A 72,089-nucleotide genomic window follows, 5' to 3' on the forward strand; every position below is an offset into this window, starting at 1 on the left:
CCGCGATGCCTCGTGCTCGTTGCCATGGAGCGTCGGCTGGAAACTGTTGTCTTCTTTCTTGTCCGTAGTCGGCGGTCAGGATGTGGAGTACGGAACGACGTTATTTTGTCTGCGTGGTGCGTCTGCATTGTTGCGCACCGCTCGTTAAAGTTTTCAGCACGCGAGAGGATGTTGACTCGTGCAAATCATGAAACCAATGCACATATGTTATAGAACGGATTTTGTAAGATGTTATGGCTGTGGGTAAGAATTGATTAGTCAACATTATTGCATCATCGAGGCACAGGCTCAGTTACTTGGTATTTTCGTGTTCGTTTGCACGTACTGGTGCTGAATGATGCAGGAGATGTGATGCTGAAGTAAACACTGCACATCCCTGTTGTCATCACTTCGTATGGAATATTTATGTTTCACAATTTTTGTTTGACGGCGTTCCACCGTAGTTGCCATTGCAGTAACGTCCTACTACGTGGTCCGTGACGTCATATTAATTGTTGGCGCACAGGAGGTAGCGTCCAAATTAAAAATGTTGTCTGTACAGTTTCGAACACACACTGATCACAGTTTTGTGTTTTCGGTCACTGCACACAGATATGTTTAGTTAATGTTTGTACCTCCCGTTTTTTCATTTGTACAGCACATAAGTGTTCACTGTCAAAGTTGATCACTAATACAGTTCTCAAAGTTCACACTTCCTCCGCGAATACCAACACACTTTTATAGTTCCTGTTAGTATTGCTTACAGCATGACTTTGATACAATTGTATTACATGATTACTGTTTTTTTTTATATCACATAGTGACACAGATGTCTGTTCGTTTACACAATATGTTTACAATGAAATTTCACAGATCAAAAGCACTTTTGTTCTGTTATTGCATACAGTTAAGTATTACATCATACATGCAACGGATTCTGGCCTGACTTGCAATACTTTTATTTTTGAGCATTAATAAATTTGTCATAGGGTATATTCATTTGGGGATTAGGACCGCTGCGCTTGTGCTTACTCCATAAGCTGTCAGCGTAATCGTGTATCCTATAAAAGGTTTGCAACTGTCAAAAACAGGCTCTAAAGTATAGCTCTTATTTAATCTCAAATATTGTGGCTAGATGCTTATACTTTCTCTTTTAAGGTCAAAGCACAGCATCACAGATGTCACATGGTATGTGCACAGTCTTTTGCATACACCATTTCTATTCATTTTTCATGTGACAGATTAGAATATTTAGTGCATTCTTTAAATAAACATTTATCACACAGCATAATAAAATTTATATTTACTAACTCTAATAACCACTGAAAAACATCTTACACTTACTGATTATGTTTCTAAACAAATACTATCATTGGACTGATGGTCCTTTAGCTTCTTTTTACTCGTTTTTGAAGGCTGATGTGTAAATCATTCCTTGAAATAAAGACAAAACATCTTACATACTAAGCACAAACAAAACATCAAATTCTTACAACTACACAAAATTATATATTGAAGTCTGTGCAAAACCTACATATTACACAAAAATACGGTAAACCATTCATGTCCTATTGTCAGGTACCACAAATTTCTTTAAGTCCTTATAGGGATACAATCCTTTGATCTTCCCGCTCATCACATCAGCTATAAGGTAGCTACAACCGTGCGGTATTTGTATAATTTTAAAAGGTCCATTATACAGCATTTGCCATTTCTTGTTCTTCCTTGTTATGAGTGACGACTTAGGATGGTTTCTTATCAAAACTAAGTCGTTTATCTGATATGGGACTGTCCGTTTTATTGACTTGTCATATCGACTAATTCGTTGGGATTCAGTTAGATAACGTGATTCTTGTGCTTTGTTGTTAAGGGTTTCGGTCCAGCGAAGCGTTTCGTTGTGAGCTGCGTCCGAATAATATTCTCCCTGGCCCCTTAAATTGCTGCTTAATTGAAATATGGGCATCTCTTCGCTTTATACTCGTACGCTCGGGCAATCTTTACCGGATGTACTTACTGTTCGTGTTAAATCCAGTACAATCTGCTTATTTTCATTCAGTAGGGAGATCTTCCCGCTGCAGAAATCAATTTTTGCTTTCTTCTCGCTCAGGAAACCTCCCCCCAGGATGCAGGTTACTCTCAATCCTTTGACTACGAGAAAGATACATTTTACGTTATCTTCCCCTAGGTATAAATCTACCAGCACCTGATACTGAACGTTTTGTGCTTGTGCTCCCATGGCTCCAATGACACAGCAGTTTTGTACAGGAAGTGTCGGTAAGTTGCGGTTTTCGCTCAAGGTTTTGAATAGATCATAGCTCATAACATTAGTAGTGGCACCTGTATCTATATATATTTCTAGTGGCAATTCATTAATTCTAGCTTTTATGATGGTTTGAACTTCAGTAATTTCCTTTTTGTTACATTGGTTTGATTCCATAAGTAAATCATTTTATGTACTGTTTCCATCTTGGTACCTCAGTAATAATATATTATCTTGTGTATTGTTTATAGGTGTGGCCCCTGTTTTTTCGTCGACCATCAATTGGGAGCTTATTGTGGCCGTTGTTCGTTTGACGGTCTTGAACTATGGTGGTTTCCGTCAGTGGGCATTTCTACTATCCTTGAGCTGCTATTCGAGTCTGTCCATGTTTGTGGTATTGCGTTAGTATTCTGCATAGAATTCCGAATGTCACACTGGAACCGGTTACCGTTAGGAGGCGGTGGTGGTCGCATAGAAGTCTGCATCCACTGCACCGGGTAAGTGCGGTTGTTGGCACTACTGCTTTGTTGTGGCCATTGACCTTCATTTCGACGTTTGTTATTGTAACTATTATTACTGTTATTGTAGCCGGGATGTCCTCTATGTTCCCACCTACGTTTTTGATTGTAAGACGGTTGACCATTTCCGTTCTTCCTGTTTTGTTCTGCGGATTGATCTTCCTTTCCATTTCCGTGGCTTCCAAAATTGGAATTCTTGTTGCCATTTTTACACTTGCGTGGTGAACCATTACTGTTCTCCCGTTCTTTATTTATCCAAGTTTCTTCCTGGGAGAGATCGATTTCGTCCGGCACAGACAAGTACCGTTCCAGATCATTTTCGGGTGCATTTATTAATTTGTCTCGTATATAACTGGGCAATCGTAATTTTAAAATTCTGATCACATCACGGGCTGATATATGGTCATCCCAATATCTAGTTTTGTTGATATATTTTTCAAAATATTTACGGAGTGTACCCTGTTTGTGATTGTACATTTGCGGGCTGTATACTTCTGTCCTCAGGGGTTCTTGAATAGCTTTAGACCAGTATCTGTCTAGAAAAGATTTTTCAAACTGTGCCAGGCTATGGCAATTTTCTATGACTTCATTTGCCCATAAGGAAGCGTCGCCTTGTATATGTGCGATTATGAACTGAATTTTTTGGCGTTCATTCCAGGCACTCGGTAATACATTTCGGAATCCTTTTATGAAGATTACCGGATGCAATGTCTTCTTTTCCGCGTTAAATACTTGGAATTGTCTGTGTTTTATTACGCTTTCATCAATGTTATTCCTTGTGGAAGTAGAGGCTGATTTTTCAAATTGTGCTAGGCTATGGCAATTTTCTATGACTTCATTTGCCCATAAGGAAGCGTCGCCTTGTATATTTGCGATTATGAACTGAATTTTTTGGCGTTCATTCCAGGCACTCGGTAATACATTTCGGAATCCTTTTATGAAGATTACCGGATGCACTGTCTTCTTTTCCGCGTTAAATACTTGGAATTGTCTGTGTTTTATTACGCTTTCATCAATGTTATTCCTTGTGGAAGTAGAGGCTGCACCCACGGGGTTATGAATAGGAATGCTTCCTGTAAACTGTGTGTTTTCTTTTTCCGAATCGCTTTTTTGTTGGTATGAACTTATCACCGTACATGTTCCTATCAGCAAATGTGCACGCTCGAGTTCAGCAATGTGTTTTCTTTTTCCGAATCGCTTTTATTTTTGGTATCAACTTATCACCGTACATGTTCCTAACAGCAAATGTGCACGCTCGAGTTCAGCAATCCTGTGTGTCATTTCTTCATGCCACAGCGGTACTGGCAATTTGTATCTCACTTCGCTTTTTTCACCTGCGAGTGGTAGGGTGTCTACTGTGGGTTGTTTACATACAGCTGCTCCGTTAGTTACTTTTTGCAGAGCAGACTGTACTTTGCTTTCTACACGTACTGTGATCTGGCTTTCTTTTTCAGTGAGCCAGTCATGGAACACTTTTTCTACTATCTGGGCTTAATCATTTAAATGCTTTTCTATGGTTTCTTTTTGTGTCATTTCTAAATTGTCCATTCGGTTCGCAAGCTGTTCTACTTCGTCCCGGATGACTGTGTGTGCCGCCTGAAGCTTTTGCACATCTTGTCCTATGTTACAATGTTCGGCAGTTCGGCTTGGGGTTTCTTTATTTCTGTCATTTCTGAATGTATCTTTTCGAACATTGTACCTATACTTTCTATTAAGACCTTTTCTCTTTCTTCATTTTGTTCCCTTTTCTGATTGACTGGCTGGTGATTCCTCTCTTCCCTCAATCTCTCTCTTTCTGAGTTTTGTTTCCTTATCTGATTGACTAGCTGTTCGTTCTTTTTCTCAAATTTCCGTAAAAATTCAGCAAATGGATCCGGTATTGGTGAGTATACCGGTAGTTGTTCTAATCATTGGAAAATTATCACTAGCCCTACTAGTAGTACCTATCGGTTTTACTGTTTTCGTCTGCTGGCTACTTCCTGGCATATCACCGGAAACTACATTGTTTACATTTTATCCCTCCCCCCCTCCCGATCACTATTAATATTTAGTAAGTCAGTGTCACTATCCATATCGCTCAATAATTGCACATTATTTGTAACATTGGACACATTATCAGGTTGCAAATATAACATACGTCCAACTTTTCCCATAATGACTCTCACTAGGCTAACTACAAAAATTGTTCCAAACTACAAATGCGGACTAAGTTCACAAGTCAAACTGCTTATTGTTTCCAAAATCACACAATATTAATATCTACACCACTGTACACCATGTACCATCTATGATACTATACTTTGATGATACGGGCCTATGAAGCAAGCTTTTATGCATAGTGGTTCTTACCTTGATTTCTTTTTTCTTTTCTTTTCTTTCTGCTATCTCGTCCTCTCAGGGTCTATGCAGTTATTCTCCGCTTTCCTCGTTCAAGTTTATACATGAAATGGAATTTGATAGACATTAGAATACATACAATACATGTTAACAATTACATACATACAAACGCTAAAAAAAATATTTTATATCTTTGGGCCCCACGTAACAGGGCGCTATTTATTATATCTCCTAAAAAAAATAATGTAACTATTTTATTTTAAGGAAACACTATCCTAGTAAATATGTTTGCCCTTCGATTTATCGTGATCTGTTACTGATTTTTAGTGGAGTTAGTTTTTACTTTTAGCTTTCAAAAAAATACAAAAGAGATATAATAAGCAAAATAATGAATTTCATAGGTTCCCAATTACGTATTATATCTGGTTTTATCGAGCGCCAGACTCCCTACAAATTACTGTAAATGCAATAGTGTAGTATTACTCAGCTCCAGTTCACTATCACAGAAAATAGACAAGTTTTAATAAAATTATTTCACTGGATTACTTCAATTAATCTCACTGAATATTTTTACATAATTTCTTCCGCTCCGGCTATCAGACATTGTGCTGTGAAAAAATATTTTTAAATGTACCGCGTAATGGCGGCTAATTGTTAACAATCAGAGATCACTGTTACTCGCTCCGCAGCAGCTGGAAACATGCTAAATAATTTTCATTAAATATTCTTTTCATAAGATAAATGTGGCGTAGGTTCTTGAAATAACACACGGAGATCACTTTATACTAATATATTCTTACTAGGACACAGTTTACACAATTAAATATTTGCAATTACGTTACGACAGAAACAAATGCTAGCGCAGCACAATAACTTGCGTACCTTATACCACCTAACACCAGATCGAACAGAACAAACAGACTAGACAGAACAATGAACATTGCATTGTGTTTCATACTCTTACAGAGATGATAATACTTCTTTTAATTACTTACACATTATAATTTCATAAACTAAAAATAATGTCTTTTCTGCATTTATCGATATATATATATTGTATATTTTTACAGTTAAATCAATGTTTGCAATTCATTTTGAGTCACATACAGTCATTTTTATTTATGGTTCACCTCGATAATGGTGAATATTACAAAAGGGACACTACAAGGGCCATAGACACGGGTTCCCAGGTAGATGCCGTGTTTCTTGACTTCCGCAAGGCATTCGATACAGTTCCCCACAGTCGTTTAATGAACAAAGTAAGAGCATATGGACTATCTGACCAATTGTATGATTGACTTGAAGAGTTACTAGATAACAGAAGGCAGCATTTCATGCTCAATGGAGAGAAGTTTTCCGAAGTATGAGTGATTTCAGGTGTGCCGCAGGGGAGTGTCGTAGGACCGTTGATATTCACAATATACATAAATGACCTTTTGGATGACATCGGAAGTTCACTGAGGCTTTTTGCGGATGATGCTGTGGTATATCGAGAGGTTGTAAGAATGGAAAATTGTACTGAAATGCAGGAGGATCTGCAGCGAATTGACGCATGGTGCAGGGAATGGCAATTGAATCTCAATGTAGACAAATGTAATGTGCTGCGAATACATAGAAAGAAAGATCCCATATCATTTAGCTACAATATAGCATCTCAGCAACTGGAAGCAGTTAATTCCATAAATTATCTGGGAGTACGCATTAGGAGTGATTTAACATTGAATGATCTTATCAAGTTGATCGTCGCACGCAGATGCCAGACTGAGATTCATTGGAAGAATTCTAAGGAAATGCAATCCGAAAACAAAGGAAGTAGGTTACAGTACGCTTGTTCGCCCACTGCTTGAATACTGCTCAGCAGTGTGGGATCCGTATCAGATAGGGTTGATAGAAGATGTAGAGAAGATCCAACGGAGACCAGCGCGCATCGTTACAGGATCATATAGTAATCGCGAAAGCGTTTCGGAGATTATAGATAAACTCCAGTGGAAGACTGTGCAGGAGAGACGCTCAGTAGCTCGGTACGGGCTTTTGTTGAAGTTTCGAGAACATACCTTCACCGAGGAGTCAAGCAGTATATTGCTCCCTCCTACGTATATCTCGCGAAGAGACCATGAGGATAAAATCAGAGATTAGAGCCCACTCAGAGGCATACCAACAATCCTTCTTTCCACGAACAATACGAGACTGGAATAAAAGGGAAAACCGATTGAGGCACTCAGGGTACCCTCCGCCACACACCGTCAGGTGGCTTGCGGAGTATGGATGTAGATGTAGATGTAGAAATACGAAGATAAAGAACGCACTCTAATGATTTTTTTCTACAATCGGGCCTTAATTCCACACGTTTTCTTCTAAAGAGGCAGTACACAGTTCTAGGAATTCTGAAAAATGAAGTACGACTATCTAAAAATGAAGTCATATTCTCTACCATGAACGACATAAGCTTCAGAGCAAGGGACAACGCAGGGCAGCAGCTTCAGTACTGGATTCGTATCCGTCACAAGTAGATTTGATCACTTCTCATGAAAAAGTTAAGTACTCTTTCAACGATTTTCCTTATAAAAAAACCAAAGATGCTGCAATGCAGCTGTAGTGGCAGTAATGTAACCGTAAGTCCACCACTCTACAAAGCATTGATATGGTGCAAGTCCTTACTCAGTCTATTGTTATCGGCACGGTCAGTCACATCAGCAAGGGTGTGTGTGCAGAAACGGGCAGAGTGTGTTTGAATGTGGCTGTTCAACATGAGTAGGAGAAGTCCGTTAGTACCCAAACTTGTTACAGCAGAAGGGCAGTTCCTGATTCTTAGCCATCTCCTTTAGAAACAACAAAATTATAAGGACACACTGCCATATGATGTACAAAAAATGTCCAATATTTTGAGAGCTGCATCGAAACAAGAATAACAATCCCTTAAACATCAGTCCTGAAAAGCGTGTCTCTGAGACCTGAACACTTGTTAAAAGGTGGGCACGACTCACACAAGTGACTACTTAATGCTCGGACTACTATCTAGGGTATTGCGATACAGAGGCCAAGCGCTGTTGCCACGATTGTGCTCATATCCATAACGAAATCCCCTTCATTTCCCCTATGAACAAAGTATCTCAGAAACTACGAGTTTCTGGAAATATGTTTGTTTGATTCTCATTTCTTGCCTCGGTGAGTACTATCAGCTCTAGAAATTTTCGACACTTCTTTTAATACTCTGCACACAGTATTGCAGATTGACTGAGCGAAGGATTTGGAGACTACATGCGTAGGACTATTATCACTTCTGTGAAATGTCAACTTTCACGGTCAGAAATGCCACAACTAGTAATATTCCTGGCTGTTATGACGTGGTAGAATGGATTTCACCACAATGGGTTTTAATGTGAAATCAATTCGACAACGATGTAATAGCCCGGAATATTTCAGTGATTGTACTATAATCTCTCTCCAAATTTCTGAAATACTTCCGATGTTCTTCCATAACTGTGTAATGAAAGATCAGACCCTCATTCAGGCACTCAAAAGTCATGCTTTTGTAGGACAACGCTGTTACATTCAGCGAGGAATATCCATGCGTTCGTAGTTCAGTGAGAATCATTGCCTTCCTGGCTTGCATGTACAAGTAATACGTTTGCTCATGGAATGCAGCTGGAGTATTGTTGGTTGGGTAACAGCTCATGAAGGAATGTCCTCCAGCAATATCGAAATGTCATCTTTGATTCCAGCTCATATAGGATCTGATTACGGCTGTGTAAGAGATTGTGAGAATCCTGCTATCGAGGAATTTGTACGACTCGTTGCATGACGTTCGACAATCCCATTGACGAGTCTTCCATCGTTTGTAATATAATATTCGGAAGCCTTTACGGCTGGTGCAGCACCTAACTAACGTAGACGGACTCAATTTCTGGACCAAATCGAAAAATGTTTTCCATAGTCCAAATATGCTCGGTCGAAAGCTGCAACATCGGCCAACGTGCTCAAAACTCGTGCAGCGATTTTACAACGATGTTCAAACCCGCCTATGACAGATGAAGCAATAAAGTCAGCTGAAATTTAATCACGTTAAAACCTAGGGATGGAAATGTGACGATTTTCCTGCCGGCTACCTTCTTCGCCAGAAGTTTATGAAAATGACATCAAAACGTTGCGCTATTTCAACACTGCCACACGGCTGGAACGAGAGCTTTTCGTCGACATTGTGCGCTGAAAACGTGAACATTCACATGTCGAAAGCTTCTAGAATCACTTTAGCCGATTTGCCACTCATCCGGCACAGGAACTTTCTTCTCCCGCTGCCGCTAACACAGTTCCCAAACAATTTGGTTGCAGATCCTGTTAAATCCTCTCATCGCTACCGAGATATACCGTCCGTTACAATCGCTAACTAAACCCTCACCTAAGACCAGTCTTGTAGGCTGTAATATTACGAGTTTCACACCATGCCGGATCGTTGGTCCAGTAATGATCTCTATTCTTAATCATAGTGGAAAGTTGTGTGCAATCCGTGTAACGAAGTTTGTATCGGTCACATATATCCTTACTCGTGTAACAACTTTTATGAACTTTAATGTAGAAAATATTTTGATGGTGAAAGTTAAAATTTTTAAGGTAAGTGAGACACACAGTCAAGCTTATTGATAGTGGTTTGACTGATACTTCACAAGTTGCAGGTATTTTTATCAATGACTTTCCAAGTGGAGCAGCAAAAATGGGATTCAGTGGTTCAATTTAAGAAGCAAGAGACTATATTAAAAATATTATTCCATAAAACAGTAAGTGACTAGAATTAGCACCAACGTCATTCTCTGACAATAATAGAATTGTAAAAGTCCTCAAGAACAAAGGTTCATACAGAGTTGATGGAATGTGCTACCGAATACTGAAGAGTTGTGATAACTTAATAAGTAATGTCTTTGTTGCTATATGTAATGCGTCACTGGCACAAGGATTTTTTCCAGACAGATTAAAACATATTGTTCTTAAACAACTTTGCAGTGAACGTGACAAGAAAGACTTCAATGATGACCGTTCGCTTTCTTGATTGGTGACTTTTCGAAAAATATTCGAAGAAAGAAAGTAGTCTAGAGTAAGCTCGCATATAAGTAAAAACAATATACTTGCTCCATCACAGTTTGGATTCCAGAAGGTTTCCTCGACTGAGAATACCATCTATACATTGATTCACCTAAAATTATGTACCTCAGATAATTAAACATCACCTGTTGGTTGGGTCTATAATGTTAGGTAATTGAGAAACCTCGAGTTTTGTGGAATTCGTGGCTTTCCAAACTAATGATCTGAATGATTCGTAAAGAGGATACATAAAGCTGTACATAAGAAATCAACCATCGTTGAACAGGGATAACGTTTTTCTGCCTGAAGATAAATTTCGAGAGGAGTTTCACAACATTCAATTTTGGATCCGCTCCTATTCATTACAAATATGAATCTCCTTTAATTCAACGCTGATCAAGAAGAATTTGTACTCTTTTCAGAGTGTATTGTAATAAATCCTATTAGAGAGGAAACAACAGAAGAAAGTGTTAATCATACATCGCTAAGAATTCTTAAATGTCGCTCTAAAAATGGGCTCTCGTTTAGATGTGAACTAACACACGGTACTCACTTCAGTACGACAAATAATAGTACCATGGACAAAAGTCAGTAAACAGGGTGGGATGTTCCAAATCTTTGAGTGTACATGTTGATGAAAAGTTGAAGTGAAGGAGGTATATTACTGAGGTGCTCAAACTAGTAAGTTCACCTACTTATGCTCCTAGTGTAATAGCTGTTCTTGGTAGGAAACGAATCAGTTTCCTAGAGTGTTTTACGTATTTTCACTGAATATGGTATAATTTTCTGGGTAGCTCATCACTCAGAAACAAAATATTGATTAGACGAAAGTGAAAAATAAGAATAATATGTGGCGTTCACAATAGTCGCCTTGTAAATATCTCTTCAAGAGGCCAGGCATTATAACAACACTTTCACTATGCGCTAATTGAATTCATCATAAGAAATCCTTCACAATTCTAGAAGAATAGTGAGCCCACAACAACAACTGTAGAAGAAAAAGACTTTTGTTACAAATTATTCAAGCTCTTAGGGATTCAGAAAGGAGATCAATATTAATCATGAAAAATTGTAAAATGTTTGCACAATAGTATAAACTCTCTCACTGGTAGAAAAGCAAGTCTTATATCTAGCCTTAAATCATTTCTTCTGTACAAGTGGGCCTGTAAGAAAAATAAAAGAAAGTAACCTAGATGATCTTAAGTCTGGTTGCTTGAGTAGGACTGAAAAATTATACGTTCATTAGTTTTAAAACAAATCCTGTACACAAATCATATAAAGTGCCTCGTTTTACATCACTACAGTGAAAAAATTCATTCACATGCTGTACACAATATGTAGCTGACATAAAATACAAATGAGGGACTCTAGTGACAAGGCGTAGCGGTCGTAAGATGGTTATAAAATGTAGGAGTACACAAATTTTCAATGATGGTTAGTAGAATGCTATCATAAGGACTAGAGTGAGGTAATCAGTAGTCAAGAATTCTTCGAAACATTCACTAAGCGAAGTTAAGCAGTGAAGTTACAGTGTGCAGACGGGCAATCTCTGCCGAGGCGGCCGGCGTCCTGGTCGACCTGCGGGACGCTGACCGTCCCGCCAGGCCTGAGTGGCGGGCGGCTACGCGAGGAATCCCGTCCGGCGACACGACGCGCCGGGGTGCCAATCGATAGGTCGATATCCACCGCAGGACGCGTCGACGCCGAAGGCGCGTCAGGCGGTGCAGCGAGCGGGCGGCGGCCCGCGGGGATTACGTGCTGCGTGGCGGCGCGGCGCGCGGCTGATTATTGCGGCTCCCGTTTCGAGGAGGCGTCTTTCCGCCGACGGTTCTCACCCTCCGCCAACAACAAAATAACGCGTCTTTCCAGCAACAAGAGCACTCCCCCACAATTTTACAGGCAGCAGAATCAGATTGAAGCGAAAGGCAACGAAATGTAGAAAACAAATAATTGAAGTATGTGAAGGTCCAGGTTCCAAATACAACAAGAAAAAAATTGAGGTGTGCATCATATTGAGATTCAATCGCCCCTCACCCCCCCCCCTTTCCGAAAGTTTTGGGTTTCTACTAGATACAATGAAAATTTTTTGGACCTGTCTACTTTATTAATATTATTCATTCTTGATTACGACATAAAGCCAACTGAAAGGAGTCTCAGGTGTAAAAAGGGTGATGAAAAACAGCACAGGAAGATCCTTGAAACTACACACATCAAAAAAAGTATTCCATCACCAAGGTTCCCAGAAAGGCTGAAGATAGAAGTTGCCTGGGGATATTGTATCACAGACATTGTCCCTTTGACTTTTCAGAGATGTCACTAAACCTGCCAAAAGATGTAAACAACCATGCATGAGCAGTGCATATTAGACGGAGTGGGTCAGACAGTCGATCACTTCCAGTCATTCCACCAGGAAGGAGGCATATGGCTCGTGTTGTCTGTACCTCAGCCAAGCCTACACGGTCAATACCGCGGTTCGATTTCGTCCGCATTGTTACTTTGCGCCAGTCTCAAGAAGGGACGTCGCCAGGGCTCTCGAAGTGAACCAAAGCGATGTTGTTCGGACATGGAGGAGGTACAAAGAGACAGGAACTGACGATGACATGCCTCTCTCAGGCCGCCGAAGTTCTACGACTGCAGTGGGTGACCGCACCCGCGGATTATGACTCGGAGGAACACTGACAAAAACGCAACCATGTTGAATAATGCTTTTCGTGCAGCCACAGGACATCGTATTACGATTCAAACTTTGCGCAATAGGCTGCATGATGTGCAACATCACTCCCGACGTCCATGGCAAGTTTCATCTTTGGAACCACGACGCCACGCAGCGCGGTACAGATGGGACCAGCAACATGCCGAATGGACGCTCAGGATTGGCATCACGTTCTCTTCACCGATGAGTGTCACATATGCCTTCAACCAGACAATCGTCTGAGACGTGTTTGGAGGCAACCCGGTCAGTCTGAACGCCTTAGACACACTGTCCAGCGAGTGCAGCAAGTTGGAAGTTCACGGTGGCGTTATGTAGGGCCGACGTACCCTGCTGGTGGTTATGGAAGGCGTTGTAACGGCTGTACGATACGTGTATGCCATCATTCGACTGATAGTGTCACCATATCGGCAGCATACTGGCGAGGCATTCGCCTTCATGGACGACAATTCGCACCCCCATTGTGCACATCTTGTGAATGACTTCCTTCAGGATAACGACATTGCTCGACTAGAGAGGCCATCATGTTCTCCAGACATGAACCCTATCGAACATGCCTGGGATAGATTGAAATGTGCTGTATATGGACATTGTGACCCACCAACCACTCTGAGGTATCCACGCCGAATCGCCGTTGATGAGCATGTGGATAGTATGCCTCGACGAATACAGGCAGGGATCAATGCAAGAGGACGTGCTACTGGGTATTAGAGGTACCGGTGCGTACAGCAATGTGGACCGCCACCTGTGAAGGTCTCACTGTATGGCGGTACACCTTGCAATGTGTGGTTTTCATGAGCAATAAAAAGGGCGGAAATGATGCTTGTGCTGATCTCTGTTCCAATTTTCTGCACATGTTCCGGAACTCTCGGAGCCGGGTGTGTGTATAAGAGGCTTCAACTCTTGTAAAGAAGAGAAGATTTTGAACAATTTTATCAAATTAGCTTCATTTGTCTCCAGTCTCAGTGCCATACGTAGCTATACAAGAAAAAAAAAATCGTTCAACATGACGAAGTGTGGGCTGTTTCGAAACATAACAGAATAGGTTCATGGTCAGTATTTCTGTTGAAAAAAAAAAAAAAAGGCAGCGAATGATTTTTGTCGGAAGGGTCACGTGGAATGGAACAAATATGCTAGTCTGATCTTCCAGCCCATGCTAAGTCGTATCAAAGTAATCACAATGGAAAAATCCCTAGTTAAGTGACTCAAAGCTACTGTCTTCACTTTTTAATGTGGCTGGAGTGTCTTACTTTGATATCTTTAGATAGGGCATGAACATCACTTTCGCTTTGGTAAACCGATTTCACTCCAGCTGGTCCATAAAGTCACTCTAGGTTCAGTTAGATTTCTGATTTGCCCCCTCCCGTTTTCCCCTTGAAAAACTGTCTTATGTGTTGGTCTGGTTACATTAATAGAACAAGTGATACAACTAGAATTTTTCTGATTTTTTTGGAACAACAATCTACTTCTACAATCGTATTATTGTTTAAGGATTTTTGAATATCTGTTCTTCAATTGGTATGTTAGTGAGAAGTTGTGAGACGCAGTCCAGATCTAGGAACTACGGGCAATGGAATTTAAATATTTGCCCCAGCTTTGATCTCATCACACCATGGAGTTTAAGTAAGTATAACAATTATAACATATAATCATTCGGGTTCAAACACCGTAAACAGTTCCATACTACATCAACAATCATTGCCGTTTACTTTTTGTAAATTCATGCAACATTATTAGTATCGCCGAGATATGTTATACAAAAGTAGCTCTAAGCACTAATGAGATAGTTTCAATAATTTTTACACCTTAACGTATAATGCCTGTTGCTATTGTAATTTTGTGCGCACTGGAATTGTGATAGAAAATCGATCTCCAAAATGGCCTCCTTGCAAAGAAGAAGGAAACAGAAAAACATGAAAAAGGTCCTAATCATTACGCCATACAAAACGAAAATGGTTTGTTTGCGTGTATGAGTAAATGGCATGACAATACCATTGTTTCTGCAGCATTAAATACAACTGTTGTGGACCCAGTCACTAACGTTAAAAGATATCCTCTGCGGACAAGGAAACACATTTTAGCTCTTCGACATACCATCATGGCAGGCAACAAGTACGTGGGTGTAACTGATCGAGGGGATTAAAACGTGATTCAGTACAGGCTAAATATTTGTAACAAAAAATGGTACTGGGCCCTCCTCAGTTGGGACTGGGTGTCACTATACACAGTGGATACTGTACCACAAAAATGGAAGTATAAACCCTCATGTAAATACGCGATAAAAAATTATATAATGTTAGTTGGGTAGGTTTGAGAAGTCACGAAAATGGCACGTATTAACCCAACAGTCCAGTACTGTAGAGTAGATGAGCTCTGGTTTGTTAGAAAGATGCACCTGACTCTTCAAAATAAATGCACTCAAAAAATATTGTCTAGGAATAAACTGTAAGCCACCACCACGTACCGAATGCAAGAAATGTAGTGTGGGCTGCGAATTCAGATTTTTTTGCCGCTCGTCATACGGAATAATTAATTGTTTTTGATTTTATTGTGTACATCTGTTTCGTATATTTCTTTCAGTAGAGAAACTTGTAACCTTTTCGTGTATGTGTATATTTGGTTCTCAATTGTGCTTAGCATTACATATATGGTACAGTTTATTATATAAAAACTAGGAGGGGAAAATGAATATTTCACTTTAAAAGCTTCTTTCCCACGGAGCAAACATGGTAAGAGTACTAAATACGAAATAAAATTAACGAACAAAAAGAAATTCTGACACTAAAACGTTAAAATGGTGCAATGGCAAACGAAATTAAACTAGTCTACAACTATCCATGCTTAGAAAAAGTGGAGCACGCCAGGTTGGTCCATAAGGCCTGGCGTTTTTTCTTTAAATTTTTTAAAAATAGAAGTAGTTTATGTTTCCGCAAAAGTAAACAGGAAATGAAAAACAAAATCAGTATTAAATTCTCCGTTGTTGTTGCCAACTTGTTCCCAATGTTCACAATTTGTTCACTGCCTCGACGGTAGAAATTCCCTGGTTTCCTTTCAAAGAAATCGTCCACTCAAGCTTTCAATTCCACGTCGTTATCTACCGAATCGCCACGCAGTGCATTCGAAAGGTGTCGAAACAGATGCTAATCCGGAGGCGCCACGAGCGGAGAATACGGACGACATGACAGCACGTCCCAGCAAAGCGTTTCAATGACTTCCTTGGGGATGTGAAGGCGTTGTCGTGTCTCAGCAGAACGCCATGTCGCCTTTCAGGCCGTTTTTACTGGATAACGTTGATGAAGTGGTGTCTTCGTTGGTCATAGAATCCCGCATTCACTATTCCCGCTCGAGCTCGTAATGAATTACGCGTTTCTTTAAGGTAGAAATTGCCATATTTGAATCGTTTAAACAAATTTGGCATCGCTTCTTCGCCATATACTTCACAAATCTCTCGAGCAAATTCTGCTGCGGCCATGGCACGTCGATTAAACGAAAATAACAGAAAGTGTTGAAAATGTTCATTTGTTTCAAGACTCCGTTTTAACGACCCGAAAGAAACAGAAACTAGGCCTTTCTCTATCGAAAAACATAAAAATGTGTGGCCATATCACTTTATTTTTCACACGGAATTTTTAACTTCAATACCAAATCCAATAAATTTTTGGTACCTGAATGAAACCATCAACTATATTTGCTATTGATTTTGCTGCACAATGCACCGTCTTCGGGCTCCTCTATGATGGACCGGATAATCATACGGATAACTGGGTAACCTCCATAAAAAGCCTCGAATTGATGTCGTTGATGAAGAATTCCTTCTTTCCTTCTAGCGCTATTGACATCAGGAGCACATCACCTAGCTAGCTGCCGATATCGATAGCAAACATACCAAGACTGCTGAATGACCATGATGGGGAAAAGAGAAAAAAGAAACATGTTGAAAATTATATATGTTTGCGCTGATATGGAATAACCTGGCAATATAAACTGCTCTCGGCTCGAACCAGGGACTTTTACCTTTTGCGGGCAAGTTAACTACCAGTCAAACTACCCATCTACGGCTCTGGACCCGTCCTCACAGCTATAGTACCGCAGTATCTCTGGCCGCGAGTAGAGCCCGGGTAGCTCAGTTAGTCACAATATGGTGTCCCTGTCAACAAATCCGTGGTCCAGGCTGCAGCTGGCAGGAAGTGTTAACATCGACGCCAGTCGTCGCGTGACCTGCTAGAAGGTGAACTGGCTACGTGCAGCTGTGTGGCGAACATGTTGCATGCACCGAGAAGTCGGTGACTATTATGACATTGTACAACAGGTCACATAACCTGCAATTCACGTTTGGTGGGAATTTCCCGAGACCCACGGCTTTAGAGATTCATGTTTATTAGACATACACTGAAATTACCAGAAGAAGATATTGTAGTAGTGCAACTTGCTTTTCCGTTGTATTTCAGTTTTCTGAAACCATATACTACTGATTCAACCGAACGATTAGTTGCCGTGATTAAAATGCCTGATCAATTTAAATACGTCGACGGCTCTATCAGTGATGTCTTGTTGCAACACACATGCTATACACTACTGGCCATTAAAATTGTTACACCACGAAGATGACTTGATACAGACGCGAAATTTAACCTGCAGGAAGAAGATGCTGTGATATGCAAATTATTAGCTTTTCAGAGCATTCGCACATGGCTGGCGCCGGTGGCGACAGTTTCAGCGTGCTGACATGAGGAATGTTTCCTACCGATTTCTCATACACAAACAGCAGTTGACCGGCGTTGCCTGGTGAAACGTTGTTGTGATGACTCGTGTAAGGAGGAGAAATGCGTACCATCACGTTTCCGACTTTGATAAAGGTCGGATTGTAGCCTATCGCGATTGCGGTTTATCGTATCGCGACATTGCTGCTCGCGTTAGTCGAAATCCAATGACTGTTGGCAGAATATGGAATCTTTGGGTTCAGGAGGGCAATACGGAACGCCGCGCTGGATCCCAACGGCCTCGTATCACTAGCAGTCAAGATGACAGGCATCTTATCCGAAAGGCTGTAACGGATCGTGCAGCCACGTCTCGATCCCTTAGTCAACAGATGGGGACGTTTGCAAGACAACAACCATCTGCACGAACAGTTAGGCGACGTTTGCAGCAGCATGGACTATCAGCTCAGAGACCATGGCTGCAGTTACCCTTGACGCTACATCACAGACAGGAGGGCGGCATGCGATGGTGTACTCAACGACGAACCTGGATGCAAGAATTGCGAAATGTCATTTCTTCGGATAAATCCAGGTTATGTTCACAGCATGATGATGGTCGCATTCGTGTTTGGCGACATCGCGGTGAACGCACATTGGAAGCGTGTATTCGTCATTGCCATACTGGCGTATTACCCGGTGTGAATGGTATGGAGTGCTATTGGTTGAATGTCTCGGTCACTTCTTGTTCGCATTGACCGCACTTTGAACAGTGGACGTTACATTTGAGATGTGTTACGACCCGTGGCTCTACCCTTCATTCGATTCCTGCGAAACCCTACATTTCAGCAGGATAATGCACGACTGCATATGTCAGGTCCTGTACGGGCCTTTTTGGATACCGAAAATGTTCGATTGCTGCCCTGGCCAGCATATTCTCCAGATCTCTCACCAATTGAAAACGTCTGGTCAATGGTGGTCGAGCGACTGGCTCGTCACAATACACCAGTCACTACTCTTGATGAACTGCATGGACAGGTGTACCTGTACACCCCATCCAAGCTCTGACTCAATGCCCATGCGTATCAAGGCCGTTATAACGGCCAGAGGTAGTTGTTCTGGGTACTGATTTCTCAGGGTCTATGCACCCAAATTGCTTGAAAATATAATCACATGTCAGTTCTAGTATAATATATTTGTCCAATGAATACCCGTTTATCATCTGCTTTTCTTCTTGGTGCAGCAAATTTAATGGCCAGTAGTGTAGACTTCGGACTCTGACGGTCTTCATTGTTACGTTTGAGGTTCCGAACGATGACTTTTCTAAGACTTCGAAAATATAAGGAAAAGCTTTCTCTGTGACCAAGCAATATTTTTCAAACACGTATGTGTAGAGAGTAGACAGTGATGTTTTGTCAGTCCGAATGGAAACTCGAGAACCTATAGCGGATGTTACCGAGCTTTGTCTCGTGTAGTGGTCAACTACAAACCTGTGCAATACATCGTTCAACCGAGCATTTGTGTTAAAACTGCCTTAATAGCAGGCCTGTTCAGCTACCTGGGGAGCCAACGGGTAGCGACGACGGCAGGGTAGCAGCGTTATTGTGTGACGCAATGGCTGGAACGTCTTCCCGAACCCCAGTGAGTGTTGCGGAAGCTGTCGTCCACGCTGAACAGTTGTCGTCGTCGGGCCTTTTGCCGGTTCACGTACCCAGTGTCGTTTACGAACTTGCAGCACGCTACAGGTGAAAACTGGTTCTACAGCTTCTCTTGTAATTTAAACAACCGGTGCGGCTCCGTCATAAGTTGCATTTAGAAGTATTTTTTTTATTTATGCATAGTTCTTGACACCTGCGTCCATTTTCAGACCGTCCATGTCAAATGTGTGACAATTCAGGCGATAGCCTATGTACAAAAACTGCGATGATCGCAACTGCACTAAGGCCGACTCAACAGCAGTAAACAGGCCTCATAGGGTGGACATTGAAGACATGTAATGTGTGTCTTTCGTGAACTATATACTGTCATTGAGCCGGCCGTGGTGCTGCTTTCATCATCACTGAAAGAGCAATTTTTGTACGTAGGCTGTCGCCTGTCTTGTCACACTTACGATACTGATGTTCTGGAAATGGTCGCAGGTGTCCGAAACACACTGACGACGCTGGGCATCACTCATCTGAACCACGCCCCGTGACGAAAGATTCTCCGGAAAGTAAAAGCAAGGGGCAGAAAGGAGAGGTAAAGTCACTTGTCGAGGCACCCATCCAATACATACTATGGAAACCAAATCTCAGCAGAGGAAATTCTCGCGAAATGTCCGTAAAACGTCGCAAGGTTATGTTACACGTAGTAATTCAGGAAGTGATGTGTCTAGAGGATCAACATCTCATTATATAGTGTCGGAAAGAACCTTGGAGCAACATCGGTTGCTGACAAAGGATATCGCATTCTCTAAAATACTCTACTGACCTTTGAGCAGGCTTTAGAGAGCTTTGCTCTTCCCTAAGGCATTAAAAGAAGACGTGAAGAGTCTCAAGCAATGGAAGAGGAGTATAAACCGGACAACCCTGCGAAAAGGACACTTGAAAGAAAACGTTAGGATAATATGCAATCGCGCGCTAACACTGGCGTAGAAAAACGATAAGTGTGGATTGAGCAGAAGATTTTTTCTTTTGAAAGTTTCAAGAGCTGAAAACGTATGTGGTGTGTGGTGCTTGTAGGTATAATGTCAACGTTAACAAAATGGGTAGCGAGTACTTTATCAGAGCTTTATACTACCTCTTTCGGGGAAGTTAAAATTTAAATGTAATAATTCTGCAAGAAGTGTCGCGTGAAGTTTTACGTATTATTATTGATTCTAAATAAGAAGGAAGATTCGGAAATGGAAACGCGTACCACTACTTTAGCACACTGGATATTGATGCAAAAACATTGCCGCGTCTCGTAATCTACTTCCAAGAAGAATGAGGTTTTCACTCTGCAGCGGAGTGTGCGCTGATATGAAACTTCCTGGCAGATTAAAACTGTGTGCCCGACCGAGACTCGAACTCGGGACCTTTGCCTTTCGCGGGCAAGTGCTCTTGGTTGAGCACTTGCCCGCGAAAGGCAAAGGTCCCGAGTTCGAGTCTCGGGCGGGCACACAGTTTTAATCTGCCAGGAAGTTTCAACTTCCAGGAAGTCAGATTTACAGAGCACACCTTTGCCAACTATTGCATCAAAACAAAAATAAAATGAGTAGCAGCAAAACAGGGGCCCATGAATCTACAGAGCACTGAAATTTACATGCAGGACTATAGGTTAGCAACTATGAATATTAACAGAATAAAATCAGCTATATTGTCAAGTTTCCTGGAAATCGGATTATGGCACTTGACGTGTCCTCTTCGTGAGTATCCTCAGGGCAGCACGTGGCCGAGTGCTTGACGCCTGCGAGGTGCCTACGCGAGGACGCTGACAGGAGGCGAAATGAGGGTATGAGGGCATGAGGGCTGTACATCGTGCGAAGGAATCGACGGGTTACGGGGCGCAACCGAAGGAAGACTGGTGTGACAATTACCATATGGAACAGCCCCTGTTCAACCAAAGAGAACTGATCTCGGTGAGCTCGTTTCTGAGCATTTCCTACTGCTTTGCGATTGCACACCGACCTAACTTTACATGCAGTGGAGTTTGGTTTCATGCTATTTGCAGATATTCACTACTTATTGGTCTAGGATCAGTATCTTGCTTGGTATTTGTTACTGAAGCTCACAGAACTGAAAAAAGAGTTGATTAATTGTTATTTGCTCTTAAATGCCTCTGCTTGTTAAATAATTCCTCTTATCCCTGGTCAGTATTAAATATTATTTGACCTTGGTTTAAATTGGCCGTTTGTTCGTTTGAGGTTCGGGATGTATGGGGAGAGTTGATTTGAGAGGTACAGTTGGTCTTAACTTACTCAGTGAGTGCGCGCGGTTTTAAGGTTTTTATTATGTAGGTATTGTAGCTTTTAGTAGTCCATAGTATAGCTTTCACTTGATTCTGTTCGATTCATCTACAATCATCAATACCGTTTCTTGCAAGTTTCAGCCTAGCTGTAGTACATTTGCACCAGGTTTTCCAGGACGTGTTGCTCATAGTTTATTATAGAGATTAATGGCTATTGGCGTTGCATTTAAGCACTATTGTTTTAACTTACTCCTATTCTTGAGGTTTATGGTTATTAGTATTGTGAAAGGTTATGTGAAATACACTGACCGAAAAAAATTGCAACAGCAACAAATAATTAATCCAGAGTAACTTTATTTCTGTAATACACTTGCCTAGGTAGCATATGAAAATGATTGTTATTGCAAGATCACAGGTTAATGTAAGCGAGAAATAAATCATTGCAAATGTGAAATGATGGTACATTAATAACCGCTGTAGCTGCCAGAATGTTGAATGCAATCATGCAGACGTGAATGTATTACTTTGTACAGGTGCTGGGTGTCAGTTTGCGCGTTGGATTTCCATTCCTATTACACTTGGACGATCAATATAGGATTACAGGAACAGTTAACGCTATTTGTGAGTGACGTTGGAGTTGTCATCTGATGATGTCCCATACGTACTCGACTGGAGACAGATCTGGTGACCGAGCAGGCCAAGGCAGCATAACAACACTGTGCAGAGCATGTTGGGTTACAATAGCCTTCGTGGGAGAGCGTTATCCTGTTGGAAACAAGCTTGAAATGCTGTTCATGAATGGCAGCACAACATGTCAAATCACCAGATTGACGTACAAATTTGCAGTCAGATCGCCTGGGATAACTACGATAATGCCCTTGCTATCATACCAAATCGCACGCCAGACCGTAACTCCAGGTGTAGGTCCAGTGTGTCTCGCACGCAGACAGGCTGGTTGCAGGCCCTCAACTGACTCCTTCTAACCAACACACGGCCATCACTGGCACCGAGGCAGAACCAGAAAACACAAGAGGCCTCCACCCCGCCTCCAATGAGCCCCTACTTGACGCCACTGATGTCGAAAATAGCGGTTTGTTAGGGTCATTGGAAGGCAAGGTATAGGGCGTCTGGCTCGGAGCTATAATTGAAGTAACCTACTTGTAACAGTTCGTTGTGTCACTGTGGTGCCAACTGTTGCTGCAGAAAGCTAATAGGGCACCTACTGTCATTTATAATTGCACTGTAAACTTCTGTATCTCGTTACTTACGAGCGCAGTGTGATTTATTTTAATAAAATTGTTATTTTACGTTTGATGTTTGACGGCCTCACCGTACCACTCTCCAAAGATGTAGCTCTCTGGCGATTTCAGTGCCTTACCTTTCCATAGCACACAGTTAAAGTCACCGTCTATTATTTCATTAGTCCGACGTTCGGTGTAAGTTGCACAAATATATCTTTGAAAAAGTAATTTTACTCCGTTTCCTCTCTGCCAGTTCTCAAGAGATAGATATATTTTCCGGGAACGTCATTTTTATACAGGGTGTTACAAAAAGGTACGGCCAAACTTTCAGGAAACATTCCTCACACACAAAGAAAGAAAATATGTTATGTGGACTTGTGTCCGGAAACGCTTACTTTCCATGTTAGAGCTCATTTTATTACTTCTCGTCAAATCACATTAATCATGGAATGGAAACACACAGCAATATAACGTACCAGCGTGACTTCAAACACTTTGTTACAGGAAATGTTCAAAATGTCCTCCGTTAGCGAGGATACATGCATCCACCCTCCGTCACATGGAATCCCTGATGCGCTGATGCAACCCTGGAGAATGGCGTATTGTATCACAGCCGTCCACAGTACGAGCACGAAGAGTCTTTACGTTTGGTACCGGGGTTGTGTAGACAAGAGCTTTCAAATGCCCCCATAAATGAAAGTCAAGAGGGTTGAGGTCAGCAGAGCGTGGAGGCCATGGAATTGGTCCGCCTCTACCAATCCATCGGTCACCGACTCTGTTGTTGAGAAGCGTACGAACACTTCGACTGAAATTGGCAGGAGCTCCATCGTGCATGAACCACATGTTGTGTCGTACTTGTAAAGGCACATGTTCTAGCAGCAAAGGTAGAGTATCCCGTATGAAATCATGATAACGTGCTCCATTAAGCGTAGGTGGAAGAACATGGGGCCCAATCAAGACATCACCAACAATGCCTGCCCAAACGTTCACAAAAAATCTGTGTTGATGAGGTGATTGCACAATTGCGTGCGAATTCTCGTCAGCGCACACATGTTGACTGTGAAAATTTACAATTTGATCACGTTGGAATGAAGCCTCATCCGTAAAGAGAACATCTGCACTGAAATGAGGATTGACACATTGTTGGATGAACCATTCGCAGAAGTGTACCCGTGGAGGCCAATCAGCTGCTGATAGTGCCTGCACACGCTGTACATGGTACGGAAACAACTGGTTCTCCCGTAGCACTCTCCATACAGTGACGTGGTCAACGTTACCTTGTACAGCAGCAACTTCTCTGACGCTGACATTAGGGTTATCGTCAACTGCACGAAGAATATCCTCGTCCATTGCAGGTGTCCTCGTCATTCTAGGTCTTCCCCAGTCGCGAGTCATAGGCTGCAATGTTCCGTGATCCCTAAGACCCCGATTAATAGCTTCGAGCGTCTTCCTGTCGGGACACCTTCGTTCTGGAAATCTGTCTCGATACACACTTACCGCACCACGGCTATTGCCCCGTGATAATCCATACATCAAATGGGCATCGGCCAACTCCGCATTTGTAAACATTACATTGACTGCAAAACCACGTTCGTGATGAACACTAACCTGTTGATGCTACGTACTGATGTGCTTGATGCTAGTACTGTAGAGCAATGAGTCGCATGTCAACACAAGCACTGAAGTCAACATTACCTTCCTTCAATTGCGCCAACTGGCGGTGAATCGAGGAAGTACAGTACATACTGACGAAACTAAAATGAGCTCTAACATGGGAATTAAGCGTTTCCGGACCCATGTCCACATAGCATCTTTTCTTTATTTGTGTGTGAGGAATGTTTCCTGAAAGTTTGGCCGTACCTTTCTGTAACACCCTGTATAAGAGAGCTGTGCCGCCCTCAGTCGCAATATTAATAACTGTTTCATAATGTTGATCTTCGTGACTTTCGCCACGACTACTTCTTCTAGCATTGCGATGTCAACATGTGCCACATATAAAAAACCCCTTTAGGCTCTGTACCTTTACATCTGTCCGGTTTATTCTCCTCTTCCATCGCTTGAGGTTCTTCACTTCTCATTTTAGTGGCCAAGGGAAGAAGAAGATTCTCTACCGCCTGCTCAAAGATCAATGGAATATTTTAAGGAGAGGAAGATGCTTTGTCGACAGCCGATGTTTGTTCCAAGATTCTTTCCGACATAGTGTGTTGAGATATAGACCCCTGAGGCACGTCACTTTCCGAACTACTACGTGTAACACTATCATGCGACATTTTACCCGACATTTCACCTGAATTTCCTCTGTGTAATATCTGTTTCCGCGGTATGCATTGAGTGGATTACTCAACAGGTGACTTGGCCTTTTCTTTTTTCTCTTTGCTTTTACTTTCCCTAGACTCTTTCGTCACGGGGCGTGGCTCAGGTGAGAGATGCCCAGTGTCGCGAGTGTGTTTGGTAGCTTCGGCGTCAACAGCGACACTGGTTGAAATAAATGGTTGAAGCTCCGTCAAAAGTTGCATTGAGAAGTCTCTTTTTTTTCATTTCCTGATGGGTACTAGTTTCGGACATATGTATCCTTTTACAAATCATCCGTATCGTAAGTGTGACAAAACAGGAGATAGCCTACGTAGAGAAATTCCCCAGCAGCGATAAATAAAGCAGCACTATGGCCCCCTAAACATCAGTAAATTTACCACATAAGACGGACATTATATGTTTCTAAGGTCCGTCCTATGCGGTCTGTTTACTGTTGTTGAGTCGACCATAGCGTCGCATTGCTGTGAAAACTGGCGCTTGCAACTGATTATGAATCAATATACATTACAGGAATATCACTGAAAACAATTTCAAGTAATTTTCTCATTCTTTTTTTTTTATATTCATCCAACAGAAATACAATTATCAGACGAATAAGGACAACGTTATTTCAATATACATTGGAAAACAGTGATGTGGTAATATTCCGCTGACGTGGGTAGGTAAACGAAAACCAAAAACAAGTAATCATGAAATTTCGACGCAAAAGTGTGAACCCATGAAGGTAACCACTTCGCCACCAATTCAGCTGAACGATGTACCCGCTGAAAGGCAGATACAGTGCCTCGGAGAATTTGACCGTCAGAAATGGTCGAGTATCTACGGGTAGGCTAAGACATTTGTTGACTTATTTTGACTCCTCTTCTAATGAGAGAAGTTTCTGCGGAATCGCGTAGTACCACTCGCAATGTTCTCCTCGTTCTCCTTGTCTTCTCCGCTCGGAATTGACTCCACGCTCCTGTTGATGGCTGGAATCTTTCTCATGTCTGCTGGACTGAGACGTCCCTTCGCAAGCCCGCTACGCCCGTCAACCACTCACGAAGCCGTACCTAGGTAACAGCCAAAGAAATAATCCTACGCAATAACGATATGAGGCTGCGTGGCTCAGGCAGCAAACCTTAATCCATGTCTTGAGCTGGAAGTTTAAAAATAAAAAAAAAGACCTCAGTGTGGTACACGCTTGGGTTTAACTACGCAAGTACGTCATACGTCGAGTGTATGTTAATACACTTCCTGTGAGCAGACTAGATTGAATCTACCTCAATACAGTGTTTATGCCTCATGTAACATGTCGTGGGTACTGGCCTGAGAACTTCTTGGACCATGTTGCTTGCCATGTGAAGCAAACGATCTTTCTTGGACGAGGCACTTCGTAATTTAGCATCTCCCTAGTGTACTGTAATACTAAAGTGGACATCTGAAGTTTAATGATTAGTCCATCTGCAGTCGATGTAATCTAACTCTCCCTCATACAGTTTGTGAAAAATGTTACGGTAATCAGCAGGGCTGTTATTGACAACATTTCTATAGACACATCGAGATTACAAAACAAATCGTGCATACGCATGCAGTTACGTTGTAAGACTAACGAATGAAAGGGAATTGAGGACTAATAAAGGAGAAACGAATTGTATTGGCCCACCGGAAATACGTACAAGCCATTTGGCGTCAGTGAAAATGAAATATATTCTGTAAATCAACCTACAAAAAGACGTTTCAAAAACACTTTCATAAATTACAGTTCTGGATTGCTTTTATTTATTTATTTTATTTTTTGCATGGTTTCGGGTGATTACACTGCTATTAAAAATATCGCTTCATTATCCTTACTGACACTTATCAACACAGTGGCATTTGTAACATGGATGAAATTGATTATTGATTACTAAATCGCACGTGTGTGGTGGGATCGAGGCGAGTGACCGATTGCACTGTTATCACTTACGAGCGATCGCTGCTGTCCGTCTTAAAGAAAAGTTTTGTGCAAACCTTACATACCAATGTGAACGACGTATCTGCCACCTAGCATCTTTTTGGCCACGATCGAATATCTTTGGCAGATGTCCCGTTACGGTGCGTGTGTGAAACTAAAATACGATATTTCATCATATATGTTAATACCTCACGTAAAAGCTTTACTACAGTAATGAAAACTAGGTGATTCATATGTGTGAGATCCTTTCAGCGTGTGTGTAAAAGTCACATCTTTGTAAGATCACATGGTTGTTTTGAATATAATAATGCAGTATTTCCGCACATATGTCGAGGTCCAGCCCATTTTCTGTGATTAATGTTAAGATGTAGGGTTGCGAATTTAGATAAATATTTTTAGAAAAATTAAGTGTTTCCCACTTTTTTATGTGATTTTCCTCTATTACAGCCAAATTCATGAAGAATTTATCATTTCAATAGATGTAAAACACTGGTTCAAGAGTGTAATTAAAGGAAGGAAGAAAAATTTTGAATATTCTACAAATACCTGCTTATATGTTACGACTGTTAGTAAGTAATGGTGGTTACTCTGTTAGTACTGAAAAGTAATAATAGTTAATGCGAAACTTTATTATTGTAAGACCTTCCATGAAGCATGTTGCTACACTCCTGTCACGGTGCGTATTATACTTCCCGTTACCTAATATTATCCTATAGTCTGCACTGTCATTCTCCAACTCATGTTGTCTGTACATTTTCTTAACATTTCTCCCAATATATTAGGAAGAAAACCAATGTGCACTCCGTGTGCATACCGGGCGGAGTCATTCAAGATGTGGAAAGGGTCCTTCCGGATGCCATGAAGGGTACAGGGTGCACCCATCTGCAGGGGGTCGCTCATGTCGGCACCAATGATGTGTGTCGCTATGGATCGGAGGAAATCCTCTCTGGCTTGCGGCGGCTATCTGATTTGGTGAAGACTGCCAGTCTCGCTAGCGGGATGAAAGCAGTACTCACCATCTGCAGCATCATCGACAGGACTGACTGCGGACCTTTGGTACAGAGCCGAGTGGAGGGTCTGAATCAGAGGCTGAGACGGTTCTGCGACCATGTGGGCTGCAGATTCCTCGAGTTGCGCCATAGGGTGTTGGGGTTTCGGGTTCCGCTGGATAGGTCAGGAGTCCACTACACGCAACAATCGGCTACACGGGTAGCAGGGGTTGTGTGGCGTGGGCTGGGCGGTTTTTTAGGTTAGGTGGCCTTGGGCAAGTACAGAAAGGGCAACAGCCTCATCGGGTGCGGGGCAAGGTCAGGACATGCGGGGACCAAGCAGCAATCGGTATTGTAATTGTCAACTGTCGAAGCTGCGTTGGTAAAGTACCGGAACTTCAAGCGCTGATAGAAAGCACCGAAGCTGAAATCGTTATAGGTACAGAAAGCTGGCTGAAGCCAGAGATAAATTCTGCCGAAATTTTTACAAAGGTACAGACGGTGTTTAGAAAGGATAGATTGCATGCAACCGGTGGTGGAGTGTTCGTCGCTGTTAGTAGTAGTTTATCCTGTAGTGAAGTAGGAGTGGATAGTTCCTGTGAATTATTATGGGTGGAGGTTACACTCAACAACCGAGCTAGGTTAATAATTGGCTCCTTTTACCGACCTCCCGACTCAGCAGCATTAGTGGCAGAACAACTGAGAGAAAATTTGGAATATATTTCACATAAAGTTTCTCAGCAAGTTATAGTCTTAGGTGGAGATTTCAATTTACCAGATATAGACTGGGACACTCACATGTTTAGGACAGGTGGTAGGGACAGAGCATCGAGTGACATTATACTGAGTGCACTATCCGAAAATTACCTCGAGCAATCAAACAGAGAACCGACTCTTGGAGATAACATCTTGGACCTACTGATAACAAACAGACCCGAACTTTTCGACTCTGTATGTGCAGAACAGGGAATCAGTGATCATAAGGCCGTTGCAGCATCTCTGACTATGGAAGTTAATAGGAATATAAAAAGAGGGAGGAAGGTTTATCTGTTTAGCAAGAGTAATAGAAGGCAGATTTCATCCTACCTAACAGATCAAAAAGAAAATTTCTGTTCCAACACTGACAATGTTGAGTGTTTATGGAAAAAGTTCAAAATGGTTCAAATGGCTCTGAGCACTATGGGACTTAACATCTGAGGTCATCAGTCCCCTAGAACTTAGAACTACGTAAACCTAACTAACCTAAGGACATCACACACATCCATGCCCGAGGCAGGATTCGAACCTGCGACCGTAGCGATCGCGCGGTTCCAGACTGAAGCGCCAGAACCGCTCGGCCACTTCGGCCGGCGGAAAAAGTTCAAAGCAATCGTAAAATGCGTTTTAAACAGGTACGTGCCGAGTAAAACTGTGAGGGACGGGAAAAACCCACCGTGGTACAACAACAAAGTTAGGAAACTACTGCGAAAGCAAAGAGAGCTTCACTCCAAGTTTAAGCGCAGCCAAAACCTCTCAGACAAACAGAAGCTAAACGATGTCAAAGTTAGCGTGAGGAGGGCTATGCGTGAAGCGTTCAGTGAATTCGATAGTAAAATTCTATGTACCGACTTGACAGAAAATCCTAGGAATATCTGGTCTTACGTTATATCTGTAAGTGGCTCGAAACAGTATATCCAGACACTCCGGGATTATGATGGCATTGAAACAGAGGATGACACGCGTAAAGCTGAAATACTAAACACCTTTTTCCAAAGCTGTTTCACAGAGGAAGACCGCAGTGCAGTTCTTTGTCTAAATCCTCGCACAAACGAAAAAATGGCTGACATCGAAATAAGTGTCCAAGGAATAGAAAAGCAACTGGAATCACTCAACAGAGGAAAGTCCACTGGACCTGACGGGATACCAATTCGATCCTACACAGAGTACGCGAAAGAACTTGCCCCCCTTCTAACAGCCGTGTACCGCAAGTCTCTAGAGGAACGGAAGGTTCCAAATGACTGGAAAAGAGCACAGGTAGTCCCAGTCTTCAAGAAGGGTCGTCGAGCAGATGCGCAAAGCTATAGACCTATATCTCTGACGTCGATCTGTTGTAGAATTTTAGAACATGTTTTTTGCTCGAGTATCATGTCGTATTTGGAAACCCAGAATCTACTATGTAGGAATCAACATGGATTCCGGAAACAGCGATCGTGTGAGACACAACTCGATTTATTTGTTCATGAGACCCAGAAAATATTGGATACAGGCTCCCAGGTAGATGCTATTTTTCTTGACTTCCGGAAGGCGTTCGATACAGTTCCGCACTGTCGCCTGATAAACAAAGTAAGAGCCTACGGAATATCAGACCAGCTGTGTGGCTGGATTGAAGAGTTTTTAGCAAACAGAACACAGCATTTTGTTATGAATGGAGAGACGTCTACAGACGTTAAAGTAACCTCTGGCGTGCCACAGGGGAGTGTTATGGGACCATTGCTTTTCACAATATATATAAATGACGTAGTAGTTAGCGTCGGAAGTTCCATGAGGCTTTTCGCGGATGATGCTGTAGTATACAGAGAAGTTGCAGCATTAGAAAATTGTAGCGAAATGCAGGAAGATCTGCAGCGGATAGGCACTTGGTGCAGGGATTGGCAACTGTCCCTTAACATAGACAAATGTAATCTATTGCGAATACATAGAAAGAAGGATCCTTTATTGTATGATTACATGATAGCGGAACAAACACTGGTAGCAGTTACTTCTGTAAAATATCTGGGAGTATGCGTGCGGAACGATTTGAAGTGGAATGATCATATAAAATTAATTGTTGGTAAGGCGGGTACCAGGTTGAGATTCATTGGGAGAGTGCTTAGAAAATGTAGTCCATCAACAAAGGAGGTGGCTTACAAAACACTCGTTCGACCTATACTTGAGTATTGCTCATCAGTGTGGGATCCGTACCAGATCGGGTTGACGGAGGAGATAGAGAAGATCCAAAGAAGAGCGGCGCGTTTCGTCACAGGGTTATTTGGTAACCGTGATAGCGTTACGACTTATCTTAGAAGAAAGATTAAGAAAAGGCAAACCTATGTTTCTAGCATTTGTAGACTTAGAGAAAGCTTTTGACAACGTTAACTGGAATACTCTCTTTCAAATTCTGAAGGTGGCAGGGGTAAAATACAGGGAGCGAAAGGCTATTTACAATTTGTACAGAAACCAGATGGCAGTTATAAGAGTCGAGGGGCATGAAAGGGAAGCAGTGGTTGGGAAAGGAGTGAGACAGGGTTGTAGCCTCTCCCCGATGTTATTCAATCTGTATATTGAGCAAGCAGTAAAGGAAGCAAAAGAAAAATTCGGAGTAGGTATTAAAATTCATGGAGAAGAAGTAAAAACTAAGAGGTTCGCCGATGACATTGTAATTCTGTCAGAGACAGCAAAGGACTTGGAAGAGCAGTTGAAAGGAGGATATAAGATGAACATCAACAAAAGCAAAACGAGGATAATGGAATGTAGTCAAATTAAATCGGGTGACGCTGAGGGAATTAGATTAGGAAATGACACACTTAAAGTAGTAAAGGAGTTTTGCTATTTAGGGAGTAAAATAACTGATGATAGTCGAAGTAGAGAGGATATAAAATGTAGACTGGCAATGGCAAGGAAATCGTTTCTGAAGAAGAGAAATTTGTTAACATCGAGTATAGATTTAAGTGTCAGGAAGTCGTTTCTGAAAGTATTTGTATGGAGTGTAGCCATGTATGGAAGTGAAACATGGACGATAACCAGTTTGGACAAGAAGAGAATAGAAGCTTTCGAAATGTGGTGCTACAGAAGAATGCTGAAGATAAGGTGGGTAGATCACGTAACTAATGAGGAGGTATTGAATAGGATTGGGGAGAAGAGAAGTTTGTGGCACAACTTGACTAGAAGAAGGGATCGGTTGGTAGGACATGTTTTGAGGCATCAAGGGATCAAAAATTTAGCATTGGAGGGCAGCGTGAGGGTAAAAATCGTAGAGGGAGACCAAGAGATCAATACATTAAGCAGATTCAGAAGGATGTAGGTTGCAGTAGGTACTGGGAGATGAATAAGTTTGCACAGGATAGAGTAGTATGGAGAGCTGCATCAAACCAGTCTCAGGACTGAAGACCACAACAACAACAACGATAGCGTTACGGAGATGTTTAGCAAACTCAAGTGGCAGACTCTGCAAGAGAGGCGCTCTGCATCGCGGTGTAGCTTGCTCGCCAGGTTTCGAGAGGGTGCGTTTCTGGATGAGGTATCGAATATATTGCTTCCCCCTACTTTTACCTCCCGAGGAGATCACGAATGTAAAATTAGAGAGATTAGAGCGCGCACGGAGGCTTTCAGACAGTCGTTCTTCCCGCAAACCATACGCGACTGGAACAGTAAAGGGAGGTAATGACAGTATCACGTAAAGTGCCCTCCGCCACACACCGTTGTGTGGCTTGCGGAGTATAAATGTAGATGTAGATGTAGATGTAGATGTAGATGTCTTAAGTCCTTTCGTTAATTGATACCAAAGTAGCTTCCAGTTAGAAGAAGCGCAACGATATTTAAAAGATATCTACGTTATTTGGAACTTTCTCCCTTCTCGTAGTGCTCTTGTACTGTGGAACAGACTTACAATGTCACACGCATCAGTTCAATATCAGTAAGGTATCAAGGAGAATTTATGTTGAACTTACGAGGTGCGGATAATGATTCGCACTTCTGCAACCCCATAAATACATGCGTTGAATGCTGAAGTTGAGTGTATGAGTTCGAATTTCCCTTCAACATTTATTATTAATGTGTTATGATGTTTGTGTACTTTGTTTTCCAGAAACAAAGCAAGAACCCCGCAAACGACACATGGGTGTTGGAACACCATTCAGAAAATGAAAAGATTCTTTTGTACAAGAACAAAGATCATTTGTTCTCACTCTAAACTCCTAATTCTTTTAAAGAAAGGCGTGCTAACGCTTCTAATATTTATTTACCCGTGCCACAAGAGGCACTTTTTGACAGTATTTATTCGTGAAATTATGTAATAAACGAATAATGTTGCGAGATGCAGCAATGGCTTGCCAAATATTTAATACTATACAGAACTGACTTTGCTGGCATAATTAACGGACATATTAAATTTTTACCAAAATTAATAAAACTAATTTATCAAAGGAAGAACAGAGGAAAACAAAAATCACAGCTATTTATAAACAATCGCAACTGGAACTGTTTTGTTCGATACAGTTAAGCTGGGATTACATTTGCAACGGGGTGTGTGGAAGAATGCAGGGTGATTATCATTACCATCACAGATTACACCTAACTGTACCAAAGCAATAGCATTTACTCGTATTTTTGCAAGGGATTTCATCGTAATCCCAAACGGGCGCTCGTTTATTAGCCCTTTTTACTAAATTCCCTTTTCGACCAACACAATGTTGCTCAAGAGGACACACAACATATTTCACAGAAATGGAGGCTCACGTCAGGAAACTAGAAGTTTTGTGTTGGAATATTACAAGCTTACAAACGGTACCCCAGGTTAAAAGGCCTCCGTTAAAACTCGTGTGAAGATGAGTATAAAAGGTCTTCCTTACGATCACACCTCTCTTCCCAAGACAGCCAAGGCCATCAGAATATAACGGCTTACAGGTGTTGGACACTTTAATCTTTACACGTACGGAACTATGAGCCATTTGTGTTTCGAAACTTCCTGGCAGATTAAAACTGTGTGCCCGAGCGAGACTGGAACTCGGGACCTTTGCCTTTCGCGGGCAAGTACTCAACCATCTGAGTTACCGAAGCACGACTCACGACCGGTACTCACAGCTTTACTTCTGCCAGTATCTCGTCTCCTACCTTCCAAACTTTACAGAAGCTCTCCTGCGAGCTGTGAGTACCGGTAGTGAGTCGTGCTTCGGTAGCTCAGATGGTAGAGCACTAGCCCGCGAAAGGCAAAGGTCCCGAGTTCGAGTCTCGGTCGGGCACACAGTTTTAATCTGCCAGGAAGTTTCATATCAGCGCACACTCCGCTGTAGAGTGAAAATCTCATTCTGGAATCATTTGTGTTTTGTTTAGGCCTGAAGAGAGTTCTAACTATGGCTGTAGTAGTTCTGCGCGGCTGTAGCGCATTCACATCTTTATCCATACATAAAAACATAATGCAACAGTATGCAGAGTGTTGCCGTTTTGTTTAAAGACCACACTAATATTTTATGAGACCGCCATCGTAAAAAAGTCTCTAATTGTAAGCTCGGTAACATACGCAAGACGTATTTATATTGTATTAAAAATTTCTAAGTGCACTCTGTGTGCTGCTAACTAACGTGAAAATGCTTTTTGACAACTGTCTTAAACTTTCAAGTTATTTGTAATAATAGACAAAGTAAATGATTTCAATATTTTTTTTTGTTAATGATTGTCTTGGGGCTGTTCGTTCTGATGCATGTCAAATGCTGTGACAGCACTCTATATTTTCCTTTTATGTATTTCATTTCGCAGAAAATGATTGAAACAGATCGCCTAATGTTACTAATAATAAATTCTGTTTGTTACAGCTTTTCTTGGTGTTATCGACTAGTGTTAAAACGAAGAAATTCAAAGTGAGTCTCCTATCAATATGAACTGTGGCAGGTCGTGAGTACACATTCTAGGTGTTGACATATTTTTAACTTCAGATAAATCTGAGAACTTGAGATCAATAGCATCGGTTGTATAACTGCCAATAATAGTAGCAAGAGTAACAATAAAAGTAAAAAATAAAAATAATAATAAGATGCATAGCTTATCTGACAAAAGAAAGAATTGTTATTTTGGAATTTTGTTGTTTTGTACATAATTAAGTACAGTTTAGGGTAATAACGAATGTGTAAGCTCTAGCAACTCTCCGTTTCTCGTTTTCGTGTAAGTGGGAGTTTACGCGCTCTTCCATTTTTTCGGACAAATGAACAAGATCTCTAACAGATGTATTAGTTCACGAATTTACTTCCTGGCTGAAAATCAGATATGCTAACGCTGCATCCACGCAACATCTTGTGCTAACTGTACACTTCCTTGTTAAATGTTCGCTTGTAATCACGCTTATTTGACATCGTCACTCTCTCAATCAAAGGGCCTGCTGTCGCATTCCCTAGTTTCTTTGCGGCTTACTTTCCCCGATAATTTCCTTTTTAGTTCCCACAACGAGATTTCCACTCTGCAGGGCAGTGTGCGCTGATATGAAACTCCCTGGCAGATTACAGCTGTGTGCTGGACCGAGGCTCGAACTCTGGAACTTTGCCTTTCGCTGTCAGGTGCTCTACTGACTGAGCTACCCAAGAACGGTTCATGACCGATTCTCACCGCTTTACTTTTGTGTAAGCATTTAAAGCAGATTAAACATAGTTCTTGTTCACACTGCACACGAAATGCGATGCCCGCATAGTAAACAACCAACTACAAATACAAAGTGCTGTTTGTGGAAACGAGTAACTGAAGTAGAAATGTCTACCAACATGGTCTCTTAACTAGAATACAAATAACGCGCTGAGACCCATAAGAGCCTAAAGCACACTGCCATCCATCCCACATTTAAGTAAATATCAGAGAAACCAGTGATACAGCTTTTCGTGAAGTATGGGTTTACAGTACAGATAAACGTGATTCATCATAAGTTTAACAGATTTCAGAAGCATGAATAAATGCTGCAGTCTTATAATCGACGTTGATGTGCTTTAGGCCTTTATGATTCTCAGCGCTTAAAATGGATTACTGTATGACAAAATTCATAACTTAATATACTATAAGTCATTTAGAAAACCAAAAAATAGGTTTACAGTCAGCACAACTGTAGCATATAATTTTAGTATATAGTGAGTGAATTGACATAGCTGAGGAATGTGCAATCATCTAGCAGGATAGCAGAATTTATGGCGAGCGAACAGGGATAAATATCTGCCGCAGTGTGTTACCGCCTGTTGGCACTGACGTAAACTTCTAGGCGATTGGCAAGGGCTAGTTGTGGACATCATGAACCGTGCATTTTATTTATCAAATTCGTGTGCTTTTGGTCCGTAAGGCAATTTCATCACACGAGCTGCGAATGCTCAAAAGCTCTTTGAAATGTGCACAACTGAAGGCTTGCTTGCGACCCTGATGCCAAGTTTCACGGAGTTTAGAGGACCAGTAGCGCGGTAGATTTAAGAGCCGTTTCTTTCAGATTGCAGAATCTGTGTTGCTTTTAACTGCATTCAAAGAAAAATAACCAATAAATCCGGAACGTATCTAAAGCTAGGGTGTTCACGTGCTCTTACACAGCAGCCGCCACTGTGTTTGTGTTTGTGTTGACCATTGCATTCCACATATCATGAGTATCTATGCCTGAAGTGTAAGATGTGACCAAATCTAATCTTGCCGTTAGTGGCCGAATAAGTCAAAAATTTATAAATTTCGTAAGTCATTTGCTTACTTATGGGCTGTGTGTTTGTGTTTGTGTGTGTGATATTAACTGATTTTAGGATTTTTTTGTGATTGCGGATGATTTTAAAGATATTGTGGAACTTTTGTTAACATATATTTGTTGAAAAACAATTGCCCTGTTCCCAGGAATGTTTCTGGATTTCATGTCACGACGTCATTGTAAGTAACTGTTGCTCATCTTATAGACAACACTTTCACATTCATGTCGGTTCCCCTTGGTGATTACTTTTAATACTGAGATTTCTTTTACAACGTTGATGTAACAATAACGTGTGTTTCACGCAAACACCTCCGGTAATAATCGTTGCTGCTACAATATTCCCAAGGGATAAACCACTGTAAGTAAAAGCATATATATTACAGATCATCTTCATCTTGTGTTCAGGTATTAGACAGGAATTGCCTGTTACGGTACCCATCTCTGCCGAGGTCTTCCACTGTTTCTTCTCCCATGGCACTTATAATTTATTGCCTTTAAGGGAAGTCTCTCACTCTCCATTCTTTGTAGATATTCATTCCATTTTCTTCTGTAATCTCGAATTTTATCTTTTTATCGTAATTACAGATTTTAATGCATATTTACCTGCTTGTGGTGGAAACGTGACTCCAGTATGACGTTGTCCCCAGTATCACCAAGAAAATGTTTGACACACGCTGTACAGAAATTTTGCGAAGTGGATTGATTCTAGAATATGCCATATACACCGGATATAAGTTTAGCTTGCAAAGATAGAGGATTTCAGGCATGGTGTACAGATATTCCAGCAGTGGTAACAGATTTATTAACGGGATTACATGCACATTTTTTAAACAACATTAATGTTAGAATGAACCAGGTTCCACGTAAAAGACCTTTTCTCCTATAATATTTATTGATTTATAACTCGTTTCGCGCTCTTAATACATGATCAAGTTAACTACGAAACGTGACAAAGTAATTATTACATAACAATTTTGATTCTCAAATTTATCTAAACAGTTAAGAGGAAGAGTAAGTAAGCTAATGGTGCGAGGATGCAAACATACCTTACAAAGGCAGCGGAGGCTTCAGTAGTTAAAATTAAAAGCTACTGTGGTAATCACCGTTAGTTAATACGAAAACCACGGAAAAAAATGTGAAGTGGAAACGTAATCATGAAACAGAAGATAAAAATCCTAAAACGAAAAATATGACCTTGTAGGGACCAAAAACACGAGATACACTTCAAGCCGGATGTTCAGTATCAGGAAAGAGATGTGGAGAACGTTCTCGTCATGGTGTAGAGGAGCACCATCTGTATCGAACAATGTGACGACAGCGCGCTAAGTATTCGTTCTTGCGTTATTTTATTGAAAGATAATATCACATTGATCACGAAGACAGATCACAACCACCAGCTGTAACATGTCAGAAACCACTCTCCAGACTACCGGCTATAGGAACCAAAGGTGAACGCATCGTGCACCCTTGGAACCTTCTACTGTCAAGGTAGGTACTGGGCCTGCACGAGGATAACAACCGCAGTGTGGCAACAATTTGTCTCGGCGAAGCCCCAACATATGGTTTCGTTCATTGATGTGCTGTGTACAGAAACGAGACTCGTCTGAAAACGCGGCATCGCGCAACCGTTGTGACTTATGTTGTCATAAGGCGGACCACTGATGGCACGCCTCCCTTTGCTGCCATGTGAAGGGAGAGGGAGTCCGCCACAGTCGTCGCCATACTAACAGCTCGCGATGCTCCGGATCTCGTTGTGTTGTCCACATAATTAAGATAAAGTGACACGTATAATGGGGAGTCATCGTAATACCAAATGTGAATGTAAACCATTAGAGAGGTGGCAGGAACAGTGGGCCTCCTGAGATACAGGTAGTTCATAGCTTACTGTCTACTATTCAAGACAGGTTACGTCTAATGCTCTCAAAACCAACATAGGGTATCACATATTTTCTCACTGGCTGTGACTCACGTGCGTTTGGTATGGCTGTCATCGGTGAATCGACAGGATTTCGGTAATATTTGTTTTTTCAGCGGCAGTTTATCCGGGCTGTTAAAACCGCTCGAAATAACCTGTTTTTGAAATAACCGATTTTCTGATTTTATTCCTATTATTTCCTGTAATACAAGTAGAAATCGAACAAAGATTGAAAAAAATTTACTCCGTCAGTATCAAGATACATAATATTAAATTAAATAGGCAAATAATATAAAATTCAGTCCGCCCATCATTCGCTGCTCATCTCTAAAACTGATAAATGACTATTATTAAAACGTTACCATTGTTCTCCTATCGATTCTAATTTTTTGAAACTGCTCAAAAATCGTGCTGTAATCGGCAAGCGTATCATTATATGGACATTACGAGTAGTCACTGCTAAACGGTGAAAACTGAGTTTGAAGAACACTATTTTTCGTGTCAGTTCGTCCGCTTCAAGGGCTACAGACAGATGAAGGCATGTTATGTACACAGGCAGTAGATCATTTGCTTTCTATTTTTATTATAACTGCGAATTCTTATGTTTTAAGTTTTCTCTTCATACTGTTTCATTAGTTTGTTGTGGCTTTTCCAGTTTGTAATTTCTTAAAGCAAATGGAGCATTGTGCTCCATTGATTCCACAGTTCGTACAATACTTCCAGTAACAACTAATTTCCTTCGACAGTGAGACACAAGCACATAGACCACATAAGGCAAGTGTGGCACTTTGCAAGTACGCGTGTACCATCTAATGGCCACGTCATAGGGTAACAGATATATTACTGTCTCAGCAATGCTGTACCAGTTCATATTGCATGTGTTTCTTGCTCATTTCCGTCATCACATTTATTAAAACATCACTGATCGATTTACCCATTTTCTGTAATAACGCGGTAAGCAATGCTCACGTTACGAATAAAAGTTAGTTGTTTAAAAATCATTCCTTTAAAAACGAAACAGTAGTTTATTAAACTATGATAGTGGTGTAAGAGGCCCGTCTCTCCGGTGGCAGGGTCAGGCAACGCACTGGGAGTAACCAGGGGAGGGTAGGGTAGGTGGCCATTCGAAATTATGTAATTTGAAGTTGCATTGTAAAGCAAGAAGATATTCTATTTTATTTTAAATTGTGGGTTTCGTTCTAATAATAAATTAAAAAATGTCCGTGTGGATGCTTCTGTTTCTGTGAACAAGACTCAAGGTACACGACATAGTTCTAACATTCTGCATGCCGGAGCAAACAATATATCTGCACTCTCAGGTACTTGTCGTTATGGCGTCGTTAACGTAGCGCGTGGCGTTCAATATGTCGTTCCCAGACCCGTGAATTCCATTTCCACATGATAGTTGCGAGATCCCTGTCAGCGCGAGCAGAAGTATCGTGAAATGGCAAAAGTGCAGTCACAACAGGCCATGATGTTGCTGCTTTCAAATTTCTCAGGACCGTCTGATTTCTAGAATAAATCCCAGTACTGACACCACAGGAGTGGAGGGAAGGACTCTTCGTGAAACTGTCAAAAAAAAGGAGACAGCACCAACTGCCGTAATTGGAGGGAATACTCTTACTTAGAATTAGAAGTAAAGAGATGGTGCGTATAATCGTTGACATTATCAAGATGCAAGTTGAATTGCAGATAAAAAGGGGAACCCGCTTTTAGAAGTAACCCCTCTTGTATAAATCAGATAAACACGCTTAGAGTTGTTATCGAACAATCAATTGAATTCTTCACTTTGCAGACCTCAAAAAGCCTTCGGTTCCATTAAAATTAATCACACGTGGAAACGTTTGAAAAACTGCGTGAACCATGGAAGATAGTAAAGGTTATCAGGGAGACTTACAATAACTACACACACCGAATCGTCGACGAGGGTAAACCTACGGAATGCTTCCCACTTCAGGCTGGAATTCGCCAAGAATATGTTTCATCTGCAGTGATCTTTTTACTGATGCTGGCTGAAGTTGTAAGCGAAGTGATGGAGGTAAAGAAGAGAGGAATCCAATGGAGACTGACCAACCGTCTGGAAGACCCTGAGTCTCCCGACGACATCTGCCATGTTGACATGGAAGGAAAGGTGCAAGACGTTGATAATGAAGCCAAGGTTGTTGGGCTGAAAATTAATTCCGCCAAGGCGAAGATTGTGAAAAATCAGTACAGGAGATACGAGAAAACAGAGAGTGAGCAATGAAGAAGTCGAAAAGGTAAACGAGTTCACATACCTTGGCAGTATATTTACTGAAGATGGAAGAGCAAGAGAAAGGATCCGAAAGGTGGACGAGGACTTCATCCAGCTGTATCTATTATGGAGGGCAAGAGAGATTTCCATAACAACTGAAGAACGAATATTTACAACAAACGTGAAACCAATGCTGTTATATAGATGGGGTACTTGGGAAGTTACATCTACAGTCACCAAGAGCTTGCTAGATTTCCTCAGGAGACGCCTTAGAATCATTCTTAAAATCCTTCAGCCAAATGTGGTATCCAACGAAGTTTGTAACAGAACGGGAAACGAATCTATTGCCATCCTAGTCACGAGAACGAAGTGGAGCTGAATCGGACACACCCTCTGAAAGACCCAGGACATTGTTCAGGGGGAAGTCTTTGCTGGAAGCCACAGTGTAAAAGGAAGAGAGGAAGGCCAAAGACACCGTAGAGGAGGACAGTGCAGGAAGAGGCCAAGAAGGAGGGGATAATATCTGCAGAGCTGAAGATCCTCCCCTGACATGGAGTGCGCTGATGGAGTACCGTCGAAACCGTTTTGTCAATGAGAGTTAATTTTCCTGCGATTTCAAATTAAAGTTATAGGCTGGGTTTCTACCTACAACTCATCCAATTTCCACCTCTGACTGATTATTAATAAAAGATAAGTTTACAATTCTGTTAAATAAAAATGCGGGGTTTTTGATCCACAAAATGTGGTAAAGCTCCAAAGTTAGGCCCTCTGCCCAATTTAAGATAAACATGGGTACAAATGGATGGCTGCATAATAGAAAGGCTCAAAAAACCCTTCGTGACATTGTTTTATTGTAGCCAAGTTACGCTACACCTTATTGAACTGAAATATCCCGTAAATTTTAACATAATGCTTAAAAATACATGTACACATATAATTCTTCTTCGGGAACGAAGTACTGACGCTATGATGTATAGGTGACAAGTAAATAGTGTACTTTGTTAGGTCCTCTAACTCTTCCGTGAAGTTCCAAGCTCTTGTTCTTCTTCGGATACTTCTTTGTCTCTATCTATATCTGAACTACTGCCATGATGCGAAATGCCTGAATTGGACGCTGAAGAATAATCAGGTGGTTTTTTGATTTATTTTCTTCCTCTTTTTGGCACTGATGTAGTGAAATCTAGCTTACTTAGTGTTGGTTTTATAGCAAGTTCTTTCCTTTCTTTGGTACATCTTTCACTCCCAGAAGGAAGCTTTCTGTTCCCCTGCAGTTTTCTTCCATTCGTTCATTATTGGATGTCGATGTTAGAAGCACAGATTTCAGTGCATTACCATCTACATCTCAATACATACTCCGCAATCCACCATACGGTGCGTGGCGGAGGGTACCTCGTACCACAACTAGCATCTTCTCTCCCTGTTCCACTCCCAAACAGAACGAGGGGAAAATGACTGCCTATATGCCTCTGTACGAGCCCTAATCTCTCTTATCTTATCTTTGTGATCTTTTTGCGAAATATAAGTTGGCGGCAGTAAAATTGTACTGCAGTCAGCCTCAAATGCTGGCTCTCTAAATTTCCTCAGTAGCGATTCACGAAAAGAACGCCTCCTTTCCTCCAGAGACTCCCATCCGAGTTCCTGAAGCATTTCCGCAACACTCGCGTGATGATCAAACCTACCAGTAACAAATCTAGCAGCCCGCCTCTGAATTGCTTCTACGCCCTCCCTCAATCCGACCTGATAGGGATCCCAAACGCTCGAGCAGTACTCAAGAATAGGTCGTATTAGTGTTTTATAAGCGGTCTCCTTTAAAGATGAACCACATCTTCCCAAAATTCTACCAATGAACTTAAGACGATTATCCGCCTTCCCCACAACTGCCATTACATGCTTGCCCACTTCAAATCGCTCTGCAGTGTTACGCCCAAATATTTAATCGACGTGACTGTGTCAAGCGCTACACTACTAATGGAGTATTCAGGCATTACGGGATTCTTTTTCCTATTCATCTGCATTAATTTACATTTATCTGTGTTTAAAGGTAGCTGCCATTCTTTACACCAATCACAAATCCTGTCCAAGTCATCTTGTATCCTCCTACAGTCACTCAACGACGACACCTTCCGAACACCACAGCATCATCAGCAAACAGCCGCACATTGCTATCCACCCTATCCAAAAGATCATTTATGTAGATAGAAAACAACAGCGGACTTACCACACTTCCCTGGGGCACTCCAGATGATACCCTCACCTCCCATGAACACTCACCATCGAGGACAATGTACTGGGTTCTATTACTTAAGAAGTCTTCGAGCCACTCACATACTTGGGAACCAATCCCATATGCTCGTACCCTAGAGTCTGCAGTGGGGCACCGAGTCAAACGCTCTCCGGAAGTCAAGGAATATGGCATCCGTCTGATTCCCTTCATCCATGATTCGCAAGCTCATGTGAAAAAAGGGCGAGCTGCGTTTCGCAGGAGCGATGCGTTCTAAGGCTGTGCTGATGCATGAACAGCAACTTCTGTCTCAAGGAAATTCATTATATTCGAACCGAGAATATGTTCGAGAATCCTGCAACAAACCGATGTTAAGGATATTGGTCTGTAATTTTGAGGATCCGTCCTTCTACCCTTGTATACAGGCGTCACCTGCGCTTTTTTCCAGTCGCTCTGGACTTTACGTTGGGCAAGAGATTCGCGATAAATGCAAGCTAAGTAAGGAACCAGTGCAGTAGAGTACTCTCTGTAGAACCGAATTGGAATCCCATCAGGACCTGGCGATTTATATATATTCAACCCATTGAGCTGCTTCACAACCCCAGGGATGTCTGTCACTATGTCCTCCATACGGGCATCTGTACGAGACTCAAACGGCGGTATGTTTGTACGATCCTCCTCCGTGAAAGATTTCTCAAATGCTAAGTTTAAAATTTCAGCTTTCGTTTTGCCGTCTTCCGTTGCCAGGCCAGACTGATCAGTGAGTGTGTGGATGAAAGCCTTCGGCCCGCTTACCGATTTTACGTAAGACCAGAATTTCCTTGGGTTTTCAGCAAGATCTTTTGCTAAGGTATGACGGTGGTAGTGTTTGTATGCTTCACACGTAGCTCTTTTTACAGTATCACGAATCTCTACTAACTTTTGCCTGTCCTCATTCTCCCGATCTTTCTTGTACCGCGATTGCAACTGTCTTTGCTTCCTGAGCATTCTCCGAATTGCGATGTTAAACCACGGTGGGTCTTTTCCGTCCGTAACCCACTTTTTCGGCACATACTTCTCCAATGAGTGACTTACAATGTGTTTAAAATTTGGCCATAATTCTTCCACGTCCATCGTACCGGAAGTAAATGAAGTCGATTCATTTACTAAGTGGGATGCTAACAACTTCTTATCTGCTCTTTCTAGTAAGAATGCTCTCCTAGCCTTCTTGACCGACTTTTTAACTTTCGTAACCATAGTCGTAATGACAATATCATGATCACAAATTCCTGTCTCAACACTGACACCGTCGCTGAGATCTGGTCTGTTCGTGGCTACCAGATCTAAAATATTTCCATTACGTGTTGGCTGTCGATTTAGCTGCTCAAGGCAGTTTTCGGATAATGTGTTCAAAAGTAATTCACACGACGGTTTGTTTGTACCACCTGTAATGAACCCATAGACATCCCAGTCAATACTAGGTAGGTTGAAGTCGACTCCGAACTAATATAGCATAATCCGGGTAGTTCTGCAATACAGAGTGTAGACTCCCTTTGAATGATTGTAGAATTGTCACGGTGAAAACTGGTGGCCGGTAATAACACCCAAAAATTAACTTTATTTCTGCTAGCCCTGTTAAACGTGTCCAGATAACTTCGCAATCACACTCTACTTCGACCTCAGTAGACACAATATTTTTGTCAACTGCAATGAAGACACCACCACCTACGGTGTCTAATCCGTCTTTCTGATACTCGTTCCAAACCTCAGTAAATATTTCAGAACTTTCTATCTCAGGGTTCAGCCAGATCTCAGTCCCGAGAATAATTTGCGCGCCACACGCTTCCTGGTGGGCAGTAAATTCAGGAACTTTATTCCGAAAACTCTGAAAATTTACTGCTAATATCTTGATAGCTGAAGACACTTAGCGCGTCCTGATTTCCCTGCCTGTACGTCGACTGGTGAGTGTTCATCAGGACACCTTGCACTACTGTCTAGCCTAAAAAACACACATGTGCATGCCACAAGTACTGTTCTACCCGAGTAGCCCCTTCCTTTGTGTAGTGCACCCCTGACCTATCTAGGGGCGTCCTACAACTCCCCAACCAATAGCGCAAGTCTAGAAATCTGCAGCAGATACAGTCTCAGAGTCGACGAAGCCTCTGGTTGAGACCCTCCACTCGGCTCCAAACCAAAGGACGCCGATCCACTCTGGGAACGATGCTGCAAATAGAGAGCTCTGCTTGCACCCCACGTGCGAGGGCAGTGGTCTTCACCAAATCCACCAGCCGCCAGAATGAACTGAGGATCGCCTCAGAACCCAAGCGACAGGCATCATTGGTGTCGAAGTGAGCAACTAATTGCAGACGACTGCACCCTGTACGCTCGATAGCCGCAGGCAAGGCCGCCTCCACTTCTTGGATGAGGCCCCTCGGCAGACAAACCGAGTGCACGTTGGATTTCCTTCCAGCCCTGTACGCTATTTCCCTAAGGGGCTCCATAACCCGCCTAACGTTAGCGGTCCCAATAACTAGAAAGCCTTTGTCCCCGTGTGCCTGCTCGGGCCCTGCTTATGGAGCGGCCACCTGCCCACTGACAGGATGAACGGGCGAGGCCAGCCGGCCAGCCTCCACAGTGACCCTCCGCCTCGAGCGACGCGAACGCGTTGCAGTCCGCCACTCACCCTGAGGTGAGGGTGGCCCCATAGCGCCGGGTACACTAGAAGGTGCCTCGGCGGCCGAGTCAGCGGACGCAGCCAGCGACACCTGGGGTAACTCAATGGACGTGCCAGACCCTCCACCGTCGCTGCACCTCGAGGCAGCAGCCTGAAGGCGGCTGACCGTGGACAACAGCACGCTCAGCTGCACGCAAACCGCGGCCATTTCCTCCTGCGCCTGCACACAGCACACACATACCCTATTCATCCTACTGCTAATATCTGGACGTCTAGAGTTGCGACAAATAAAACACCAATATGCGACTGCACAGTTGCGTCACCAGCGCCACATTGATCTGCGATATATGAGCAATTACTTACGAACTAAGCAATCAAATGACCACGACTACGCCACTATACAGATATTACAATGCGATACTACCCCTGTCTTAGTACAAATGACAACCGCCTACGCGATGTTACACTCTACCGTTATTAAAATTTGATACTACCCAATTCGAAAATGCGCATAGATCCGAAAAATTTCATCGCGCAAGCACACAAACACAAAAGTAATTTGAATTAAACCTGAGGAACTAATACGAAAAACTGAATATACGACTAGTTTCTGCTACTGCTGCTCGCACACGTCACTCTGCAAGCACAAATGAAACTGCACTGGCCTCTGTCTGTTGCAAACTGACTCTACGAAATAAACAGAAAGCACTGGTGTCCAAATCAAACAAGTGACTAACGACACCGCCAATTCATACTTAACAGCTATCAATAAGCAATATAACTCCTCTCAAATACGAGGATACGCAAGGATTTTATGTAATTAAATATGCAAGCGCACAAACACTCGGTAAGAAAAAAATGGCTCTGAGCACTATGGGACTCAACTGCCGAGGTCATCAGTCCCCTAGAACTTAGAACTACTTAAACCTAACTAACCTAAGGACATCACACACATCCATGCCCGAGGCAGGATTCGAACCTGCGACCGTAGCGGTCGCGCGGTTCCGGACTGTAGCGCCTAGAACCGCTCGGCCACTCCGGCCGGCCACTCGGTAAGAAATTAAGAATCAAACTACAAAACAAATATGAAAGCTAAATATGCGACTCCCTACTGCACTGCTGCTGCACTACTGCAGAAAATTTCTCTAAATATTTTATTTTATTCAGCGGAATTATCTCTTCAAGTGAGACACTCTCACTCAGTATGTGTTGAATGTAATCTTGAGTGTTATCATTGATGAATTGTCACATTGTTGGAACTGCGGGTATTCACTCCAAAACACCTGCGGCGATTTCTCCTACTTCCCCATTTTCTGATAAATGCTCCATGTTAATTTTGGGTCAACTGTAAAAATTGTTTCTAAGAGAAACTGAAGCTTAAATTCAATAGTGGCAATGAATAATTCGTCGATTCTTCTTTGCAACTAAATTAGATGTAGATAGTAAGAAACAGACCTCATTTTCTCAAATCTGGACAATAAGTTGCAGTAAGACAAATCTACTTCCTGGTGGCCAACTCTTGAATCTATAGCAGTCAGTTCAAAAACTCGGTGTGTGTCTTTGCTCTGTGCGGGGCTTTACCCCCACCTATCTCTGTTCTGCGTAAGAGCGACAAAGTCTGACATCACTCTTATAGCGGTGCTATCCACCACTCACTATCTCTTGTGCTGTTTGGTAGGAAATGTAGATATTGGATCCGTCTGGAGCTGGAATACACGAGTACGAATTAGTGAGATCCACTAATTTATTCCCACATGCAGTTTAAGATAAAACGTAGGATACGCTAACTTTCCAACGCTATGTCGGTCGCCCTATCAGCGGATGAGCACTGGTTGGGACTCCATTATGAGCCGAGATAGATTCACTTTCACCTCGTGGAGGTAGTCAACAGGCATTCTGCGGCCGGCGTTCGCCTATACTGACACAAGTTCGTAGTTGGGCAGTATTTCGAGAGAGCGGTGACCGGGATGCGTGCATTAATGAGCACATGCATGCAAGATGAGGCGAAAGAAGCGCTGTATCTTTGTAAGAGGTACAGAGGCGAGCCGGTATGGCGGGGCTTACGCCAGTTTACTACTACCAGCGCCACATCATCATAATGCACCTTTACTTAGCAATCAATAGACAACCATAAAACAACAGTGAAATTAAAAATTAAAATAACTTTTCGAAACTTCTTCAGTGTGTGCTTTGGTATATTAATGTTAACACTGTTAAGTCTCACAATGATCAAATGGATATAGTAGGCAAAATATACCATCTTAAGAAGAAGTGAGAGACAGTGAATAAGAAGACTGCAAAGCTAAAAATTGTTCGGGTTATGAAAATGTATGTCGCAATTGAAAGTTACAAGTCTCAACTTGATCAGAGCAATACTTTGTTCAAAACTGGCGTTTTTGTGAAAACTGAAGGCACTAAATATAAAACTCAGAAAGATGGAAATTCGCATGTAGGCTCAATTTCTTATAAAATCTTTAACTACGTGTCACCTCTACTGGTTTTCAAGTTATTTTACAAAAACAAAACTTGGAATGAAAAGTCCTTATTCATGACAGATGAAGTACATTTGCATTTGTAATAGAAATTTCTAAGTATAGCACTCGATTACATTCATGAAATAATATAGTTAAACCAGGTTTCAAAAGTATATTGTAAATAATAATAATTACACACAATCTTAACTAGGCAGTTAATAGGTCATGTTCTACTGTCGGTTCCATTCTAGAAATTCTAGAGGGTAAAGTTTAAATTCACTCGAGCTAAAAAAATTTCAGTAACTAAAGCAAACTTAACTCTATTTATATGAAAATTAATAATATAGTAAGCTGTTAAAAGACAGAGGTATTAATTAATACACGATCGAGAAAGAGGCCATTTAGATGTTGCTACCTGTGCCCAAGGCGGATGATAGCAGATGTTCCGTTAGGCGGTCCGATGCGCCCTTATATAAATACGGCCAGAGTGGCAGTTAAGAAGAACATCTTCTCACCGAGATATTAATCTGTCTGCCTCAGTCAAAAACCTGCTTGCGTTGTACTACGGATGACGTCACACCTGGACAGCTACCAAAAGCGTTTTTGGTAAAAATAGGAAATGAGCTCACAAGGACCGTACACCTTCCTGTATCGCTTAGGTTTCATGAAAGTTGCTGTGTGCGGCCCGTAATGTTGACGAAACCGCATGGCAAGTGGTGAAATTAATTTTCCTCTTTCAGAGTGAGCAATTAACTTTTGTGTTTTGAAGTCAGGGCGATAAACAATTTTACTTTGAACTTCCCACAGAGATCGCCTCTGAAATGTTAACAGGGCTGTTTCTGAAAGGGATATTAGTATTAGGGTTTGGGAAAAAATGAAATGAGCGTATGACATCGTTGACGGGAGGCCCCTATTATAGGAAGTTCGGCCGCCAAGTTCAAGTCTTATTTCATTCGACACCAGATTGGGCGACTTGCGCTCCGGTGATGAGGATGAAATGATGACGAGGACAACACAACACCCAGTCCCCGAGCGGAGAAAATCTCCAACCTGGTGGGAATCGATCCCGTACCCGCTTGTATGAGAAGCGAGCACGTTACCACCCAGCTAAGCAAGCGAACGTCGTCACAGATATTATTATATTTTGTGTGTTTCAACTTTTACAGACTCTAGCAATTAGTTGAAGCTCTAAACTTTTATTTAAAGTTAAATTTCTTATCGTGCTGAATACATAGCAAGCTGGAAACATTTTCTCTCAGTGAGCACGAAGACTTATGTGGACTTACAGACAGGAAATTGTGGTCAGTACGTTCTCCAACGCTTTCTAGATGACAGCAGAAATATTTTTCATGCTGTTGTAATCGGTAAAGATAGGTTTAAGGCACGCACAGAAAATTGAAGTGTCTTTTCATAACGACATATCGAAGTAAGGACCAATTTTTATTATTAACCCATCGCGCCACAAAGCCTGTAGCCCTCACCGTATGCTTTGATTTATGAATGGGAAGGCGATTGTGATGAACCTCTTCTACTTCAATACTGTATGCTATGTCTGCATTAACAGTGTGAATGCCTCCATTGTATCAGAACAACACATCAGTTTACATTTGGAAAAAGGAAACAGACTGGGTTTAATGTCCGATCGACATCGAGGACATTAGAGACGGAGAACAAGCTCCGATTGTGTGAAGGATGGGGAAGGAACTCGGTCGTATCTTTTTCAAAGAAACCATCCAGGATTCTGTCTGGAGCGATTTAATTAAGTCACAGAGAACATAAATCTGGACGGCCGGATGCGGGTTTGAACCGTCGTCCTACCGAATGCGAGTCCATTGAGATAACCAAAGCACCACCTGGCTTGGTAGTTGCACGTTTGGTTTTGGAAAGCCAGTCGCTTTTAGTTTTAGATGAAATACTCGGCACACTCCTTTGTACAATATTTGCTTCTCGACACAAAAATACTTTTTCACAAAACTAGCAGAATACTGAAGCTATAGAAATATTCGTATAAAAACAGTATTTTAGAGAAAGCACCCTTCCTTTATACCTTTGATTGCAAACATAACAGCAGATAGAGGCTGGCAGCGCTTGATCTCGCCCTCTGCACTGGCCGTGTGTGTTGCGGAACGCTCGCCTTTGTGTTCCACGGAATTCCGGCGAGCGCTCCCTCCCTGTGTTCGGCTGATAAGGGAAGCGGCGAATAAACCAGGCGTCCTCATCCGCTCACGGTCCACCAGAGCTGCCCGCCCTGCCCTTCCTCATCCCTCTCCCCCACCCCCGCCCCCACCCCTTCCTTCATTAGCTCGAGCGTTTCCCCATATTCCAGCTCTGTTGTCTCTGCATGTTGGTCTCTCCAGTGCTGGTTTCTCTCAGTCGGGTGCGACGTGTGTGAGACGTCACACGTGGTCAGATATTTTCTTCGCAACATTGCCAACACCATTCAGGACTATAAGATAGCTGGACAACACCAGCGCACATTAGAATCCGCTTCTCTTCGACCTGCCACAGTCAGTACCTTTCCATCTCCCACAGAATACTTTCTTCTGGTTTAAATGCGCGTTTCAGCGCTCGTTACATTACACGCTTTTCCAGTCGTCACCCGTCAAGCAGAATTTCAATTCAGATAGATAAGATTCGCTTTCGTAGCTTTTCGTTACAGCCTATAGTCTTTGGAAAGGCAGAGCTCTGTCTTCTATATCCCGTCAGACATTCAATGAAAACCGTAGCAATGAGATAATTTTCATCAAAGCTCATCTGACCTCGGATAACTGTGGCTGCACGATAGGATAGGTTACGAGCCTCCAATTCCATCGACCAGTGTAGCTGTTAATTGTCCCACGAAGTGTGACAAAATCTCATTGAAGTATACAGCTACACAAGGTAAAAAATTTGTGGAACTGAAACCAGACTTTATTATAATTTTTTCCTTATTTTGTGACTTGGTTCGATCCAAGAGATCAGCATCAAGCTAATTATACTGTTCCGTTTTGATTTTTATTATATCATTAACTCATGTTACATTCAATTATGGAGATTTTCAATATGTCTATAATTATTTTTAAAACACTGTTGTAAACAGTTCATACAGCAAGCAATATTTGGCGACCAAGCGTATGCAGTTGCTTGCGCTGCTGCTGAAAGCACGTTATACTGATGGTAACTACTCTATTCTTGAAAGTCACTCGCCGGCCGCGGTGGCCGAGCGTTTATAGGCGCTCAGTCCGGAACCGCGCGACTGCTACGGTCGCAGGTTCGAATCCTGCCTCGGGCATGGATGTGTGTGATGTCCTTAGGTTAGTTAGGTTTAAGTAGTTCTAAGTTCTAGGGGACTGATGACCACAGATGTTAAGTCCCATAGTGCTCAGAGCCATTTGAACAATTTTTTTGAAAGTCACTTGATCGTTGTTGGTGGATAAATACAATATCGCAGTGCGCATATTGTTCGGCGTGCATGCATTTCAGAAGGAACATGGCTTCGTTCTTCTGAATAACACAAGCACTGCAATATCGTATCCATTTCAGTAGCGAGTGACTTGACAGTTTACGTTATATAGAGTGGATTACCACGTTTCACACCATACTGATATCTTTCCTAAATCATTTTACAATTGGTATTGTGGTATCGATAGCTACGATGCCACGGCGTAGGTACAAGTTCTTAAGTTGGCACTACGACACCGACGACAGCGCCCTCTAGCCGGCTCTGTGCAGCTCTACGAGTGCCGCTCCAGAGTCAGCCCATTTGATTCCAAGGAGGCGACCAAGCAACGTTGTTTCTATTTGATAGCGGGCGAGCCACTACAGATTTGGCCTCTGTAACTTCTAGCCGAAGTTAGATGTGACTGATGTACAGCTTCGCACCTACGTGCTCAACTCAGCCAAAGTTAAGTAACCATTATGTAATCATAATTTTGACTATAGTGAACTTGTAAAATCTACAAGCATTACCGAAGTACTTCACCTTTTCTTGCTCCTACTCGCTTCCTACATTCGGCCTACCTTTGAGTTTACAGGAGCAGACCCATGCACCGCCTATCCAGGCAGGATACAAAAGGTATTAATCTTCCGATGACTTCAGTAGACAGTAAATGACGGCATCATTTGCTAACAATCTAAGATGGCTACTCAGATTGTATGTAGATTAGGGACCCCACAGATATCATCTGTTTCCTCTGTGACTTTTCGCCATTTAGTACAAACTACGAACTGTGGCGTGTCATATAGAAAATCACGAATCAAGTCGCTCAACTGAGACGTACTCCGTAGGTACGCAGTTTGGTTAGAAGCCTCCCATGAGGAACGGAATCAAAAGCATTCTGGAAATCTACAATTATAAAATCAGTTTCAGATCCCCTGTTGATAGCATTTACTACTTCATGAGAATAAAGAGCCATTTGTGTTGCAAAAGGACGTTAATTTCTGAGTACGTTCTCACTATTTGTCAATAGATCATTTTCTTCTTGGTTATTCATAATATTCTAATAGAGGATATGTTCAAGAATCCCACCATTATCATTCTATTAATATATACAAATGAATTTTGGATGCGGAAAAGTAATACACAAGATTGTGAAGGTAAACAGAAACGGAATACGAGCATGACCTGAGCCAAATGCGCTTGGACACTCCAGACATTTGAGATTGCAATTAGAGTCCCACACCGTTACTATGGCTAGCTCTAAGAAGAATTAGGAGTCTTTCACATGTAAACGAATGTTGTGATCAACCTTCAACCTTGTTGTTGCATTTAGTGTGACTGTTTTACTGCGGAGAGTATGGTACAGTTAGCGATAAATAATGCTCTGTTTTCTGATGGTGCTCATTGTGGTGTCTCCTAAGACTGCCATATGCGTATGTCACAGATTTCTGAGTTTGATTACGGTACTTCCAAAGTACCGATTTTCCGCTTAAAAATGGGTGATACTTTTGTCGTGTTATAGTTCTCTTGAAGTGAGCATGGTTGGAATCTAGTAATTACATTCATCGCATATCTACATCTACATCATATTACGACAGCCAGCTAACGGTGTGTGGCAGAGAGTATTGCTAGTACCACTAACTGACCTCTCTTCCCTGTTCCGTTCGCGAATGGCGCGTGGGAAGAATGATTGTCTGTAAGCCTCTGTGTAAGCTCAAATTTCTCGACTTTTCTCGTTGTGATATGGATTTGGGTGGAAGTAATGTGTTGTTTGACACTTTCCAGAAAGTGCATACTCGAAATTTCAGTAGTAAAAGTTTCGTGATGCACAAATCCTCTCTTGTAACGTCTGCCACTGGAGCTTGCTGAGCAGCCTACGTAACGCTCTCGCGCCGATTAATCGAATCCGTCAGGAAACCCACCGCTTTTGTTGGATCTTCTCTATCTCTTCCGTTCATAGTAAAGATCGCAGATTGATGCACAATACTCAAGTTTTGGTCGAACAAGCGCCTTGCAAACACTTCGTTCGTGGATGAGTTACATTTCCTAATGATTCTTCCTATGGTTCTATCTGACATCGGCTTTGCCTACTGTTTGCTTTATGTGGTCATTCGACTTAAGATCGTACTGGATGGCTAATCCTAGATATTTTACGGTAAATGCTGTAACAGCAATTTGTAATCTATAATGTAGTGGAGTGTATTTTATTTAGTTTCCTATTATAGATAATTTGTTACACGATGTTAAAATTTTCTGGGTTATTAGACCGCGTCATATTTCCTCTAAAATGATCAATGTGTCGACCCCTCTGCTGGGATCTTCCTCAGAATCTTCCTCAGGATCTTCCGGTGCTAGCAGTAGTGGACACCGGAAGATCCTGAGGGAGATCACAGCAGAGGGGTCGAAACGTCGATCATTTTAGGCGAAATATGACGCAGCCTAATAACCCAGAAGATTTTAACTTCGTTGACAGCGGCCTCGAAAGCCTGCAGACTTAAATAATGTGTTACATGTTCCAAGCTCAACTGCCAGAACCTGCACCATTCATCATTGCCCTGTAGTCCAATCTGCAAATCAGTACTGACTTGTGGCGTTCCAGCCTTCTTGCAGACAAGCGCTGGACCACGAAAAAGTGAATGATTGAGAATAAAAGTTTGACTGGCACGATAACTGTTTCGAACACGTAACATGGCCCATATATTTGAGGGATTTTCTCCCACGTGGCTATAATTCTCTAAGCGAGGTATATGATGAAAATTGTCTCAATGCTAGGATATTGCTGGTAATCTTAATTAATGCCATTTACTGTATGGCTTGACTGTACATTACTGTAGTTGCGTTTTACACATGGCTAAGATGTTAGATTAATCCTCTGAAACTGACAGCCTTTAATAAAGGAATATGGAAGAGAAGTAAATTTTATTTTCTGGAGGTACTTACTTCGATCTAAGGTTTGGTCATCAACAATAAGTAGACATATATTCTGACAATATTGTGGTCCATTCTCACATTGAATTCTCTAGTAGGTATATCCTGCATGGAACGTAAGAGATCAAAGAAAACTTATCCTCCATTGTAGCGCCACTTTATTTGCTCTCTTTTACATCTCCATAAAGTCAAGACGATCATCTGCCGTTGCAAATAAATCCGTTGACGTCGATGTGGATAAAGGAGGAAATGACGAAATTGTATCGTGTTCGTGACAACGTGTGTACACATCTAAAAGTGGTACATATGGCTATCAGATCGAAGGTACATCCCTGTGAGTTTGAAGTTTCTGATCTAGAAGTACGTCGAAGTGTAAGTGATCTTATTCACGACATACACTCCTGGAAATTGAAATAAGAACACCGTGAATTCATTGTCCCAGGAAGGGGAAACTTTATTGACACATTCCTGGGGTCAGATACATCACATGATCACACTGACAGAACCACAGGCACATAGACACAGGCAACAGAGCATGCACAATGTCGGCACTAGTACAGTGTATATCCACCTTTCGCAGCAATGCAGGCTGCTATTCTCCCATGGAGACGATCGTAGAGATGCTGGATGTAGTCCTGTGGAACGGCTTGCCATGCCATTTCCACCTGGCGCCTCAGTTGGACCAGCGTTCGTGCTGGACGTGCAGACCGCGTGAGACGACGCTTCATCCAGTCCCAAACATGCTCAATGGGGGACAGATCTGGAGATCTTGCTGGCCAGGGTAGTTGACTTACACCTTCTAGAGCACGTTTGGTGGCACGGGATACATGCGGACGTGCATTGTCCTGTTGGAACAGCAAGTTCCCTTGCCGGTCTAGGAATGGTAGAACGATGGGTTCGATGACGGTTTGGATGTACCGTGCACTATTCAGTGTCCCCTCGACGATCACCAGTGGTGTACGGCCAGTGTAGGAGATCGCTCCCCACACCATGATGCCGGGTGTTGGCCCTGTGTGCCTCGGTCGTATGCAGTCCTGATTGTGGCGCTCACCTGCACGGCGCTAAACACGCATACGACCATCATTGGCACCAAGGCAGAAGCGACTCTCATCGCTGAAGACGACACGTCTCCATTCGTCCCTCCATTCACGCCTGTCGCGACACCACTGGAGGCGGGCTGCACGATGTTGGGGCGTGAGCGGAAGACGGCCTAACGGTGTGCGGGACCGTAGCCCAGCTTCATGGAGACGGTTGCGAATGGTCCTCGCCGATACCCCAGGAGCAACAGTGTCCCTAATTTGCTGGGAAGTGGCGGTGCGGTCCCCTACGGCACTGCGTAGGATCCTACGGTCTTGGCGTGCATCCGTGCGTCGCTGCGGTCCGGTCCCAGGTCGACGGGCACGTGCACCTTCCGCCGACCACTGGCGACAACATCGATGTACTGTGGAGACCTCACGCCCCACGTGTTGAGCAATTCGGCGGTACGTCCACCCGGCCTCCCGCATGCCCACTATACGCCCTCGCTCAAAGTCCGTCAACTGCACATACGGTTCACGTCCACGCTGTCGCGGCATGCTACCAGTGTTAAAGACTGCGATGGAGCTCCGTATGCCACGGCAAACTGGCTGACACTGACGGCGGCGGTGCACAAATGCTGCGCAGCTAGCGCCATTCGACGGCCAACACCGCGGTTCCTGGTGTGTCCGCTGTGCCGTGCGTGTGATCATTGCTTGTACAGCCCTCTCGCAGTGTCCGGAGCAAGTATGGTGGGTCTGACACACCGGTGTCAATGTGTTCTTTTTTCCATTTCCAGGAGTGTATTTTAGCTGCAGAACAGTAAATTATCTAAGACTAGGAAAGTGAGTGCACTTCTAATCTCAAATTGTAAACAAAAGTTTCCCGAAGGCGAAATTAACCTATCGAACTTGATTCTGTCTCCAAATGAACAAAAAGTGGTTGAGAAATGTTTTAAATATGCTCCTTCCCATGACAAACAAGTGACATGGCTGTTTGCGGGCAACCCCTATTAATAAAATATATCATCTCATTGGCATAGCACCCCCACATATCAGAGCAGCAGCAGGAAAAGAGAAGCGGAAACCGGAGACAGATCCAAGACACCCCATGTTCGGATGTGAATACCAACATCCAAGATTAAGATCAAGAGTTTCCTCCGTTCAATAGAACCACTTTTGTCACTTGCAAATCGTCGAATACAGCTGTGCCTTAACTCACCATCAGAGATGTACTGGAACAGCCCTCAAGAAGAGCTTGCTAAAGGTCGTCACCTCCCATACAAAAAATGGAAGGTCCTCAACAGGCTGAGAACTGGTGTATCCCGATGCAAGGTCAATTTGAGGAAACGGGGTTTCTCTCCAGGGGATGAGCTATGAGAATGTGGCGAACAGCAAGATCATCAACACCTGCTCAACTGTAGAAACCTAACCCCATGCCCAATGGGCGACCTGGTTATCGCTAATGATACAGCAGTTCAAACGGCGGGATTTTGGATGTCATATGCAATTTAATCATTTACTTATACTGTTTGTAAATTGATGTCATCTGGAATTTAAACATGTAATTATATTGTTTGAAAAATTGCTGTCTATCGGCTATATATGTAAAGTTCTGGACACGAGTAAATAAAAAAAATCAGAAGGAACTGGATGTTACGAAAGTAGAAATTGAATATGCTCTAACGAAAGACACCACTGCAAAATATTTAGTTACCGATACACTAAATAATGATGTAAGTAGGCTGTTTAGGTTTTTTTATTGGTAACGCCACCTCTGTATAGAAAATCACTGGCTGTGCGGTGTGCAGTCTGTGGCTGCTTTGCATTGTTGTAATACTTGCCATTGTAGTGTTAGGCAGCTGGCTGTGAACAGCGCATAGCGTTGGGCAGTTGGAGGTGTGCCGCCAGCAGTGGTGGATGTGGGGAGAGAGATGGCGCAGTTTTGTAATTTGTCATGATATCAAGGTAAATACATTGTTTGTTCTCTATTAATATCTTTCATTTGCTAACTATCCCTATCAGTAGTTAGTGCCTTCCATAGTTTGAATCTTTTATTTAGCTGGCAGTAGTGGCGCTCGCTGTATTGCAGTAGCTTGAGCAGCGAAGATTTTTGTGAGGTAAGTGATTTGTGAAAGAGATAGTTTAATGTTAGTCAGGGCCATTCTCTTCTAGAGATTTTGAAAGTCAGATTGCGTTGCGCTAACAAAATATTGTGTGTTGAAAGTCAGATTGCGTTACGCTAAAAAATATTGTGTGTCAGGTTAAGCACAGTCGTGTAGAATTGTTAAAAGGGGACGTTTCATATGTCGACCCTTAGCCGAGGATACCTCACTGGAATCTTCTGATTTTTTCTTATAGTTTGTGTAATTAGTGTAGCTTTTGTTTATTGCTAGCGCGTAATTGTAGAGAGAATTTCCATTGTAGTTGTAGTTTTTCATTGTTGTACAGTAAAACAGTTGTGGTATGCATGTAGATTTGCACCAAGTATTTCGCAGCTGCAATTAACTAGATATTATTTTCAGTGTTATGTTAATGTGTTCTCTTATTTTTGCTCTTCAAATTGAGTTTTTCTGTGTTGTCGTGTGAAATACTGTGACAATAATGGCGTGTGAAAAACGTAACACTAGGCTCCAAAGCAAACTGAGAAATAATAGTGACGACGAGCGTAGTTTGCCAGCACCACTGTGTAATGAATTAACAGACGTTCAAAGTAGTAATTTGGTAATTGTGCATAGGGAAATGGAGCGGTATTACAATTGCTTTGCTAATTTCTTAATGCTGCTTGCTTCGCAAATCTGCGTTTTTTTATTGTTGTTTATATTAATTGTTTTATGTGATGCTGCATTGCCTCGTCCCTTAGTTTAGCATCTGAGCTCAGTAGATATAAGTTAGCTTAAGAGGGGGTAGACTATATAAGAAACTAACTATGATGAATTGGAAGAAATGCATTGAGAAGCCACAAGAAACAGATATGGCAAAAATGAGTATTTTGCGCTGAGAAATAATTATTTTGAAAGAAATATGAATAGAATACAGGAAGGAGGTATAGATAGGACTTTTTGGAAATAGTGAGGAACGAAGGGAGATCTCCGAAAAGTAAAGAAAGTTTTTGTTTGCAACATACTGCAGTAAAAGAAACCCTGTCCTTTCCTTGTGTTATCCCACTATGTGTTTGTGTTCCCTTGTGTATTTGTGTACTTCCTGTCTTTAGTTGTTTATCTGATAAGACCTATGTTGTAGAATTTTTCTAATACCATGTTATTTACTTTGTAAAGATGTTTATACAGTATTTGTTCTGTTTTGTTTTAATGCTCATGTGGAAGTTGATATTCCAAAAGTTATTCTGATCTTTATGTATGTACTTATGTCATTATTTTTGTAACACTGATGTATATGTTTATTTCTATTCTTTTGTAAAGCCCCTATTACTACGAATGTTATCTCTACTATTATGTTTTTAATGATGTTTTCTGTACCCTTGTAATTGTATTCTTATGTTATAAAATTGTAATTGACACCAGGTCATCAAATTAAGTAACTTGTAAGTTACATTTCACTGCACACGTTTCTGTTGGTCATAGTATATGGACAATATGTGACAAGTAGGGACTGTTAGTGTTTGCATGTGATTTAATGATTCAGCAAGGGACTGGATAACAGCATTGCTGGTTCTGAGGACAATTCCAAAAACTTTGTGAGTGCACAAGTGGTGGTTATGGACTTGCTACATTATCCGCAAGACATTCTTCGAAAAAGGAGCTCTTGGAATGGAAAGACCAATACGAAGGGACTAATAACAGGAACTGCATACATAATTTTCTTTTCAACTACTTGTTAATTTTTTTCGTAGAGTAAGTTTTTGTGATGCATCACTCTAGTGTTAAGATGTGACGTAAGTTTTAAACATGGCCATTTTTACTGTAATATTTTTTCTGCTTGAGCTATGTCATGTTTAGGTATAGGATGCTGCTGTTTGCCAGGCATAGTGTTATTGAATTTGACTTTGTATTATTCTGTTAAGCCAGTTTTACTAATGATTTCTTGTTATTATTTGTTGCACATTGCCTTAGATTAGTTGTAATATTACAATTGCTTTGCTAATTTCAAATGCTGCTTGCTTCGCAAATCTGCATTTTTTTCATTGCAGTTTATATTAATTGTTTTATGTGATGCTGCATTGCCTCGTCCCTTAGTTTAGCATCTGAGCTCAGTAGATTTAAGTTAGCGTAAGAGGGGTAGACTATATAAGAAACAGATTTGGCAAAAATGAGTATTGTGCACTAAGAACTAACTATTTTGAAAGAAATATGGTTGGAACACAGAAAGCAGGTATAGATAGGACTTTTTGGAAATAATGAGGAACGAAGGGAGATCTCCGAGAAGTAAAGAAAGTTTTGTTTGCAAAATACTGCAGTAAAAGAAACCCTGTCCTTTCCTTGTGTTATCCCACTATGTGTTTGTGTACTCTTGTATATTTGTGTTTTTCCTGTCTTTATGTGTTTAGCTGATGAAAACTATGTTGTAGATTTTTTCTAATACTATGTTATTTACTTGGTAAATTCTGTTTTGTTGCTCATATGTGGAGGTGATGTTTCAAAAGTTATTCTGATCTTTGTGTAAGTACTTATGTCATTATTTTTGTAACACTGATGTATATGTTTATTTCTATTCTTTTGTAACGCCTGTTTTACTACAAATGTTCTCTGTATTGTTATGTTCTTTAATGATGTATTTTGTACCTTTGTAATTGTATTCTCATGTTATAAAATTGTAATTGACACCAGGTCATCAAATTAAGCAACTTGTAAGTTACATTTCACTGCACACGTTTTTGTTGGTCATAGTATATGGACAATATGTGACAAGTAGGGACTGTTAGTGTTTGCACGTGTGTTAATAATTCAGCAAGGGACTGGATAACAGCATTGCTGGTTCTGAGGACAATTCCAAAAACTTTGTGAGTGCACAAGTGGTGGTTATGGACTTGCTACATTATCCGCAAGACTCTTCGATGGTGATTGTGCACCTGCACAGTCGCAACAGATGGCTGCTGGCCGTCTCTACAAGGACTACAGTGGGTCTGCGTCTTTGCTGACTCACCAGTACCATTATCTCTACAAGGACTGCAGTGGGTCTGCACCTTTGATGACTCACCAATACCATTATTTCTACAAAGACTGCAGTGGGTCTGCACCTCTGGTGGCCCACCAATACCGTAATCTCTACCAGGACTACAGTGGGTCTGCTCTGTGATGACCTACCCACCAATACTCTTCAAAACTTCGACTGACTCCGCTGTGGGTTTGCTCTGTTGTGGACCAATACCTGTCTGCATGTCAAGGGTCAGCACTGTCTTTCCGTTGGAAGGACGACACTACTTCTTCGAGATTGCATGGAAATCCACTACTTCCGTGTGCATTTTCTTTTACTGCTCAGACTTTGAGAAAAACACTGCAATGTGATGAATGATCAGGACTGTCTTTATGGACTGTGAGAAAATTTTAGCTTTTGACCAACATTGTATCAATAAGTGTGTGCATTTGATTTCTTTGTTATTGTAATTACGATTATGAAAAATTTTAACAAATATGTATTGGGCACTGCCCAAACCAATTTGTAAAATTTTTTGTGGGGAGCATGGGGGCTATGTAAGTAGGCTGTTTAGGTTTTTTTATTGGTAACGCCACCTCTGTATGGAAAATCACTGGCTGTGCGGTGTGCAGTCTGTGGCTGCTTTGCATTGTTGTAATACTTGCCATTGTAGTGTTAGGCAGCTGGCTGTGAACAGCGCATAGCGTTGGGCAGTTGGAGGTGTGCCGCCAGCAGTGGTGGATGTGGGGAGAGAGATGGCGCAGTTTTGTAATTTGTCATGATATCAAGGTAAATACATTGTTTGTTCTCTATTAATATCTTTCATTTGCTAACTATCCCTATCAGTAGTTAGTGCCTTCCATAGTTTGAATCTTTTATTTAGCTGGCAGTAGTGGCGCTCGCTGTATTGCAGTAGCTTGAGCAGCGAAGATTTTTGTGAGGTAAGTGATTTGTGAAAGAGATAGTTTAATGTTAGTCAGGGCCATTCTCTTCTAGAGATTTTGAAAGTCAGATTGCGTTGCGCTAACAAAATATTGTGTGTTGAAAGTCAGATTGCGTTACGCTAAAAAATATTGTGTGTCAGGTTAAGCACAGTTGTAAAAAAAATTGTTCAAAGGGGACGTTTCAATGAAACGAAATTCGTGTTTAACATCCCATGGTCCATTGACTTCCACCCCCCCCTTCCCACTCCTTAAAACAGAAATTACAATGGAAGGATAACATTGTCACAAAATGTGATGCAGCCGACAGTACTATACTTTTGAACAAATGTGATTATGTGGATAAAGTTATGATTTCTTGTACACCACAGGTTTCCAAGTCCTTCCTAAACACCCTACCAAATTATTCAAAGAGATTGTTAAATATGCAATCAATTCATGCAAAAGCATATTCTAAGTTTGAAGCAAAACTGTTAACTAATATGAACACAGTGCTTCCTAGAATGTATGGGCTTCCTAAACTGGATAAACAAGATGTTCCTATTCGTCAAGTTGTATCATCACTTGCTGCTCCGTCTTACAAACGAGCTAGTAAACTGGATGTCCTAATTAAGAGCAAGACTAAATTCAAACCAAAGCATGGTATTTCAAACTCTGTGTACCTAGCGAATAAGTTAAAAGGTATTTCACACACAGTAAGAAATTAGTATCCTTTCATGTCTGCAGTTTGCTTTCCAGCACACCCATGGTAGAATGCATTGATATTCTAACAGAGCTGATGGAAAAGTCTAATGTAAATCCTGTGGAATTGAATGACTTGATACTGGCCACTCAGACATGCTTGGCACAGAACTATTTCCACTTCCAAAGGACTCTTTATAAGCAATTAGATGGCTTAGTTGTGGGTTCCATCTTAGTCCACTGTTGGCTGAAATATTTATGGACCATTTTGAACAAAGTTTTCTAAAAACAGAACCTTTAAGTTCAAAGATCACATACTGGTGTAGATATGTAGATGATGTCCTGTGTATGTGGACTGGTGCCAGAAGACAAATCAACACAAATTTTTGAAAAACCTAAACAATCAACATAAAAATATTCAGTTCACAATGGAGATACGCAACAAATCCATAAACTTCTTAGATCTCACCATTGGCATCAGTATACATGCACATTATTTCAATATTTATAGAAAAACTACAGACACAGTAATACCTTCTTGCTGCCAACACCCCATAGTTCACAAACATGAAGCTTTTAACTCAATGGTACACAATCTTATATCCATCTCCATGTCCAGAGATGAGTTTTAAGCAGAGTTAGATACAATAAAATTTATTGCCACAGCTAATAACTACAATCAAGTTCTTATTGACCACATCTTGCACAGGAAACAAAAACAGAAAATTGTACCCCTCCTCTATGCACCACCTGCTACCCCATCCATTGTCAGCAATAAATGTTGTACACTACCATTTCTAGGTGAGGTATCACAGATTGTAGCCAAAGCACTGAAAGCCTAAAAGTACAGGCTTTCCTACTACGTCAAGGACACCATAACCCAGTGTGTTTTTAATAGCAAGGATAAGATCTAATTACTAACCAACAGTGATGCGTACAAAATCACCTGTTCTGATTGTGACATATTTTACATTGATCAGTCGGGCAGAGACATACACTGCTGGCCACCGTAAATGCAACACCAAGAAAGACGAGAGGTATCACAACACAATTTATTTTGTAGATAACATGTTGACCAAGTATCAAATGATTACATTTACAGACGTCTGTGACATGTGGTTCCTGCCAGAATCAGTAGCCAGAGTAGCAGCCATTGTTGAAGATCACCGCTGCCACACGTCTCGGCATTGAGTCAAAGAGACGTTGGATGTGTTCCTGGGGTACAGCAGCCCAAGCAGCTTCCACACGTTGCCAAAGATCATCTGGTGTGGCAGCTGGGGATGTAATCTGGGTCACTCGTTGAGCAACCATGGACCACATGTTTTCTATCGGCGAAAGATCCGGAGAGCGAGCCTGCCAGGGAAGCAATTCAATCTGGTTATTTACGAAGAACCTTTGGACAATGCGTGCCACGTGTGGTCGCGCATTATCTTGTTGAAATATGGCTGTGGCCGAGCCCTGAAGGTAAGGAAGGACAACTGGCTCTAGCACCTCGTAGATGTAGCGCCGGCTATTTAAAGTACCTGCAATGCGTACTAGAGGCGTGCGAGAGTAATATTCAATACCGCCCCATACCATAATACCCGGTGCAAGACCAGTGTGGCGGTGCATAATGCAGCTGTCCAGCATCCTCTCTCCACGGTGTCTCCACACTCGAATCCGACCATCGTGGTGCTGCAGACAGAAGCGTGCCTCGTCAGTAAAGACAACGTCATTCCATTCTGCCGTCCACATCCGTCTGTCATCACACCATTGGCGACGGAGACGTCTGTGGTTCTGCGTCAATGGTAGACGAAGCAATGGACGTCTTGCGGACAGACCACTCTGCTGTAAACGGCGTCGAATGGTACGCGCAGACACTGGATGATGCGTTACAGACGCAATGTGCTGTGCTATGGTTCGGGATGTCACTGAGCGATCCGTCACTGCCATGCGCACAATTTGCCTATCAGCACGTGCAGTGGTGCACCGAGGTGAATGCGATCGACCACGTCGGTCCGTCGTACCCTCCTGCATCCAACGGTCACATATCCGCATTACAGTTGTTTGGTTTCGTCCAACACGACTAGCGATTTCTCTGTATGATAATCCACAATCTCGGTAAGCCACTATCCTTCCTCTGTCGAACTCGGATACTTGATCAAACGATGTTCGCTGTTGTCTACGAGGCATAACTGATCGTCTTGTGAAACAACCACAAGGTAAACACACGTGCCGAACGTACACTCGTCGAAATCGCCAAGCCTTAAATGGCGCTATGAGGTGGCGCCACAGGCGCGCGTGATGTGCGTCTGCGCTGAAATTCTAATCAGTTGCATATCTCATCGCTGCAAACTTATGGTGTAAATTTCACTTGATTCGGATGCTTCCTTCAGGGTGTTGCATTTACGATGGCCAGCAGTGTAGAATCTACGCTCGATGAACATGAATGCAGCTTCAGGTTGAAGAATTCCGACTCTGCATTTGCTGAGCATGTACTGAGTGAGGGTCACAACTACCAGCCAGTGTCCCATGTACTTCACATAGCGAACAAAGGCCATAAACGCAACCTGCTGGAAGCCCTGGAAATTAACAAATATCTTGGTCACAGTCCAAATCTAAACCTAAATGACCAGACAAAGCTCAACACTTCCCCTCTCCTAAAGTTTATATAATCACCTCTGTTGTTCATTACTTCCCACACTGTCTGTTCCAACATATTTCCATTTTCCTGTATTCATTTTCTTTTGTTTTATCGAAGTTGTCTATGTATTCCATATAGTCTGTAGTTTCACTAGTTAACCCTTTCTTTTAACTGATACTTGCATTACTGTCCATGTGTAACACCTCTTGTAGTTGTCGCATCAAATACTGTTCATATTTTGCTTTGTTCATTTATTGAATGCAAACTGTTTCATAGCCATTGTTTTGAATATAATGTTAATGTTAAAATGCAGTACCACCGTACTCTCGAAGATTGCATTTACTCTGTTCCCTAAAACGCATCCATTTTCCTTCATTTATTTCTTTCTGTTTATCTTATTGCTTAAGTTCCTTAAGTATTCTGCATTTACATCGATAATTGTTTCTTCTTTTAAGTGGTTTGTGTATCACTCCCCATGTTGCATACCTCCTGATGTGGCCTTGTACAGTACCAATATTTTATTTCATTAGTTTTGTTTATTAATAGAAACTGTTATGCAGGTATGCTGTTAGTATTTTGTTAGTTTTTCCTGTCTACTCCGTTGCTATTTATTTACTGTTGAATTGTATACTTTTTCATTGCATTACCACTACATGTCAAAGATATTACTTACTGTATGTTTCTGCTTCAGTCTAGATATGTTACTTCTCTTCCAATGTTGTTTGAAAACATTGTAACTTCTTCGGTGACAATATTTAGTAAATGTCTGAAGATGGCCTTGTAAGCCGAAAACTGGCTAACACAATAGAAGTAACACTGTAGAACTAGAGCAAAGTGGTGCTTTCCATTTATTATAATCTTGTTCTACCAAGAACCGACGGAAGATTCTGTTAACATGAGAAACAACGTATTCCAGAAGACATTGATGAGTGTAAGGCTATTGATAGATATGGTAGTGAATGTGATGAAATGCTTCATGTATCTTCAGTTACTCTTCCTCAATCTTCGAATACAAAACGTACTATTTCTGGCCCATCCTTGAGACATCATCCTAAAAAAGTGTTGATTCGAGATTAAGTACCAACAAAAATGGGAATATAGGTACAATAGTTTATACTCTGAGAGCGATCATGATGGATCTTTTCTGCAATTTGTGTGAAATGCATTTAATAAACAATATCGAATAATCACTTGGTGTGTTCATTTCTGCACCTTTCACTAAATTTAGAAAAGCAAATGGAAGCACAGGAAAACTAGAAAAGTACGCAAAGTCAGAAAATCATGCAAAACCATTTCAGCTGAAAACAGTAAGTTACAAGGATTAAACGCTTTAATTCACTCGCAGGTAATTAAACAAAATGAAACTGAAAAAGTATTAAATCGCGAAGCACTGTCTTTTTTAATTACCTTAGTAAAGAAGAAATGACCTTCACAACTGAATATAAACATCTATTGCTGAAGATAATGTTGAAAACCGGCATTATTCTTGAAAAGTGGTAAAATTTCAGAGTGGTAGGTCCACATGTGTTAGCAAATATACTGTTTAAGAATTATTAAATGGCACTGGTAACTTTTTAGTAGTGAAGATGAAACAGTTATCTATGATAAATGCTTTTTCCTGAAGGCAGACGAATTTACGAGTGGTTCTAACGTAAATGAACAGCCTTTACTAGTTCGTTTAGTTACGCCGTATAGGTCTTTAGAAGCGAAGGAAATTTTTTTTATCTGGTTGAATCGAAGAGTTCTAAACCTGAATCTGTATTTACAGCAACTGATAGTGAACTAGAAACGAAAACGTTCTTATGGGAAATTAGTCAGATGGACTTCGATGGTGCTGCTAATTTTACTGTTTCTAATACCGCGGTCAGTCCTTGGTTGCTAGGGCAAAACCGGCATTATATGCCACACATTCAGTGCATGACATCTCAAACATAAGTAAAGTTGGTGAACCAATGATTCGAAAGTTCTCAACTCCCTGTGCTTGTTTCTGGAACTCTGCAGCATTTAAGATACATCGATTGCAATGAAAATGGCGTGTAAAGTGAAACACAAAATAAAATAAAAATACCTGCAGGTGGGCGCACCAGAAATTAAGTGTACTAGAGGTCAAGAAACATTGAAAACTGCAAGGAATTTTATAAATGTTATAATTAATGAAACTGAGCAATGGTTCAATGACAGGGCTATGAAAGTAATATAACTAAGGGAATACCTTTAAAGCTTTAGAACACTTCGAGAACTTCGTGATTTTAATGAACTGTTGCTGACGTTAGGACTTCAGAGAACGCAAGTTTGAAATAACAGCGTCAACTTTTTAAGCTTGTTGCTCGTCATAAATCAGAATATTCGTCTGCTGATATTGCTTTCTTTTATCTTAAGGGAAAAGTTCCGCTACGAAGCAATACGGACGTTCGATTGAAATGTGGTGTGCATTGCCGTTACCACTTTGAGTTGAAAGATCATACAGCACAACGAGCAGGGTGATGGCAAAACTAAGAAGTAGGATAAGTCAGGATACGCCTCAAGCTTGTATGAAGGTGTCAATAGAATTGGACAAGGAACCAACAGAAACTTTTATTGGTGTCATCCAGAAATATGCCAAAAAAGGCCTCGCCGCATTAGTCGCGTTATTTTACTGTAATTGTGAGTGAGTTATTGCATGTAATAATATCAATTTATTGATTCTCATAAGTTTATTCTTTAAGGTTACAATTAACATATGCTATACCTTCTCAGTCCTTCCACAAAATTTGATTAAGAATGAGCAATGAAGGGAAGTTTTTAAATCACAGCACTGCTGCTATTTTTTTAACATAGTGTCACTAAAATTTGATGCCTAATAACATCCCATTCTCTGTCAAGCTTAATATCCTTCCAGAGGAAAGTGACTGTATTCCTCATTGTGTGACACCATTTAGCACCGACTTTGGGTACGTCATGCAACAGTAACGCATCGTTTTTGCTACAGACATCGCCGTTTGGTGCTAGCTTCAGGTTGTTTTACAACGATTCACTGTAAGACACTTTGTTGGAGGTTATTCCCTTTGTCATTTACTCTTCCAGTAGAGGCCTATTTTCGCCCCAGAGGGTGGTTAACATAACCTTTTTCCGCCGATGAAGATTTTGACTTGGTGATTTGTGGCGTTCTCTCTATGCTTCGAGGCTACGTTTCTGGCTCAGTGGTGAAACCACATTTCATCACCAGTCGACTTCCCTTTTAAAAGGGTCAAGTAAGGGTAGGTACACGTTTGACCTCGAGTCCTTTAGTGAGCTGTCTTGGTACACATCGCACAGAAACCAAGTTTATTGTGGATGATTTCATAGGCAAACTGTGAGTGATGCCCACAGCAGGCGCTACAGTATCAATGGTAACCGCCTACCCACTTAAAAAATTGCTTCAGCTTACAGAGGCGGTTTTTCATTTTTTATCTTTTTGAAATAAAATAAAATAAATTTGGAATTTAATTACCACCATATTTTTTAGCTACGCTCCTCTACCGGGATTGTCTGTTGGCGTGTATAATTTTGGGACGAGATTTACGCCTGAAAGCTATCGGACTTCATTCAACTTAAAGTCAAATTTTAGGTGGAGCTTCTGTTTTGAAAGCAAACCAAACATATTACAATGATTGGTGCCGTTAGTACGCGATCGTTCACCAACAGACATCCCCATACAAAGTAAGTCTCATTTACTTTCGAAATTCATGAAAGTCTGAGTTATTGGAATAGCTCCTCTCACTCTTATCAATTTTATTGACTACTTAATTAAATTGATCACTTAATTATCCTCTCAACCACTGATAAATCCCCTTCCCTCCCCCCTCCTCCCCAGAAAATGGCGGAATGGCAGGAAGTTCAAGTTCCATCAGGAAATTGCAATATACATTGGCCACCTCCACTAATCTAAGAAAATGGCGTTAAAAAAGGGCACTTGGGCTACCTCCACTAACCTAAGTCATCCGACGACCACCTCTTCCTACGACTTGGCTGGAAAAGGGCTCACCCTGCACTGGATAGGATGGACATAAGTTTTACTTAATCCATTGTTGTGTTAGTGGTTTTCCATGACACCCCCATTTCCTTAAACTATTGTACCGCCTTTGATGCCAAATTAAGTTTTTTTCACGTGCTTTTGAACGCCATTTATGGTGCATTCTTATTTGTTACCCACCTCTTTAAACTATAATACGGCGTTTTACATAAAAATTATGCAAATTAACCTAGTGTTATGCACTTAACCTGCTGTTCTGCTCCATGTCACCCACTCACAGCCCCCTTTAACTATTGTACAGCTAACACCACATTGATATAAGAAATTAATGCAAATTAATTTAATCGATATTTTTCACATGTATGGGGTAGTTCTTTCAATTTGCAGCATCCTATTGGTTGGTGAAATCGATGGAATTGTTAATGTGTCAGGATTGGTGAGGAAGGGAAAGCAGTAGGAACCCGTTGAAGTGAAGGAGTTACTCATTTTTATAAGAACATTGTTGTTTAATGTAGCAAACAAAGGCAGGCCTACAGAAGCTGCCAAAACTGAATGGGCTGTCGCCCAAGAGAGCAGGAGAGGAGAACATCTGGTAGGGTTGGAAGCTGCCAACAGAAGAGAGTGAATGGCATGTCCGCTCCCAGCTGCTGGCCGCGGTTCCAACCCCCACGCAACCACCTCCAAACCTCCCTAAGGGCTGACCATATTATAGAAGCGCAGTTCGGTAGTGTTACCTCATCAGTAGTACATGATTTTCGCTGCTGATGGTTCAACATGTGAGTTTCAAAATGGTTCTGTCCAGTTTTGCAACGTGACTGATCAACCGCAACAACTAGCCGCCTGGCAGAAGGCACTGACTGACATCAAGTGAAAAATAAAAATGAAATTTTATACTATTAAATCCATTCAGTATCAGCCACACTGTACGCCCTTCTCCTCTCTGCAGGAGTGAAACACTGGGGGTAGGGAGTGACAAATTGAGTTACTATGGGGCTCCTGTGAAGGATGGCCTTACATAATTTTTACAACGAATTTGGTATCTTTTTTAAATTTGCAATGAAAGAATGACAATAGTTTGGTGATAAAATCTTCCGTGACAAAATCTGGATGATGGCGGATGGTGCGGCAGTGGTGTGAGGCACTGCAAATAGTGGCACAAGGTCCGGGATCAGCTGTTGGCGCTGGCAGTGACAGATGTCGCTGGTCGCAGCGATTATCGGCACGCTGTGGTGTACTGCAACTTCGGCACGAGCATATTAGAGGGGGGGGGGGGCTTTGGAAGGGGCGATGCACAGATCACAAACAGGGGTCGGGAAGGGAGTTGACACTTTCGAATCTCTTCAAATGCATACTTTGTTGTTTACAACTGAAGAAGGGCCATGCCTTTTCTTTTGGGGGTATTTTACTTATTTACTATTTCTTTTCTATTCAGACGGCACTCACACCAGATTACAGGGATTAAGCGTGATATTCCCCAGACAGCTGCTGTTTAGGGGCAGCAGGAAGGGGCGAGCAAAATCGAGCAAAAAGTCCTTTTCTAAAGGCTACCCATAGCAATAAACCCATTAGGATAATTACTAGAGGGTTACATACAGAATTAGGAATAACTATACGACTGAGATACTGGTTGTGGTGCCAATCCGTGCTGTGCACGGTGGCATGATCTAGAGTAATATGCCCTGACTCTTTGTTTACCACGTCAGTTAAAGACTGGACCAGCTGTGAATGTGAGTGATTGCGGCGAGATTGCCTTGTCAGGTGAAATTAGTACCATCAGTTGCTCAGGTAAATACCACAGGAGAGAGGGAAGTCACGTTATGGGCATAAGACAAGTGTGCAAGCCGGCCGAAGTGGCCGAGCGTTTCTAGGCGCTACTGTCTGGAACCGCGCGACCGCTACGGTCGCAGGTTCCAATCCTACCTTGGGCATGGATGTAAGTGATGTCCTTAGTTTAGTTAGGTTTAAGTAGATCTAAGTTCTAGGGGACTGATGACCTCAGAAGTTAAGTCTCATAGGGCTCAGAGCCATTTGAACCAAGTGTGCAAACACCTCCTCCGTGGGGGTAGTGTTATCACAGTGAGAGCTATTAAATAGTAAACCGCTAGCACTGAGTAGCACATGGTAGGGCTGGGTTGCTCGAAAGTATTTATAACAGAAGATAGTGGCTGTTACTGGGTGCGGTACAGTGTATAGAATACTGTTGCCTACAGCAACGAATTAATCTTGTTACATCCAGCTGGGAGTTACGTTACAAAAGGGAAGTATTACTGTGGATAAAGAAGTAGTAAGTAATTAGCTGAGGTTGTAGTGACGGGTGAAAGGTGGCTACACTGAGCCACAGCGCCAGAGATCGCTAGAGAGCATTGTTCCGCCGCCTCCACTGGCAGTGATTATTGAGATGTCGTAGTGCGCAGTGCTTGTCGAGGACTCGTGGTAGTCAGTTCGTGTTCAGATGTGCTAGTGGGGAGTGCTTGCTGAGATGTGATGCTGAAAGGTTCTTGTTGAGATGTGGTAATAGCGAGTCGGTGTGGAGATATATTGTAATTATGAGAGTGATTTTGGTCAATATATGAAGGTAACGAAACTTGATTTATTTTTCATTATTTCCATGTTTTAAATAATGTGTCATTACAGGTTCAGTCAACAAAGCATCTGGCTTGTGTTCTTGGATTAGAGTGTAATTGTGGTTCTCTTGAGTAATTATGGTATTTGTATTTTCTTTAATTAATTCAGTATAAATGGTATTTGAAATTCTTGTCTTTTGAAGAAGAACCGTGCCAGATGTGTACGTTGAGTCACACTCCCACACACAGAACAGTGATACTTGTGCTTTGGTTTCGTAGGTTTTATAGTTGCTGGGGACTTAATTAATTAATTAATTAATTGTGTTAATGAAAATTTCCATTTCATTCCTTGTTGTTGTTCTATGCAGTCAGATAGCGTAATAATACTAGTCAGGGCCAACCGTTACGAGACTTCGTAAACGGACAGACAGCTACTAAAGCAAAAATTAAAATTATTTGCATTTCATAGAATTAAGCCCCCATGCACGTGGCGACCCTGCCAGGATCGTCCCTTGGAATCTTCTGATTGTAAAAATAGTAGACAGTAGCATTGTTGTAGTAACTTGTAGTTTAGTAATTATAGTCTGTTTTGCATGTGTAGATTTGGTAATTGTCATTCTTATAATGGTATTTTTTCTCTGAATTTGATTTGTTGTCTTGTATACGCGTTTGACGATTTAGTGCAATTATTTCAATTGTTCGTTAATCGTGTTTGAGGGAAACATTTCGAGTGAATGGTATTGTTGATGATAAAGAGTCATTGTGTGTAATTTTCGTACAGTGACGTGTTTTGTTTGTTTTGTAAATGATTACGCGATCAATGAAAAAGGCAAAAATGATGAATAGTGAGAATGATGAAATTGTTGACATGGCGAACTCGCCAACACAAGAGAACAGTATGTTGAATAATGAAGTGGAAAACAATGTAATAAGTCGGGAAA

The sequence above is a fragment of the Schistocerca nitens genome, chromosome 4 (assembly GCF_023898315.1).
Source record: "Schistocerca nitens isolate TAMUIC-IGC-003100 chromosome 4, iqSchNite1.1, whole genome shotgun sequence".
In the NCBI taxonomy this organism is placed as follows: Eukaryota; Metazoa; Arthropoda; class Insecta; order Orthoptera; family Acrididae; genus Schistocerca; species Schistocerca nitens.